The sequence below is a fragment of the Nicotiana tomentosiformis genome, chromosome 1 (assembly GCF_000390325.3).
Source record: "Nicotiana tomentosiformis chromosome 1, ASM39032v3, whole genome shotgun sequence".
Taxonomy (NCBI): domain Eukaryota; kingdom Viridiplantae; phylum Streptophyta; class Magnoliopsida; order Solanales; family Solanaceae; genus Nicotiana; species Nicotiana tomentosiformis.
The window spans coordinates 36,141,581-36,213,669 of NC_090812.1; the positions used below are offsets into that span (position 1 = coordinate 36,141,581).

General features: G+C 38.9%; 2 protein-coding genes across 2 annotated transcripts; both read right to left on the minus strand.

Annotated features, from left to right (window-relative positions):
- Positions 1–34,687: 34,687 nt before the first annotated feature.
- On the minus strand, positions 34,688–36,135 carry LOC138905685 (uncharacterized mitochondrial protein AtMg00860-like). The gene is made up of 3 exons (XM_070194206.1): positions 35,800–36,135; positions 35,589–35,681; positions 34,688–34,768 (listed from the first exon to the last, which is right to left on the minus strand). The coding sequence occupies exons 1-3, from the start codon at positions 36,133–36,135 to the stop codon at positions 34,688–34,690; spliced, it is 510 nt and encodes a 169-aa protein (XP_070050307.1).
- A 442-nt stretch (positions 36,136–36,577) lies between these two features.
- LOC117279732 (uncharacterized) lies at positions 36,578–38,638 on the minus strand. The gene is made up of 3 exons (XM_070194211.1): positions 38,242–38,638; positions 37,007–38,142; positions 36,578–36,964 (listed from the first exon to the last, which is right to left on the minus strand). The coding sequence occupies exons 1-3, from the start codon at positions 38,636–38,638 to the stop codon at positions 36,578–36,580; spliced, it is 1,920 nt and encodes a 639-aa protein (XP_070050312.1).
- Between the last annotated feature and the right edge of the window lie 33,451 nt (positions 38,639–72,089).

Genomic DNA, 72,089 nt, shown 5'->3' on the forward strand with positions numbered 1-72,089 from the left:
CCATTGTCGGGACCGTGATGGAACCTAACATTTTACTTGCTAGGCAAGCCAACGTTAGAAAATCATTAAACCAATCCTTATTCCATTTAGTGATTAACAGCAAATTAGCTAAGATAAAATATAGTGAGTGCAGCATAATATTAAAATTTTATTAACTACTACTACTGGATCTAGAGTCACAATTCACGAGCATTCTAGAATTCACTACAAGTAATAGTCTCAAAGAAATATAACTATTTGGATGAAAGAAACAGTAAAACGGAAAAAGATAGGCGGGGACTTCAAGGTCTGTGAACGCCGACAGATCTACCTTGAGTCTTCGAATAGCGGGTCCAATAGCCGAAATCTCGATCAACCCGAGCCGGTACCAAAATCTGCACAGAAAGTACAGAGTGCAGTATCAGTACAACCGACCCCATGTACTAGTAAGTGTCGAGCCTAACATCGACGAAGTAGTGACGAAGCTAAGATAAGTCACCTACAAATCAACATGTATTATTTAACAATATATATATACAAGTAATAACAATGAAAAGCTAGACATGTAATATCGGGAAGGGGGCATGCTGAGGGAAGTACGAGATAAAGAACTACAGCAGAATAATGACTGAAACAACCAATATGCTATGAATCAACAGGAACAACGAATACAGTAAAGGAAAACAAATTGCACGGCATCACCCGTCGTTCTTTTACTCTCAACCTCACCATAAAAATCAATAGAAACGACACGTCATCACCCTTCGTGCATTAATACTCACAATATGGCACGACATCACCATTCGTGCATTAACACTCACAATATGGCACGGCATCACCCTTTGTGCATTAACACTCACAATACGGCACGGTATCACCCTTCGTGCATTAACACTCTCCCTTACCATAATGCAATGAACAATTAATAACAGGGAGATAGAATAACAAATACAAGCCTTACTTCAACATTTGGTTCCACAATATCAACCTTAACTTCGGAGTCAATATTCAATTATCACCAGAAGACGCTTAAACATGATAAGAACAATCAATTTAATAACACTAGACTAAACACGTAGAAATTAGGCATGGAAAAAAGAGACAATATGAGAAAACGAGAGAAACAGTGAGAACGGGTAAATTGGCGGTGCATAAGTACTCGTCACCTCACATATACGCCGCTCACATGAATTTCGCATAGCAAATAGTCTGAGGTTCCTAATTCCCTCAAGTCAGGGTTAACCACGATACTTACCTCGCTCCGAAGGTCACTCAATACTCAATCACAACTTTTTCTCTAGAATCCACCTCCAAACCACTCATATCTATTCAAAAATGACTCAATAATATCAAATATTTCTAAAGAAATCAATTACATTGCATAAATTTAGATTTTCCCAAACTTTCTCCAAAAAGTCAAAAATCGACCCCGGGCACGCTTGGTCAAAACCCGAGGTTCGGACCAAAATCCACTTACCCATTCACCCCCGAACACGGATATATAATTGGTTTTGGAATCCGGCCTCAAATTGAGGTTAAATCCCCCTAATTTCGAAATCCCTAGTTTCTACCCCCACACCCCCAATTCTACCATGAGAACTCTAGATTTTAGGTTGAAATTTCATAAAATGTAATGGGTAATTGAAAGAAAATAGTTTAGAATCACTTACCAACACTTGGGGGAAGAAAATATCTCTTGAAAATCGCCTCTAGCCCGTTTGGTTTTTGAGAAGTTGAAGAAATGGCTTAAGTCCCGTTTTGGGACTGTTTATGCATTGGGCGACAGTATTCATCGCGTTCGCGAGGACACTGTCGCATTCGCGAAGAGCAGAGTTGCCAAGCTTACGCGTTCACGAGTCCTCCTTCACGTTCGCGAAGGCTACTCCCCCTGGCCTTCGCGTTCGCGAGACCTTGCTCGCGTTCGCGATGAAAGAAAGACTGACCCCTCCTCCGGGTCCCTAACACTATGTGTTCACGTTGAGCTGGTCGCAGGTAAAGTCCCCATCACTTCACGTTCGCGAAGAAGAAAATTCAGCCATCCCAGTTTCTAGTTCGCGTTCGTGAGAGTGCATTTGCGTTCGCGAAGAAGTAAACCAGAAGGCACCTGGAACTGCAGAAAACCAGATTTTCCTAAGTCCAAAACATCTCGTAGCCTATCCGAAACTCACCCGAGCCCTCGGGGCTCTAAACCAAACATGCACACAAGTCTAAAAATATCATATGAACTTGCTCACGTGATCAAATCGCCAAAATAACACCTAAAACTAAAACTTAGCCCTAAATCCAATGAAATTTCCAAGAAAGCTTTAAAATTCCTATTTTTACAACCGGACGCCCGAATCACTTCAAACCAACTCCGTTTCTCACCAAATTTCACAGATAAGTCATAAATATTATATTGGACCTATACCAGGCTCTGAGACCAAAATACGGACTCGGTATCAACAAGTCCAAACATCAACCAATTCTTAAAAATCATTAAACTTTCAGACTTTTAATTTTCATCAAAAATTCATAACTCGAGCTAGGGACCTCCGAATTCGATTCCGGGCATACGCCCAGCTCCCATATTTCGATATGGACCCGCCGGGACCGTCAAAATACGGATTCGAACCCGTTTAACAAAAATGTTGACTGAAATCAACTCAACTGAAGTTTTTGGGAAAAAATTCTTATTTTATCAGTTTTTAACATATAAGCCTTCCGGGCCAACACCCGTATTGCGCATGCAAATAGAGGAGGGTAAAATGAGATTTTTAAGGCTTAAGAGTGCAGAATCGAGTTTAAAATATAACATGACCTTTTGGGTCATCACATTCTGCATCTCTAAAACAACTGTTCGTCCTCGAACGGACATAGAAAAGTGCTAGAGCTAGTGAAAATATGGGGATATCTACTCCGCATATCGGACTCGGACTCCCAAGTAGCTGCCTCCACAAGTTGACCTCTCTATTGTACTCGAACTGAAGGGCAACTCTTTGATCTCAACTGGCGAACTTGCCGGGCTAGAATAGCCACCGGCTCCTCCTCGTAAGTCAAATCCTTGTCCAACTGGACAGAGCTGAAATCTAACACATGGGACGGATCACCATGATACTTTCAAAGCATGGACACATGGAACACCGGATGAACTGATGATAACCCTGGTGGCAATGCAAGCCTGTAAGCCACCTCTCCCACTCTCTCCAGAATCTCAAAAGGTCCGATTTACCTAGGGCTCAACTTGCCCTTATTTCCAAACCTTATTACAACCTTCATGGGTGATACCTGAAGCAACGCTCGCTCCCCGACCATGAATGCAACATCACGAACTCTACGGTCGGCATAACTCTTTTGCTTGGACTAAGCTTTGCGAAGTCGATCCTGAATAATCTTGACCTTATCCAAGGCATCCTGTACTAAGTCTATGCCCAACAACCTAACCTCCCCCGGCTCGAACCACCCAACTGGCGACCGGCACCGCCTACCATATAATGCCTCATAGGGAGCCATCTGAATGCTTGACTGGTAGTTGTTGTTGTAGGAGAATTCTGCAAGGGGCAAGAAATAATCCTGCGATCCTCCGAAGTCTATGACACATGCGCAGAGCATATCCTCCAAGATTCGAATAGTGCGCTCGGACTGTCCGTCCATCCGAGGATGAAATGTTATGCTCAACTCAACCCGCGTGCCCAACTCACGTTGTACTGCCCTCCAGAAGTGCGAGGTGAACTGAGTACCTCTGAGTACCTCAATCAGAAATGATAGACACGGTTACACCCTGAAGACGGACGATCTCGCGGATGTAAATCTTTGCCAAAACGGCATCGAACTTCCTCTGAGCCCGTGGGAGTCCAACAACGAAATCCATAGTGATACGCTCCCATTTCCACTCAGGGATCTCTAACCTCTAAAATAAACCACCAGGTCTCTGATGCTCACACTTTACCTGCTGGCAATTTAGACACCGAGTTACCTATGCAATTATGTCTTTCTTTATTTGCCTCCACCAATAATGCTGCCGCAAGCCCTGATACATCTTGGCGGCACCCGGATAAACAGAATACCGGGAACTGTGGGGCTCCTCAAGAATCAACTCACGAAGTCCATCTATATTAGGCACACAAATATGACCCTGGATCCTCAAAACTCCATCATCTCCAACAGCAACCTGCTTGGCACCACCCTGCCGCACTGTGTCTCTAAGGACAAACAAATGAGGATCGTCATACTGCCGATCTCTGATGCGCTCAAACAAAGAAGACCGAGCAACTGTACAAGCTAGAACACGGTTGGGCTCAGAAATATCCAACCTCACGAACTGATTGGCCAAGGCCTGAACATCTAATGTAAGCGGTCTCTCACCAATTAGAATATATGCAAGGCTACCCATACTAGCTGACTTTCTACTCAAGGCGTCGGCCACCACATTGGCCTTCCCGGGATGATACAAGATGGTGATATCATAATCTTTCAATAGCTCTAACCACCTCCTCTGCCTCAAATTAAGCTCCTTCTGCTTGAACAAATACTGCAAGCTCCGATGATCCGTGAATACCTCACATGGCATTCCGTAAAGATGGTGATATCATAATCTTTCAATAGCTCTAACCACCTCCTCTGCCTCAAATTGAGCTCCTTCTGCTTGAACAAATACTACAAGCTCCGATGATCCGTGAACAATGGCTGCCAACTCTAGATCATGAACAAGGTAATTCTTCTCGTGAACCTTCAGCTGCCGCGAAGCATATACAATAACCTTGCCACCCTGCATCAATACCGCACCCAGACCAATACGGGATGCGACACAATATACTATATAAGATCCTGAACTTGAGGGTAATACCAATACCGGTGCCATAGTCAAAGCTTTCTTGAGCTTCTGGAAGCTCGCCTCACACTCGTCTAACCACCTGAACGGGGCACCCTTCTAGGTCAACCTGGTCAACGAGGTTGCTATGGATGAAAACCCCTCTACGAATCAACAGTAGTAGCCCGCCAAACCCAAGAAACTACGGATCTCTGTAGTTGATGTGGGTCTAGGCCAGTTCTGGACTACCTCAATCTTCTTAAAATCCACCTGAATACCCTCTGCTGATACAGTGTGACCCAAGAAAGCAACTGAACTCAACCAAAACTCGCATTTTGAGAACTTAGCATATAATTGGCTGTCTTTTAGAGTCTGAAGAACGATCTGAAGGTGCTGCTCATGCTCCTCTCGGTTGTGGGAGTAGCTCAAGATATCATCAATAAACACAATCACAAAGGAATCCTAGTAGGGCTTGAACACCCGGTTCATCAAATCCATGAATGTTGCTGGGGCATTTGTCATCCCAAATGACATCACTAGAAACTCATAATGCCCATACCGAGTCCGAAAAGCTGTCTTAGGGACACCGGATGCCCTAATCCTCAACTGATGGTAGCCAGATCTCAAATCAATCTTCGAAAACACCTGGGCACCCTGAAGCTGATCAAATAAATCATCAATCCTCGGCAATGGGTACTTGTTCTTGATGGTGACTTTGTTCAACTGCCGATAATCTATACATATCCTCATCGATCTACTTTCTTCTTCACAAACAACACAGGTGCACCCTAGGGCGAGACACTAGGTCTAATGAAGACCTTATCAAGCAAATCTTGCAACTGTTTCTTCAATTCTTTCAACTCTGGCGGGCCATGCAGTATGGCGGAATGGAAATGGGCTGAGTGCCCGGAGCCAAATCAATGCAGAAATTAATATCCATGTCGGATGGCATCCCCGGTAGATCTACAGGAAACACCTCTAGAAACTCACAAATAACTGGCACTGACTCCATGGAAGGAACCTCCACACTAAAATCGCGGACATAAGCCAAATAAGCTAGACACCCCTTCTCGACCATGTACCGAGACTTCACATAAGAGATAACCCTGCTGGTAGAATGGCAAAGAATCCCTCTCCACTCTAATCGAGGCAACCCCTACAAGGCTAAGATCACCGTCTTGGCGTGACAATCTAATATAGCATGATAAGGTGACAACCAATCCATACCTAGTATGACATCTGTGATGACCCAAAATATCATCTTTAAATTTAATAAGTAATTCTATATTCTAAGACCTCGAAAAGTACCATTTATCATTTTTTGACTTGCGTGCACAGTCCGTACAATTTTTCGAAAAGATTTTATATGAAAAATAGATTAAAATGTGAAATAGAGCTTTAAAACTCAACTGAGTTGACTTTGTTCAATATTTTTAGCAAACGGACCCGAATCAGTATTTTGACAGTTCCAGTAACTCCGTATTGTGATTTAGGATCTGGGCGTATGCCCGAAATTTAATTTGGAGGTCATTAGCTCAAGTTATGACCATTTAACGGAACTAGCAATTTAAAGGCTAAAGACTTTCAAGTATGACCACAGGGTTGACTTTTTGATATCGGAGTCGGAATCCGATTCTGGAAATTTGAATAGCTCCATTATGTCATTTAGGACTTGTGTGCCAAATTTAAAGTTATTCCGGATTCATTTAAAAAAATTTGGCACGAGATTTGCAAATTAAAAATTTTAAAACTCAAAGTTTGAATCGGGGTATGAATTGTAATTTTAGCGTTGTTTGACGTGATACGAGACCCCGAGAAAGTCCGTATTATGTTATTGGACTTGTTGGTATATTCGTACGGTGTCCCAAGTACCCCGAATGTGACTCAAATCGAAATCGGATCAAGAATTGGACTTAAGCAAAATCTGAATTTTTTTTTCTTCTGTTGTAATCTCACCTGCGGATTTTTGACCGCAGGTGCGAGCTCGCAGAAGCGAGCCTTCCATCGCAAATGCGCCCAGGCATGTCCAGGATTCGATCATAGAAGCGGATAACTTCTCGCAGAAGCGTGTCCACAGATGCGGGACTGGGCTGGCCTAGGGTCTTCGCAGGTGAGGCCATTTTGAGCAGAAGCGGAAGTCGCAGGTGCGATAGGAGTGTCCGCAGATGCGGAACTTCACCTGGTAGCCTGGCATCGCAAATGCGAGCTTTGTCTCGCAAATGCAGAATATTTATCCGCATATGCGAAAATGACTGGGCAGAGCCCATAAATTCGGAAGTCGCCATTTTTACTCATTTTTGAGTTTCAAGTCTCGGATTTGGGCGATTTCAAGGGGGATTTTCACAACTTTGAATTGGGTAAGTGTTCTTTAACCAAAAGTGATTATATTTCTTAAATACATGTCTATATTCATCATTTATTTCGGATTTAGATGGAAGAAATTGAAATTTTTATAAAATCTTTCAAAAACGAAAAATTTAGATTTGAAGGTCCATTTGACATCGGAATTAGATAATTTTTGTATGGTTGAACTCGTAGCGGAACGGGTCTTCGGATTTCACGAGTTTTTTCGGGATTTGAGACGTGGGTCCCACTGTCAAATATTTTAATGAATTTTAGATTTTTATCCGAAAAATTAGTAAATTCATATGGAATTAATTCATATGATTAGTATTGAGTATATTGAATTGTTTATGAATAGATTTGAAGTTTTTGGAGACAAATTTAAAAGGAAAAACTGCGGTCGAGTAATTGATTGGAATTTGCAAAACGAGGTAAGTGTCGTGGTTAACCTTGACTTGAGGGAATAGAACCCTAAAATTATTTGTTATGTGAATTGCATGTGAACGACATATAGGCGAGGTGACGAGTGTCTATACGTCATCGAATTAATTATTTACATAATTATTTGAAAATCATAAATCATTTAAATCATGAATGAATTATTATATTAATTGTTTCACTCACAATTCCTTGTCAAATATTAATTCTTGAATTTCTGTAATAATTGCTACATGCTTATTTGAATTATGTGCATTAATTGCTACTTGACATCTAGTATATTAAATATTAAACTGCCTATTTTCTCCTTGATTTCCATAATAATTTGCTATTAATCATTGTTTGTTTTATAATTAAATCATAATTATTGTATGTTTGTTGTCTTATAATTTTATATTAATTGTTGCATTTATTGAGAAAATTTCTTCTATAAAAATTGGTAAATGGATATATTGGAGGATCGGGTTGCACGTCGCAACAGAATTGATTAAAATAGATATATTGGAGGATCGGGTTGCACACTGCAACAGACTTATTAAAAGTCCATATTGGGGGATCGGGTTGCACGCCGCAACAGACTTATTAAAAAGTCCATATTGGAGGATCGGGTTGCAAGCCGCAATAGACTTATTTAAAAGTCAATATATATACTTGATTAAAAATAATTATATGAGAGGATTGAAAATGAATATATTGTAGGAGCGGGTTGCACGCCGCAGCAGAATTGAATATGAATATATTATGAGAGCGGGTTGCACGCTGCAACAAAATTGAATATGAATATATTGTGAGAGCGGGTTGCAAGCTGCAACAGAATTGATGGAAATGATAATTGGTTATGACTGCTGAGTTGGCTTCAATTATTATAAATGAGTTACCTGATTTATTTTTATTATTGTTGTTGTTACTAATATTACGTACAGGTAATGTAAGTGACCCGCCTTAGCCTCATCACTACTTCGCCGAGGTTAGGCTCAGCACTTACCAGTATATGGGGTCGGTTGTACTGATACTACACTCTGTATTTCTTGTACAGATTTCGAAGTTGGTCCCAGCGGCGTGCCATAGACTTGCTCAGATTTCAGCTACTCGGAGGAGACTTGAGGTATAACTACATGGCGTCCGCAGTTCTGAAGTCCCCGTCTATTTTACTTTAGCTGTGTGTTTATTTTTTCAGACAGCTTTATTTTATTTAGACCTTTATTTGTATTATTCTAGAAGCTCGTGCACTTGTGACACCAATTCTGGGATGGTATTTAGACACCTTTGTTTTTATGGTTATTCACTACATTTTCAGACTTTACTTCCGCATTTGTTCTTTGATTATTAATAAATTCAAAAATTATTTTAAAAATAGATAATATTATTCTAACATTGGCTTGCCTAGCAAGTGAAATGTTAGGTGCCATCACGGTCCGAAGGTGGGAGTTTCCTGTCGCGACAATATCAAAATCAACTATATCGAGAAGTAGAAGGTCTACACGAGTCTCAAGACTCCCAATGGTGACCACCCACGAACGATAAAAATGATCTACAACAATAGCATCTCCCACTGGTGTGGACACATACACAGGAGCACTCAAAGAATCACAGGGCACAACCAAATATGAAGCAAAATAGGATGACACATAGGAGTAAGTAGATCCCGGATCAAATAGAACTTAAGCATCTCTATTGCAAACTGAAACAGTACCTGTGATAACAGCGTCAGATGACTCAGCCTCAGGCCTGGCTGGGAAAGCATAACACCGGGGCTGGGCCCCACCACCCTGAACTACGTCCCTGGGATGGCCTCTGGTTGGCTGGTCTCCACCTCTAATGGCCTGACCTCCACCTCTAACAGTCTGGCCTCTACCTTTAGCTGCCTGACCTTTGCCTCTGGCTGGTTGAGCAGGTGGTGCCGGAACCATGGCACGAGAACCCTGATGTTGTGAGCTACCCAATCACCAAAAGTATAACATGACCTCGGTTGCTGTGACTGCTGACCCTGAAACTGACCCTGTCGACCTAAGTAACCACCCTGATAACTCTGGAGTGGAGGTGCACTAATAGGAGCTGGTGGTACACTGTAGGCTAGCTGGTCGGAATAAGGCATATGAGGACCACGACCACCTGAGGCACCATGGGATGCCTGGAGTGCTGAATGAAATGGCCTGGGAAGATGGCCTCTACCAAAAGTAATCCTACCTCTAGATGAGGCACTACTGAACTCACCGGAATGATGAGGTCTCTTCCTGAGCAAGAACCATCTCGACTCGTCTGGCGACATTAGCAGCTGCCTGAAAAGAAACCTTACTCCCAGTCTCCTTAGCCATCTGCAATCTGATAGGCTGAGCAAGTCTGTCAATAAAACCTCCTCACCCTCTCTCTCTCTCTCTCTCTCTCTCTCTCTCTCTCTCTCTCTCTCTCTCTCTCTCTCTCTCTCTCTCTCTCTCTCTCTCTCGGTAGGAAGCAGAAGAATAGCATGATGGGCCAAATCCACAAAACGGGTCTCATACTGAGGAACAATCATGCTGCCCTACTGGAGACGCTCGAACTGACGGCAACACTCCTCTCTCAATGTGATAGGCAGAAACTTCTCTAGGAAGAGCTGAGAGAACTGGTCCCAAGTAAGAGCAGGTGACCCAGCTGGTCTGGTCAACAAATAATCTCTCCACCATTTCTTGGCGAAACCAGTCATCTAAAATGCAGCAAAATCGACCCCATTAGTCTCCACTATACCCATGTTCCATATCACCTCATGGCAGCTGTCAAGATACTCCTGGGGATCCTCTGAAGTAGCAACACTAAAGTGAACTGGGAAGAGCTTGGTAAACCTATCCAACCTCCATAAAGCCTCAGAAGACATAGCTGACCCATCACCGGTCTGTGGCGCAATAACCGGCTGAACTACTCCGACTGGATGAGCTGCTGGAACCTGATACTGGGGAGCTATCTGCTCCGGAGAGGGAGTAGTGGGAGTTTGGTTTCCTCCTCCAGCCTGAGAGACGGCTGGTGCCATGGGAAATGCGCCAGTCTGGGCCACACTCTCCATAAGGCCCACCAAACGGACCAAAGTGTCCTAAAGTATTAGGGTGGAAATGAACCCCTCCGGAACCTGAGCTGGTCTGGCGGGAACATTCTGGGATGGAACCTCCTCGCCCAACTCTACCTGAGGCTCCACTGCTGATACTGTTGCACGAGCTCTGGGCTGAGCCCTGCCCCTGCCTCGGCCTCTAGCACGGCCTCGACCTTTGCCCCTCGTAGGAGCTGCCACTGAGCGATCTGGCTGCTGCTCAGGTGAGGAAGCGGTACGTGTTCTCGCCATCTGTGAGAGAATAAGAGTAGAAGAGTTCAATCAGTATAGAGAAAACAAAATACAGAGAAGAATAGAAGTGAAATTTGTTCCTAAACTTCATCTTATTCCATTCAGTGATTAACAGTAGATTAGCTAAGATGAAATATAGTGAGTGCGGAATAATATCAAAATTTTATTAACTACTACCACCCGGATCTGGAGTCACAATTCACGAGCATTCTAGAATTCACTACAAGTAATAGTCTAAAAGAAATATACCTGTTTGGATGAAAGAAACAGTAAAACAGAAAAAAGATAGGCGGGGACTTCAAGGTCTGTGAATGCCGACAGATCTACCTTGAGTCTCCGAATAGCAGGTCCAATAGCAAAAATCTTGATCAACCCGAGTCGGTACAAAAATCTGCACAGAAAGTTTAGAGTGCAGTATCAGTACAACCGACCCCATGTACTGGTAAGTGTTGAGCCTAACCTCGACGAAGTAGTGACGAGGCTAAGACAAGGCACCTACAAATCAACCTGTACAATTTAATAGTGTATATATAAGTAACGGTAATGAAAAGCTAGACAGGTAATATGGGGAGGGGGGACATGCTGAGGGAAGTACGAGATAAAGAACTATAGCAGAATAATGATTGAAACAACCAATATACTATGAATCAACAGGAACAGCGAATACAGTAAAGGAAAACAAATTGCACGGCATCACCCTTCGTGCGTTTACTCTCAACCTCACCATAAAAATTAATAGAAACGGCACGACATCACCCTTCGTGCATTAACTCTCATATCATGGCACGACATCACCCTTCGTACATTAACACTCACAATACGGCACAACATCACCCTTCGTGCATTAACACTCACAATATTGTATGACATCACCCTTCGTGCATTAACACTCACAATATGGCACGGCATCACCCTTCGTGCATTAACACTCAAAATATGGCACGGTATCACCCTTCGTGCATTAACACTCACAATATGGCATGACATCACCCTTCGTGCATTAACACTCTCCCTTACCATAATGCAATGAACAATTAACAATAGGGAGATAGAATAACAAATACAAGCCTTACTTCAACATTTGGTTCCACAATATCAACCTTAACTTTAGAGTCAATATTCAATTATCACTAGAAGACGCTTAAACATGATAAGAACAATCAACTTAACAACACTAGTTTAAACACATAGCAATTAGGCATGCGAAAATGAGACAATATGAGAAAATGAGAGAAACATGGAGAACAGGTAAATTGGCGGAGCATAAGTACTCGTCACCTCACATATACGCCGCTCACATGAATTTCACATAGCAAATAGTCTGAGGTTCCTAATTCCCTCAAGTCAGGGTTAACCACGACTCTTACCTCGCTCCGAATGTCACTCAATACTCAATCACAGCTTTTCCTCTAGAATCCACCTCCAAACCACTCATATCTATTCAAAAACGACTCAATAATATCAAATATTACTAAAGGAATCAATTACATTGCATAAATTTAGATTTTTCCAAACTTCCTCCAAAAAGTCAAAAATTGACCCCGGAGCCGCTTGGTCAAAACCCGAGGTTCGGACCAAAATTCACTTCCCATTCACCTAAATTTTAGGTTAGAAATTCAGTTTTTAATTCACTTCCCATTCACCTATATAATTGGTTTTGAAATCTCCCAAATTTTGAAATTCCTAGTTTTTACCCCAAACCCTCAATTCTACCATGAGAACTCTAAATTTTAGGTTAAAAATTCATGAAATGTAATGGGTAATTGAAATAAAATGGTTTAGGATCACTTACCAACACTTTGGGAAAGAAAATATCTCTTGAAAATCGCCTCTAGCCCGTTTGGTTTTTGAGAAGTTGAAGAAATGGCTTAAGTCCTATTTTGGGACTGTTTATGCACTGGGCGACAATGTTCATCGCGTTCGCGAGGACACTGTCGCGTTCACGAAGAACAGAGTTGCCAAGCTTACGCGTTCGCGAGTCCTCCTTCGCGTTCGCGAAGGCTACTCCCCCTGGCTTTCGCGTTCGCGAGACCTTACTCGCGTTCGCGATGAAGGAAAGACTGACCCCTCCCCCAGGTCCCTAACACTACGCGTTCGTGCTGATCTGGTCGCGTTCGCGAAGGGTAAAGCCCCCATCGCTTCGTGTTCGCGACCAAACCTTCGCGTTCGCGAAGAAGAAAATTCAGCCATCCCAGTTTCTACTTCGCATTCGCGAAGAAGAAAACTAGAAGGCACCTGGAACTGCAGAAAACTAGATTTTCCTAAATCAAAAACATCCTGTAGCCTATCCGAAACTCACCCGAGCCCTCAGGAGTCCAAACCAAACATGCACACAAGTCTAAAAATATTATACGAACTTGCTCGCGTAATCAAATCGCCAAAATAACACCTAGAACTAAGAACTTAGCACCAAATCCAATGACATTTTCAAGAAAGCTTTAAAATTCATATTTTTACAACCGTACGTCCGAATCACGTCAAACCAACTCCGTTTCTCACCAAATTTCACAGTTAAGTCATAAATATTATATTGGACCTATACCGGGTTCCGAAACTAAAATACGGACCCGGTATCAGCAAGGCCAAACATCAACCAATTCTTAAAATTCATTAAACTTTCAAACTTTTAATTTTCATCAAAAATTCATAACTCGAGTTAGGGACCTCCGAATTCGATTCCGGGCATACGCCCATATCCCAAATTTCGATATGGACCCACCGAGACCGTCAAAATACAGATTCGGGCCCGTTTACCAAAAATATTGACTGAAGTCAACTCAAGTGAAGTTTTTGGGTAAAAATTCTTATTTTTATCAGTTTTTAACATATAAGCCTTCCGGATCAATACCCGGACTGTGCACGTAAATCGATGAGGGTAAAAATAAGATTTTTAAGGCTTAAGAGTGCAGAATCGAGTTCTAAAATATAAGATGACCTTTTAGGTCATCACATTAAACCTTTAAACTTAAAAATTTTGACAACATGCGATAACTCGAGTTAGGGACCTCCGAATTAAATTTCGGGCATACGCCCAAGTCCCAAATCACGATACGGACCTTCCGGAACTATCAAAATACTGATCCGAGTCTATTTACTCAAAATATTGACCAAAGTCAACTCAGTTGAGTTTTAAGGCTTTATTTCTCATTTTAATCAATTCTTTTCATATAAAAACTTTTCAGGAAATTATACGGACTGCGCACACAAGTCGAGAAATGATGAATAGTGTTGTTTGAGGTCTCAGAATACATAAATAATTATTAAATTTAAAGATGACCTTTTGGGTCATCACAATTATTTAATATTATACTTTTAACTTTCAAAAAATTTAAATGCACTATTATAATTATGAAAAATGTTGAGCAGAAATCAATAAAGGGCACAAAATTAACAAGATAATTTATGAGATTCTTTAATTTTTAATCCATGATACATTTAGCTAAATATGAGTGGGTTTATTAGCTAGCTTTCAATTGTAGAATATCTTACTACCTTACTTTATTTATTTATTTATTTATTTTTAATACCTTTTTTTTGTTTATTATTGCACTTTGATTTTGTGTTATTTAAAGTTCGTAGATTATTAGTTACCTGCTTATATGTTGTAAGTTGTATACTTCAAGATTATTTAGATTTCCAAGGTTCTTACCCGTGAAATTGAAATTATAAACTTGGAATAAATTTTAAGTTTAATTATTGATATTATGGACTTCTAAGATAGTTTCTTTAATTATTGAGATAGTTATACACATCGATATTCATGATCATCTTTAGGAATGTACACTTTTATTTTATAATTTAATATTATTTTTAAAAAATTATACTCATTGAGATAGGATTCACGTGCATCGCGCGTACCCTAAAGCTAGTGTATATATATACACATACTAATTTTATATATACCCTAAAACTATGTATGTTATAGAGTATCAAAATATACTAATTTTATATATTTTTTTGGCTATCAAATATAAATAATTTTAGTCGCGAGCTAAAAAGGATCTTTGCCCAAAATTTTATTTTCATATTTTTACATATTTATGTTTTAACCAAACACTAAAAAAATGTGTTGAAGCTTTTCTCCAAAATTTTGAAGCAAAGTCAACTAAGAAAGAAGTTAGTAGTATGGGAGGAAATAATATTGGACAGAAAGGAAAAAAATTATAGAAACATTTTCCTTTAAGAGATCTTACCACTTGTAAAATATGACAAGTCTTATCAATAAACTAGAAGAGGTAAAGCCCGTGCTGTGCACGAGCCAATATTAAAAATCTAAAATTGTTCTTGAGGTGTTAAATATTTTTAAATAATATTTTCAAGTGTTTAAGGGGAATTCTATAAAATATTTAAGTATTTTACTGCTTAAGTGTGCATATTAGCTGATGAATATTATGAACCCAACAATTTATGTTATATTATCTTGTCTAAAACGTGTTTCAAGGTTTTTGCACACTTATTAAGAAAATCAGTTGATAATAGTAATTATAAATATATCTTTTAACTAAAATTATCCCTAGTCCTCTATCCACTTAATAAAGTTTGTGGTATAGCTGAAGGTAAATATTTACAAATATGTTTAGGCACTTAGATTTTTACCATGTATTATTGTTTGTAACTTCAGTGAATCAAAAAATGCTTCTTGTCAATATAGTTTACTTTTTGTCGGTCTATCACAATGTTTTAACTACGTGATATCATCTTATGCTATATTACAATATACAAATATTATTTCTTGAAGAACAATCTTGATTTCATTTAATTATTTTTCTATCTCCACTCCTCCCATGGAAGAAAGAAAGAGAGCTTAGTTAAATTTTCTATTTCCTGCAGTGAGTTAGAGTCCCCAAAAATCACCTTAATCTGATTATCACTTCTTTAGTTGCCTAAGATCTGTTTGTGAACCTCTAATACTATATATTTTGTTTGTGCTATTTTTATAAAAATGCTGCCTTTTCAACTTGTGGCTCCTGCTTTTTCCTGTACTCAATGACCATGGATTTGGGTTTGAAGCATGAATGTTTTTCACCGAGGTTGTAAATGTGCCTTTACTTTTTTGTACAGCGCACTATTTTGTGGTTACAAACCAATGTCCTTTTTTAAATATGCCGACGAATGTGTAATTACATATTATTGTTATATATCTAGACCATAGTTCAAGCACGAGTTAGGACGTGATTCATACTAAATAGTAATAACACATAATTAGGAAAAGCCTCAAGTATCTCTGAGAAACGTGGTTGTTTATTTAGTAAAATATTTACAATTAATATAGAAGTTGAAACATTTTTTAAGATGCCTAATTTAGTCTGACTGTACCTATTTGTATAGCTCTCCTATTGTTTAATGAAAGTGGTGATTTGTAATTTAAAGTTACATTAATTAATCTTCCATAAAATTCATAGCTTCTCTTGCACTTGTATCAAATGTTTTGATTGACCAATATTTCTGGAAAATTATTTTACTAATTTCTTAGCTCGTTAAATATAACCAGAAAGACCCTCGATTTATTTTATATATCCTCGCTAATTTATGAATAACTAAGGAGATTGAATTTTTCTTCGTTGACAATTCATTAGTTAATAATATTATATAAAATGATATGTCTTTTTTAACCCAAGAAAAAATAATCATAAAATGCAAATGATAAAGATATTAACCTTCAGACAGTAATACCATGAGTTCTAACGGGGTCCCATGATATTTTTCAATCAAATGACTATTTTCTTATTAAAAACCAATTACTTTACTACTAATATTTAAACTAAGTTGGAACTAAAGTTTTTCTCCCTTTTTAAATGGGAATGTCTTAAAGTAATGATTAATAAAAGTAACATAACGTTTTGATTTGAAGTGGTGCAGTAACATTTAAGGATTAGCTTTATGTAATTAATTTATGGTGTAGAATATTTTTAGTGACTTGGTTATAATAGTTAATATTCTCCTTGTTCCTATTTTTAAATCAAATAAGAAATTAAAAGAAAAAAATATTTACACACTTCAAAAAATATTAAAACAAAAAATTGCTTAAAAACTTTTAAACATTATATATTTAGAAAAATATAGAACTTTTACTTTACATTTATGATTATAAATTATGCATTATTTAATATTTTTAAAACTATTATTAGCCTTAGTTTTCTCTACCATTTTTATTTGATATTCTATTTTTTATTTTTAGAACTATCTTGTAATACATCTTGCGATGTAAGTAAAACACAAAGCTCCTCTCTTCCCCAAATAAAATTTGATTGACCAAAAATATAGTAACAAATAAATGATATTATGAGAGTACATACATATTCAAAATTTACATAAAATGAAACTATAAAATACAACTTGTAAGAATTCAATAATAAAGTGCTTGTACTTTGATATCATCAGTGTCTGCAGAAGAGTAATAAGAATTTAATGGGCCCACCATAATTAATATAGAACTTTAAACTAAAGAAGCAAGAACAATTAAGGGAAATTTTCATAAATACAATATCTATAAGAGTTAGTTATATAAACTACAATTATGTTAGATATTACATATTGTACAACTACACGTTTTAAATGTTATTCTATATACTATACAATCAAGATTATTGCTATGAATAAAAGGCTAAAAACAAGGAGATTCTTTATATTGGTGATAACATAATTAAATGCATATCAAAACAAAATAATCTCTTACCTAAAAAAGCTCCAACACAAATTAGCTAGCATTCTAATTCATTTTCATTGCTATTCCATCTGAAACCAATTTTAGTTTGTCGTCCAATATATAGTTTATGCGTAAAGTATGATATACGTAATATATAAATTATTTTTCCTTTTTAGCTAATACGTACAATTTTCTTATTCCAGTAGGAGCCAATTGAATAATTAGACCATTTTTGCATAGAAAAAATATATTTTAAATCTAGATAGAAATAAAACTTTTGTATACAAAGCATTTCATATCAAGAAGCGTACTACGTAAAATCATAATTATTATGAAAAAGTTTGACTTTTTTTAGATAAGTATTTCCTGTAATGTGTACTGTTACAGTAACAATAATTATCATTCTATTAGGATACACATTCATATTTGTACAATTTACTTATATAAATTGTATATTATATAAATATACAAATACACAATAATACATTATATGATATATAGTATACGGGCTATATAATAATGTATATCATATATACAGTATAAGCATTAATTAGCACATTGCAAAAATCTAGCGTAGAACAAATTTCATTATAGTCTACCTTTACCATTTACTGTATACACATACTAGAAAGAAAGAAACACCATTAACAAATATATTGTACACAATATAATATATACAAATAATGTATATTTTGTATCAATTACAAAAATAAAAGAAAATATTATAAAATAAATATTATAATTATAAACTAAAGCACCAAAAGAGAAGAAGATAAGAATAGATAAGAGATGTAGAGAGGATGAGGGAACTTTTCCTTATTTCAAGTATGCTTCTTATGTATATTTCATAGGAGAATAACATCTTATTTATAGGTTACAAATCTCTTCTCAAGTTACATGTATTAATGAACTCATTCGTTTAGTATTGAATTTGCCAAAGACAGTTACGAAGAGAGCATCTACATACATTGAAAGTGACATCCACATACAATGGATTTATAACACTCCCCCTTGGATGTCCATTGATAATGTGCCTCATTAAAACCTTACTAGGAAAATTCAGTGGGAAAGAGCCTAGTGAAGGAAAAATAGTACATATATCTTGTAATACGCATTGAGTGCTGCCTCATTAAAAACCTTACCAGGAAAACCCAATTGGGACAAAATCTTGGTTAAAGGAAAAAGAGTACCGCGCGTATTATACTCCCCCTGATGAAAGCTTTATTTGATATCTCGAAAATGACGCATTCCATCTTATGTCTCAACTTCTCAAATGTTGATCTTGGTAATGCCTTAGTGAATAAATTTGCTAGATTGTCACTTGAACGGATTTGTTGAACATCTATCTCACCATTTTGCTGAAGATCGTGTGTTAAAAAAACTTTGGTGAAACTTTGTTCTATCTCCTTTGATATATCCTCCTTTAAGTTGAGCTATGCAAGTAGCATTGTCTTCATACAATATCGTTGGAATCTTTGTTTTTAAAGAAAGACCACACAATTGTTGAATATGTTGAGTCACTGATCTCAACCATACACATTCTCGACTAGCTTCATGAATAGCTATTATCTCTGCATTATTGGAAGATGTAGTAGCTCAAGTTTGTTTTGTTGAATGCCATGAAATAATTGTACCCCCACAAGTAAATAGATAGCATGTTTGAGAACGGGCTTTATGTGGGTCAGACAAATAACATGCATCTGCATAACCAATCAACTGTGAATCAGATTCATAAGAATAAAATAATCCCATATCAATAGTCCCTCGGAGGTATATAAAAATATGCTTAACACCATTCCAGTGTCTTGTTGTTGGAAAGGAATTAAATCTTGCTAATAAACTTACTGCAAAAGTTATATCTGGTCGAGTATTATTTGCAAGATATATTAGTGCCCCAATTATATTAAGATATGGAGTTTCATCACCAAAAAGTTTTCCATAATTTTCATGAGGTCGAAATGGATCTTTATTTATATCAAGTGATCTCACAATCATCGGGGTACTCAATGGATGTGCTTTATCCATATAAAAACGCTTTAGGATCTTTTCGGTATAAGTTGATTGATGGACAAAAATTTCATCTTTCATATGCTTAATTTGTACACCAAGACAAAATTTTGTCTTTCCAAGATCTTTCATTTCATACTCTTTCTTCAAACAATCTATTGCTTTTGGAAGTTTCTCAGGAGTTCCAATGACATTTAGATCATCAACATACACATCGATCATAACAAATTCATATCCAGACCTTCTTATAAATACACAAGAATAAATTGGATTATTCTTATACCCTTCTTTCAGCAAATACTCACGCAGGCGATTATACCACATTCGCCCTGATTGTTTCAATCCATATAAGGCTTTTTGAAGCTTTATTGAACAAGTTTCCCGAAAACTTTTATTAGTTTCAGGAACTTTGAGCCCTTCAGGAATTTTTATATAAATTTTGTTGTCTAATGTGCCATAAAAATAGGCTGTGACAACATCCATTAGACGCATATCAAGTTTTTTATAGACTGCCAAATTTATAAGATACCTGAAAGTAATTGCATCCACCATAGGAGAATATGTCTCCATATAATCAATGCCAGGTCTTTGCGAAAATCCTTGTGCCACAAGTCGTGCTTTATATCTAACGACTTCATTTTTATCATTTCATTTTCGCACAAAAACCCATTTGTATCCCACTGGCTTTATTCCTTCAGGTGTTCGGACTATATGTCCGAATACTTCACGGTTTTCAAGTGACGCTAATTCTGCCTGGATAGCGTCTTTTCATTTTTTTTAATTATTTTTCTGTCTACATTCATCGACAGATCTTGGTTCAAGATCCTCATCTTGTTGCATTATTTCAACAGCAACATTATAAGCAAAAATGTTGTCGACAATAATAGTATTTCGGTTTCACCTTTTTGCCGTAGAGACATAACTTATTGAGATCTCTTCATTCTTATTATTTTCAGGTACCTGGACCTCCTCTAAGATCTTATCATTTGTTATGTCACAGGGCTCTTTTTGAGCAATTACCTCCATATTATGATCTCCTAGATCATTTGCTCTTTTTCGCTTTCGAGGATTTTTATCTTCGGAACCAATTGGTCTACCACGTTTCAAGCGTGGCTTAGACTCATTTGCATTTATAGATTGTCTAACTGGGACATCAATTTGAATAGGAGCACTAGCAGCTGGAATATGTGACTTAGTCACCCTTGGTAGGTTAGTGAATGCATCAGGTAGTTGATTTGCAATATTTTGCAAATAAATTATCTTTTGAACCTCGTGTTCACATTGATTTATTCGAGGATCTAAATGAGATAGTGACAATGCATTCCAATCTATATCCTTTTGCAACTGCTTATTTTCTCCCCCTAATATTGGGTATACTTATTCATCAAAATGACAATCAGCAAATCTTGCCGTAAATAAATCTCCAGTTATAGGTTCCAAATATTTTATAATAGAAAGAGATTCATACCCAACATATATCCCCAATCTTCTTTGGGGTCCCATCTTTGTGCGTTGTGGTGGAGCAATTGAAACATATACTGCACATCCAAATATACTAATATGAAAAATATTTGGCTCCTGACCAAAAGCCAATTGTATTGGGGAGACTTTATGATAACTTATGGGTCTGATCTACACAAGAGCTGCTGCATGCAAAATAGCATGGCCCCATGCCGAAATGAGAAGTTTTGTTCTCATAAGTATTGGTCTAGCAATTAATTGGAGGCGTTTGATCAATGATTCTGCTAGACCATTTTGAGTATGAACATGAACAACTGGATGCTCAATTATTATCCTAGTTGATATGCAATAATCATTAAAGGCCTGGGACGTAAATTCACCAGCATTATCGAGACGAAGTGTCTTAATTGCATAATCTGGAAACTGTGCTCTTAATCTTATTAATTGAGCTAGTAACCTCGCAAAGGCCAAATTGCGGGTTGATAACAAGCACACATGTGACCATCTTGTAGATGCATCTATCAAAATCATATAATATTTGAATGGTCCACATGGAGGGTGTATGGGCCCACATATATCACCCTGTATACGTTCCAAAAATACAGGAGATTCAACTCCAACTTTAATTACTGATGGTCTAATAATCAGTTTTCCTTGAGAACATGCAGCACAAGAGAATTCTTTAATTTGAAGAATCTTCTGGTTCTTCAATGAATGACCATGTGAATTCTCAATTATTTTGCGCATCATATTATAACTGGGATGACCCAACCGGTCATGCCAAATAATAAAATCATTAGTAAACTCCTTGTTTACTATGGCATGTGATTCAACTACACTAATATTAGTGTAGTATAATCCGAAGGAAAATGCGGGAAGCTTTTCAAGCACATACTTCTTTTCTGCTTTTATTGTAATAATATAAAGGTATTCAACCTTTCCTTCATTGGTGATCTCAATATGATAGCCATTTTGGCGAATATCTTTGAAACTCAACAAGTTTCTTTGAGACCTACTACAATATAATGCATTATTAACAACCAATATAGTTCCTCTTGGTAGTAATACAGTCGCTCTTCCAGAGCCCTCAATTAATTTTGTACTACCAGATATTGTTATGATATTGGCTTCTTTCATAATTAAATAAGAGAAATATCTCTTATCTTTTAATATGGTGTGCGTCGTAGCACTATCCAGAAGACATATTTCTTCTTTATTATTCATACGGACAACTGAAGACTGGAAGTTTTCATATTCTTCAAGAATAAAAAAAAAATACATCATAAGTAATATTGAAAAATTTAAGAACAAAAGAAACTACATTTATGAAATTAAATACTGACAACATAAAAAGTTTTATTCAAAATATGAACTTCATAAAAATAAATATATTTATTTTTATAATTTTTTCCAATAATAAGTTTTCAGTTATGATGCTCAAAGAAGTCTCCAGCTTCTAAATGAGTAATATCTGCAAGGCCTTCAAAAATATCATCTTTATAGGCAAGGTTTATTTCAACTTTATCATGATTATTTATAGGGCCCGCCTCAACATCATTTTGAAAAGTCAAGTGAGTCTCAACTTTATTTTGTTTCCCTTTTATAGATGCTTGATAAAGTTTGATAAAATATTCAGGGTACGACAAATTCATGCCCAATGATTTTTCATACCACATCGGTGACAAATATTACCTTTGCCTTTTGAAGGATTATTCTGAGAACCCTTATTGTTCTCTTGTTTATAACTACCACCACCATGGCAATTATTATTTTGCCCCTTGCCACGCCCACGTATATTTATACGGCCACGATAATTATTTTATCTTTTTTCAGACTTTGGATCTATCGTTCCCAGATTCGCTTCTGGAAATGGAGCTGATCCAGATGGGCGGGCTTCATGATTTTTTATTAAAAGGGTATTATGTTGTTCAGCCACTATGATGACCCAAAATATCATCTTTAAATTTAATAATTAATTATGTGATCTAAGCACTATTTACCATTACTCGACTTGAGCGTGCAGTCCGTAAAAATATTTCGGAAAGTTTTCAGGTGAAAAATAAATTAAAATGTGAATTAGAGCTTTAAAACTCAACTGAGTTGACTTTGGTCAACAGTTTGAGCAAACAGATTCGGATAAGTGTTTTGACAATTTTGGTAGGTCTGTATCGTGATTCGAGACTTAGGCGTATGCCCGAAATCAAATTCCGAGGTCCCTAGCCCGAGATATGGAATTTTGATAAAAAATTAAAAGTTTAAGTTCAAATAGTGACCGGATGTCAAATTATGTGCAAACGACCCCAGAATAGAATTTTGATGATTTCAAAAGCTCTGTATGGTGATTTTGGACTTATGAGCATGATCGGAATTTTATTTGGAAGTCCGTAGTGGAATTAGACTTGAAATGCCAAAAGTTGAATTTTTGGGAAGTTTGACCGGGGGTTGACTTTTTGATATCGAGGTCGGAATCCGATTCTGGAAATTGGAATAGGTCTGTTATGTCATTTATGACTTGTGTGCAAAATTTGAAGTCATTCCGAATTGATTTGATGTGTTTCGGCACAAGATATAGAATTTGAAAGTTCAAAGTTCATAGATTTTGATTTGAGGTGCGATTCGTCGTTTTGATGTTGTTTGATGTGGTTTGAAGCCTCGACTAAGTTCGTATTGTATTTTGGGATATGTTGGTATAATTGGTTAAGGTCCCGAGGGTCTCGGATGGATTTCGGAAGGTAAACGGAATGGATTTCGGACAAAGAAGGCTGCTGGAAATTTCTGTTGCAGAAATTTCGCCGGAAATTTCTGGTGCATGGAGCCACATTCGGAAACTTATATCGCACAATCTATAAGGAATCAGAAAATTTTTAAAACATAAAAGTTGTAGACCTTTGCTTCTAGTTTCCAGAAATGTAAACCTTTCATCATTTGAACATTTGTACAGAAAGTTATGATGGATTGAATGAAGACTGGTAGAGCAGTTTTTTCAGAAATTTTGGCCAGAAATTTTTGATGTGTGGAGCCAACTTTAGAAGCTTATATCTCGAAATTCATAAGGAATCGAAAATTTTTTAAAACATGTAAGTTGTAGTCGTTTGATCCGAGTTTCCAGAAAGTTACACCATTCATCATTTGCACATTTGTACATAAAGTTATGATCGATTGAAGGAAGGCTGGTAGAGCAGTTTCTGGTGGACTTTTAGTGACGAAAAATGGACTTTTAGTGACGGAAAATGGACTTTTATTGACGGATTGGCAGAAACTTAAGGACCAAAAATGGTCATTTTATTCATTTCGTTTTGGATTTTTGGAGCACGGTTCTTGGGCGATTTTTGGGCGATTGTCACGGGAAAACATTGGGGTAAGTGTTCCTTATCCTATATTGATTATATTTCATGATTCCATACTCATTTACATCATGAATCCGTGAATTTATGGAAGAAAAATCAAGATTTTTGCAAAATTTTACAAAAAATAAAATTTAAGATTTGGAGGTCGAGTTGTTATCGGAATTTGGTAAAATTGGTATGGGTGGACTCGTAATTGAATGGGTTATCGGATTTTATAAGTTTTGCCAGATTCCGAGATGTGGGCCCCACGGGCAAAATTTGAGCTAATTTCGGATTTTATTAAAAATATAATATTTTCTTATGAAATTGACTACTATAATTTTTGTTGATTGTATCAAATTAATTATGACTAGATACGAGTCGATCGGAGTCGGAAAATCGAGGAAAAAGTATAATACTTGGTTAAATTGGAGCAAGTCGAGGTAAGTGACTTGTCTAACTTTGTGTGGGGAAAATTCCCCTAGGATTGATAATTGTAATGTGTGAAAAGTCGTGTACACGAGGTGACGAGTGTGTACACGGGCTAAATGTGAAAGATTATGTTTTAAATTGTGTATATCATTATTGCGCATTAATTAAATTATTTTATTTTGTTATATTCTTCATTATTGATTTAATGTTTATATTTTTTTAAATTGCTTGACCTTTTCCTGCTAATTATTATTTTTTTGTTTAATTGAAACTTGGTTTCTTTTATACTGTGCATTATTTGAAGGTTGATTTTCTTTAAATTAAATATTATTAATATGAAGTATTTGACATTTTTAAATTTGATATTGAAGTAACATATTAAAATTTTAAAATATTATTTTCCTGAATTATTTATTCTTGAATATTTTCGTAAGATTATTTTTTTTTTGGATTATTCTGGCATGAGCCGTGAGCTCTTTATTATTGAAAACTATTGTTGTTGATTTTTTTGTGGAAAAATTAAAATATTGGGCACTTGAAGTGCAAATTGTGATATATTGTGATATTAATATGCATGCGGTGGTATAAGGTCTGGGTGTTGAAACGCATGCGGTGAGATAAGGGTGGCTTGATACGCGTGGCTAGTAGGGGAACTACTAGAAGTCATGCGGTGTGATAAGGGTGACAAAAATGCGGGATGCTATTTCGGAAAAAAAATATTTTCTTTAAATAAATTGTGAAGGCTCCCGCGGTAATATAAGAAAATGAGATATTGTGAATTTATTTATGATTTGGGACTACGAGGCAGTACCTCGGGAGTGCCCTTGTTGATATTGATTTATGGCCATAGTTGCTTTTGATTAGTTGTTGTGATTTTCATAAAGTTGAAGGAAATTCTGTTTTGATTCCACGAGATATTATTTGCAATTATTTGGTGTCATTAAATGTGACATACTATTTGATTTATTTCCAATGTCATTTTATTTTACTACATTGATAAACATTTTACCATGTCATTATTATATTCTAGTAGGGCCTCACCTGACCTCGTCACTACTCTACCGAGGTTAGGCTTGTCACTTACTGGGTACCGCTGTAGTGTACTCATACTACACTTCTGCACATCTTTTTGTGCAGATCCAGGTATATTTTACCAGCTTAGACGCCAGTGAGTTACCTGCGCACGGAGACTTCGAGGTATATCTGCCAGCGTCCGCAGACTCCGGAGTCCCCTTCTATCATTTTATATTGCTTCCTTATATTTTATTTAGACTTTGACATATAGAGACATTGAGAATAAATTCTTAGAAGCTTGTGACTTATTTCTACCGGGTTTTGGGAGTTAAAATTGTTTGAATTGTAGTTTATTTATTTCAGATATTTATTATTATTCCGCATTGATAGGCTTACCTAGTCTTAGAGACTAGGTGCCATCACGACATCCTACAGAGGAAATTTGGGGTCGTGACAGCCACCAAAAGGCATGAAGTTAACTCAGAATATTTCTTAAAGCCCTTTTCACGGTATTGCTGCTGTAACACCATATTTGAGGCATGAAAAATGGAAAGAGTCTTTTCCAGCATGTCCTCATCATTCATAGGTTCCCCACATAATTTTAGTTGGGAAATTATTCTATATATAGCAGAATTATATTCACTTATGGTCTTATAATCTTGAACCCGTAAGTGCATCCACTCACGACGAGCTCTTGGCAATACCGTGGCCTTTAGATGGTCATATCATTCCTTCAAACTAGTCCATAATTGAAATGGATCTTTCAAGGTTAAATATTCACTTTTTAACCCTTCATCGAGATAATGGCGAAGGAAAATCATGGCTTTCGCCTTATCCTGACTTGATGCTTCATTTCCTTCTTTAATAGTGTCACCAAGACCTTTAACGTCAAGGTGAATTTTAGCATCAAGTACCCATGGCAAATAGTTATTCCCAGAGATGTCAAGTGCCATAAATTTAAATTTTGACAAATTCGACATAGTGAAAACTATCATAGAAATAAGTGAATTAGAATGACAAGAATTATTATCAATTCAGTGCAGTGCATAATCGTGTATTAATATTCTATATGTAAAATTATCAAACAAATAATTATATGCAGTGCGATGATAAATTAGTGTTTAATATTATCCACAAAAACTTTAGACATATAAGTATATTTTCATAGAATAAATAAGTTCAATTAATATGTACTAGTATAATTTTGTTCTACTTAGAATACGTTTCAATAAGCTAAGTAGGCATAAAACTAGATGATATCAATTCTGACAAGTTTCAACATTCAATACGATTCATCTAATAGTTCAATTGTTAATTTCAAAGTCATTAATTAGTTTGTACACTTAGGTGATAAATTTATTGAAGACACATTTAAACCTTTTGAAAATTTTGCACGAATTCCTTCTAAATGCATATTCTGTTAGAATATTTGGACGTGCGCTTAATTAGTCTAATTATTGTAATTTAATTTTAATACTTATTTATTTATGTGTAGGATTAAACTTCTTCGTAGTTTATATAATGAAATAATAATTTAACTGAAACCTATTATTTTCATACCAATGCAATTATTATAATCATATTCAAAACAAGTAATGCATATGGTAATTAAATTGCAGGTTAAAGAAGATCCCAATAGAAACGTTATAAACATAGGAATGTATACCTGAATCAGAAAAGAAACTGACTACCTCTTTTAGGAAAAAGATAAAATTCGGATGAAGCAGACAACCTCACTTGGTTAGAACCTCGTGCTGATGATGTGTTATAAAATAAATATTATAATTATAAACTAAAGCACCAAAAGAGAAGAAGACAAGAATAGATAATAGATGTAGAGAGGAGGAGAGAATTTTTCCTTATTTCAAGTATGCTTCTTATGTATATTCCATAGGAGAATAACATCCTATTTATAAGTTACAAATCTCTTCTCAAGTAACATGTATTAATGAACTCATTCGTTTGGTATTGAATTTGCATCTACATATACATACATTGAAAGTGACATCCACGGATTTATAACAGAAAAAGTATAGTACAATGTATAATCAACTCTCTTGACCTTTCCATTGTTTTTGTTCGCAGCAACAATACCCATTTTTTTCTCGTCTGTAGTTATCAAATTCACACAAATCAAAAACTCTACAATCTATTGGAATCAAAATATGGAGAAGTTTTGGGATGATAAAGGGGATTAATAATATCAGAAAATGGGAAGAAAAAAAGGTAGTCAATTTTCATGAATAAAAAATTTAGTGGAAAGGGAAAACAATTTTACGATTACAAGTGGAAGAGTATGATCTTAATAGTTTCTGAATTTGGATATTGCAAGATCATCGAATATTAAAAAGAGGAAACATTGATAAATTTGAAATAGGTTGAATAGTAAACTAATTTAATTTCTCTATTTTATTGCCCTAACTTGGGGAAAGAAATATCTTTTAAGTGAGGAAGAATCTTAAGAAGAAAAAGACTTTAGGATATAAAAAGTTATACATAATTTATTTAAAAAGATTAGATTTTAAAATAAATTGTATGAAAAATAATTTTGTAAAAGCAATTGTATGAAATATAAATAAATCTTTAAAGAGTTGTATTCTACGTAAATTCATCAACAAGTAATAAGACTAGCAGCCCATATTAGTTATAAACGCTAAATAAACGTATTTTATTTAAATGTAGTTTCACGGGGCAACTTGTATTTTGGACCTTGAAAAAACCTCAGAGTTCCACTTATTCACTAAAATATGTGATGGCAATTGATGTAATAAGTTAGAAAGGTGGGGGCAACAAAGATGTTGATTAAAGCAGACATGGCCTGACAATTGGGCCTTGAAAATGCGTCAAAAGTTTTCTTTATTTAGTAAACTGATGGCATTCAACGTAATTATATAGAAAATGGCAAATATATTATAGTTAAAGCAGGCATGTCTATGAAGTGCTGTCTGCTTCAGCTGCTCTTAGGCACTTCTTATATAAGAGAATATAACGTAAGTGGAATTACATGGAAAAGATTTAAATCAGCAGATACAATATCATCACTACCACTCTCTAGTTAGCCAAACTTATGTCAGCATATTTGATTGATTTGATGCAAAGAGATGAGATCAACTGTAGCTAAGCTGACATGAAGACTTTTGAGTAAAAGGTTTAGGCATCTGCACCATTTATTTACACCAAAATGGGATTGGTGCAACTTAACTTCAACTCATTATAATATTTTTTAAACCAAAAAATAATATTCCTTTTATATTCTTTTCTCTTCTATATTAGTATGTTATTTTCTTTTATTTAAATTTATTTTTTTATTTCATAAAACAAATCCTTTTTTTTTTCTTTTTTACATATTCATCCCATATAATTTATATTTCTTTCTTATACTTATAACCATTTAGTATAAATTTAGTTTAATTTATACATAAATATTCAACTTTCAGGTTTAATTTATACAATTATAACTTATAACAAAAATTAATTTATAATTTCATATAAAAATAATATATACAAAAATTAATTGATAAAAATTATACACCAAAATTAAGATGTAAAATTAATATTATAAAAATACTACATAAAAGGTATAAGTAATTATAAAATTTATAATATATTAAATTAAAAGTGTTATATAATAAAATATAATAATAATAATAATAATAATTAAAAAAAATATTAATGAATAGTAATGATATTGATGAATAGTGCTATTCACACATCAAAATGGTGTAAGAAATATTGTTGGGTTGGAGCACTAAGACAACAAATCTTAAACGAAAAGAGCATTTGACATAAATATAGCCTACTATCAATAATCTTAAAAAGAATGGGGAAAAAACGATATTTGCTTAGGTAATATTCTTGTATTCTACTCTACTGTTCTTTTCCTTCAATTATAGACAAACAATTAAAAAGAAAACATACATAATTAAGTCCAAAAGTGATTGATTTTCAGGCCATCCTAAAAAGGCTAGTTAGTTTTTCCGACAATCTTTATTACTAGCATATCACATGGAGCACAATGAACTTGCAAGGTAGAGAAAAACAAAAGATAAATATCCTTCCTTGCACATCCATTAAGTAAGTCACCAAAAAACATTAGTTCAGTAAATTACTTGACTGAAAGATCATTTATCTCTCCTCTTTAATCTATCCACAGGAACTTTTTAAAATTTGTTCAGTTATTTATTAGACAAGGACAATTTTGAAAACAAATCATTAATACCTTAATTGTTGTTAAACAAATTACTTATTTTGAACCAAATTAAAAAGACTAGAATTTTTTTTATATGGGACGAGGTGGAGTATATTTCAAGCAAACAATCAACAAAGGTTTTAATTCCAAATTAATTGAGGTTACTGTATGATTTCTCTAAATATATGTAATTCATATTCTGATACGGACAGCAAAAGAAAATCAATCAATGTATACCAATTCCTAATACATGATCAATTTGACAAGTTCCCAAACTTTAGTCCTTTCAAACTCATATGAAGCGACATTGCAACATTAAACTAGTTCCAATATCGTTTTCAAGCGTTGGATAAGCTTTCCGTAGCAACATCGGATCCGCCTTCATTTCTCTTGTGTTGTCCAATTTGGTGAAATAAATTGACATTTTTCTAAAAAGTAATTTCTATGTTCGTGCGTTGCACGTAAATATTTAAATATTTATATGAACGTACACAAATTAAAGTTTTTAAAACTTATGTACAAGCAGAAAGATTGACAATCAACATCTTATTTGGTTGATCGATATATTTATTTTTGCTAGTTAAGATAGCTCTTTCAATCTTATTTTGAAGAGCTTGTACTTTTATTAATGATGGAAGTATATTAAGTAAATTTCAGCACTACTATTACCATTGGACTTAAACCAGCTGATTGGAGACGGACAAAGTCATCTCTAATTTTATGTTCATCTTCGTGAAGTTGTTCTTACTCGCATTTTTTTTATGAGCCGTCCATTTGATGCTATAAATATAATTTTATCGAGTTAATATTTATAGTCTATTCTCATTAATTTTGAAACTACTGGTAGTATTTGACAGAAATCATCTTCAAAAATTATTTTTCTTGCACAAATGGTTCATCAACATACATTGTATCTATAAATCTCATGATAACTTTATTTTTTTTATTGTTTGACGGTTCACCATAGATGCTTCACCCCAGATTATTAATTCTGTGTTTCTTGTTAATTTAGTAGCATCGCCCTACTTTTTCTTATTTATGACAGTTGTCTCTGTCACGCCCTAAAACTACATGACCGGCACCCAGTACTCTACCAGACCCGAGTGAACCATCCCATAGATTAATACACATCTATATGCCTAATAGGAGGATGCGAAAGCCTCTTCAATTACAATCATTTTAAGATATACGACAAAACATGATTAATTTTTTTAATTAAATATTTTTCCTTTGAAGGCAAAGCTTCATAAAGATAAAAGAAAGTTTCATTCATGCACGCCATATAAGTAACCATGGGATTACAACCCAAAATGAATACTACTATTTTTTATGGAATCTCTATGATACGGAATGGAATAGTCAACCAAGGCATAACTTGGTGGCTCAAAAGGATAATAATATAATAAAGTCCTCCACGAATACTAGCATGGAGTCTCACCAAATAACGTAAACGGGAAATGTAGAGCTGCCCTATCCACGCGGCCCAAGCTGCTCAGGTTCAATCCTTGAAAATAGAAATGGAAATGTGGCCGAAAGGCCTAAGCTCCACATACCTAGTACGAATCATGAACCGGTCCCCCAAAAAAATAGGACAAGATTTAAAAAGATAAAAGATATGCAATAACAATTGATATCGAGAAAGAAGCCTTCATATCAATTAACAATTTAGAAAGTAAAATAAAATAATATAGTAAAACATATTTCAAAGTCTTCCTTTAGCATTGATCTTTGCAAAATCATGTTAGATTTTTCATTTATCGGGAGCACTAAACCATCACCGACACAAAAGAAGGTCAACTAAGTTATGTATCTAGCGGCAAGTATCATATATCCTACTTGCTCAGGTCGTCTTATCGTTGTGCTGCACGAATCGACTCAGTCATGCTAATAAAGTAGCACAGTAGTACCCCTAATGGGAATTACTCTGCCCCCAACTGTAAGGTAGGTTATACGCCTACACCGTCACGTGTAGTTTCATGACCAAATGAGGAAAAGTATCCAAGGTCAATCTCGGTGAATTTAAGTAACTTCCAAAACCTTTATATTTATCAATGATGATTTTTATAACCAAATCAACTATTTGAGAATAGTTAAATTCAAGATATTTCACAACTCATGTATTTCCATTTTAAAAAAAAATACTACAAGTGCTATTCCCTATTTATTTAGTTTTTTAAAATTAAGATGAAATATTTCAAGAAAATAATATTCATAGCACTTACATCTTTTATGATGCAAGAATGGTACAATCCCAACTCGCTCGTCCCCATAAGTTAGGACTCACATTTGAAAACTCAATTTAATCGTGTTTTGATATGAGTATGGAGAAAAGTTCTGAGGGTAGTAAGTTTCAACGTACCTCAAATTGCTTCCAACCTTACCCCCAAATGATCCAATAATGCCAACGAGTCACAATCTACATATACGAACTCACATAATTCAAGAACGCATCACAACGATACCAACTAAATCAACTAAGTGTCTAATATTTAAGTCCAATTTCATAAATTTAACAAAAATCCTCATTTCATCATTTGAAGGTCAATCCTTGAATTTTAACTCCAACTCATTCATTAAACTTGTTATGGGATCTAGTCGTTCCACTAAAAACTCAAAATAATATCGTTCAAATAAGACCCAACACTATTCATCATCTTTACCAATCAACTCTTCAATTTCAAGACTAGCTTCCAGGGTTTTATGAATAGATGGTTTAAATACAAATCTAACTTTATAAATATACTCTACTACGCCCATGGAGTATAGTACATAAGATTGGAGTGAAGAAATTACCTCTTTGTCAAACCCTAAAAGTTTCAAGATTTGAGTTTCTTGAAATGTCCTTGAGATTATCTTCAAAAATCTATGAATCTCACGATGTTGGAGGGTTAAGAAATGTAATAAATGAACCAAATCTATCAAAGAAAGGCATTTAATTCCTACCTTAAAGATGTATTAATGGTAAAGAGCTCCTCATTCTCTCTAATCCCCAAGACCAAGTCCAAAATAATATAATTTCTCTCTCTACGAAATGCCTATAAAAATTCAGCTGTGGGTTTTAAATTTCGGGTGCTGAGTTGCACGCCTTATCTACACTTCACTGTCTTACGCTGAGTTCCAATTTATTCCATCACTGAATCAACATTTTGATCTTCAACTTTAATCATTCCATTTCGTACTTAATATGCTTGCTTTTTGTCTTTCATAATTACTTCCATTATTCCCTTATTTTTGCTATTTAATTAATTTCCTTGCCCCCCTCCCCCCTTATATCCTTGTCTCTTTGTTGTACAATTTTTCTAGTTTTCTAAATCCTTTCTCGTTGCCAACTAAAGGCTAGGATTCTAAATCCTTATTTTTTTTATTAAATTCTAACTCTTCAAGTTGGTTACATACTATTGAATTCTCAAAATTTCAGTACTTATGACATAGAAACTTGATATACTCCAAATGCATTTGATGACCTTGTAACCTCCACTAATTCAATGATTAACTATCGACATTATCCCTAAGCATTCCAATAACTTTGTTCCACTTGAATAATCATGTAACTCAGATTTAATTACATTGCATTCTCAAACTCAAAATTAGTAGGAATTAACTAAAAGAATTTACTGGGCTTTACATTCTCCCCCACTTAGAAACATTCGTCCTCGAATGTAAATTCTTAGTCGTGTTAAAGTCTGAAAGAGTAATCTCTAAGCCTTTGCTTACTCCTTAACTCTTTTAAAGCTTTGAAATTTTACTAACTCTTCAAATTTTTAAAAATTTTGGCTGAGTTTCCTTCATTAATAGGCTTATCCCAAAATTTTAACCTCACAACGAGCCATAAGAATACAATATAAAAGGCCCTACATGGCTCTACTCATCACAGCTACCTCAGTGAATGCATCCACGACTTCATATATCTTCAGACACCAGTACATAACCTCTCCCAACATCACAACATAATATTATTACCATAAGACAAGTCCAACAACTATGTGCAATAGATAAATCAATCAATCACTTTCCCCATGGAAGTAAATTATGATAAACTCTAAACTCAAAATTTCTAAAAAAAGAAATAGTCATACTTGAAGTCGTGAATAAGTGTGGATATCAGATTTTTATATCTTCCTTGTCCTCCCAAGTAGCTCTCTCGACGTCATGATTACGCTATAACACTTTAACTGAAGTTATGTCCTTAGTCCTCAACCTATGGACTTGCCTATCAAGAATCTCAACAGGTTCTTCATCATAAGTTAAGCCGTCATTTATTTCTACTACCTCCGGTGAGACGATGTGAGCAGGATCGGGCACATACCCCCGTAGCATCAATACATGAAAACTAGGATGAACCAAAGTCATCGATGCAGGTAAATCCATCTTATAGGCTACTTCCCCAATCCTTTTTATGATATGGACCAATGAATCTAGGACTTAGCTTGACCTTCTTCCCAAATCTCATAACGCCCTTCATTGGAGATACTTTCAAGAGCACTTGATCACCCTATTTAACCTCTAACTTACGTCGATGTGCATCTGTATAGCTTTTTTATCGACTCTGAGCAGTCTTAAACCGTTATTGAATCAAAGCCACCTTCTCTAAGGCATCATGTACAAGATCGGGACCAAGTAGTCCGACCTCCGTCGGCTCAAACCATCCAATAGGTGATCTACAACGTCGTCCGTACAAAGCCTCATATGGAGCCATCTAGATACTAGCATGATAGTTATTATTGTAGGCAAATTCGATCAGAGGTAAGTGTTCATCTTAATTCCCACCAAAATCAAGGACACAAGCCCGCAACATATCCTCAAGCATCTGAATAGTTCTCTCAGCTTGTCCGACAGTCTGTGGATGAAAAGCGGTACTCAAATTGACACTTGTACTCAATCCCTCTTAAAAGGACTGCCAAAAATGAGCAGTAAATTGGGCCCCTTTATCAGATATAATGGAAGCTGGAATACCGTGAAGTCTGACAATTTCTTTTAAGTACAACTTAGCGTACTGTGGTGTGGTGTCAGTCATCTTTACCGGTAAGAAATGTGCCGACTTTGTAAGTCGGTCTACAATCACCCAAATAGAGTCATGCTTAAAGCGGGTGTGAGGCAAACCCACCACAAAGTCCATATTAATCATCTCCCACTTCCAAAGTAGAATCTCAATATTTTGAGCCAACCCACCAGGTCTTTGATGCTCAGCTTTTACTTGATGGCAATTTAAACATCTAGCCACGAAGTCTGAAATATTTTCCTTCATTCGATTCCACCAATAGACTTACCGCAAGTCCCTATACATTTTTGTGGACCCTGGATGTATAGAATATTTCGAGCTGTGTGCCTCAGCCATAATTTTATTACGAAGTCCATCAATATCTGGCACGCACAAGCGACCGTTCATCCTCAACACCCCATCCTCGTCAAGAGAAAATGCGAGGATATCTTTAGATTGTACACCATTTCGAATATCCACCAAATTTGGATCTTCAAATTACTTAGCCTTGACATGCTCAATAAGAGAGGAACGTGCTATGGGACAAATAGAAATCTCTTTAGCTATCGGTAAATGCACCAAAGTACCTCTTGACTTTCGGCTTAGCACGTCGGCTACCACATTCGCCTTTCCCGGATGGTAATGAATGCTTAAATCATAATCCTTCAATAGTTCTAACCATCTCCTTTGCCTCAAGTTTAATTCCCTCTGCTTGAATATGTATTGTAAGCTCCAAGTCATGGGTCGGATAGTTCTTCTCATGGATCTTCAACTGTCTAGAAGCATAAGCGATAACCTTACCTTTTTTGCATCAAGACACAACCCAACCCAACTCTAGAGGCATCACAGTGAACCATAAAGTCACCCAAACCTGTTGGCAACATCAATACCGGCACCGTAGTCAATCCAGCTTTCAACTCTTGAAAACTTTTCTCGCAAGCATCTGACCACTGAAACTTCGTAGCTTTCTGTGTCAACTTGCTTAACGGAGATGCAAGAGTAGAAAAGCCTTCAACAAACCGCCGATAGTAACTCTCTAATCCCAAAAAACTACGGATCTCTATCAGTGTAGTTGGTCTAGGCCAACTCTTAACCACTTCAATCTTTTGAGGATCAACCTTAATGCCTTCATGAGATACCACATGGCCCAAGAATGCCACAGATTCAAACCAAAATTCACACTTAGAGAGTTTGGCATATAACTCATTCTTCAAAAGCGTCTGCATCACTATTCTCAAATGATTGGCATGTTCCTCTTGACTTCGCGAATAGACTAATATGTCATCAATGAAAACAATCACGAATTTGTCAAGAAATGGTTTGAAAACCCGATTTATTAAATCCATAAAGGTTGCGGGTGTATTTGTTAGCCCAAATGACATCACCAAAAATTTATAGTGCCCGTAGCGGGTCCAAAAAGCCATTTTGGGAATATCCTTCTCTCGAATTTTCAACTGATGATACCCCGACCTTAAATCAATCTTCGAGAAGAGCTTTGCCCCTTGCAACTAGTCAAACAAGTCATCTATTCGAGGTAATGGATACTTATTCTTGATGGTCACTTTATTAAGTTGCCTGTAGTCAATACACATCCTCAAAGAACCATCTTTCTTTTTCACAAACAACACTGGCACACCCCAAAGTGATACACTAGTTCTAATAAACCCTTTATCCAGTAAATCTTTCAATTTCTCCTTCAATTCTCTTAACTTGACTAGAGCCATTCGGTACAGGGGAGTATATGTCGGTTGCGTATCTGGCACCACATCTATCCCAAGTTCGATAACCCCGATCTGGTGGAATACCCGAAAGCTCATCAGGAAACTCATTAACAATTGGCACATATTGAATGCTTGTTACCTCCACAGTTATGTCAATGACTCTGACTAAATGATAAAGACATCCCTTCGTGATCATCTTCTTCTCCTTAAGGTATGAAATAAATTTACCTCGAGGCTCAGCAATATTGCCTTTCCACTCACGAACTGGCTTATTAGGAAACTCAAGCTTGACCACTTTAGCACAACAATCAAGAATGGCATAACACTTGTATAACTAATCCATCCCCATAATCACATCAAAGTCAACCATTTCTACCTCAATGAGGTCTGTCGTAGTCTCTCTATCTTGAATTATAATCACACAACCCTTATAAATGCGGGAGGAAATAACAGAATCTCCCACCGGAGTCGACATAGAAAATGGTTCAAGTAGTTGTTCTGGCTCTATCCCAAAATCCAAAGCAAAGTACGGAGTAACATAGGAAAAAGTAGATCCAGGATCCATAAGAGCATACGCATGTAGAGAAAAAACTGTAAGTATACCTTTGATGTCAACATTTGAAGCCTCTGCAGTAGGGTGAGTAGGCATGGCATAGAAACGAGGATCAGTTCCCTGAGAAGTAGCAGCTGTCTGTGGCACCTTTCCTATATTGTGCATGTTATGGGCCCCATTACCCCTAGGTGGGGGTGATGCAGCTGAAGTAGTAGCCATAGAAGGCGTCAGGTGAGCTCTCAAACCCTGTTGCCCGTTAGGGCAAAACTTTCGGATATGACCCGTCAACCCGCAACCATAGCAAGGACCACAGGGTCCTATGGTAACACTAGGCTGCTGCTGATGAGAACCCACACTACTCTGATCCTGCTGTGCAGTACGGTGCTCACTCTGAACGGACCTAGACTGGCCCTTCTTGTCTGAAACTGTATGCCAATGGAGGGCTACTGAAAGTTGTCTGCATCCTAGACTACGGTGGGCCAGATGATCCTCTGTTGTTCTGCCCCTGCCCGAACTAGGCATCGCACTAAAAGTGCCAAAATTCTGAGCCTTTTTGTTCTGCTCCCTATTGGCCCTCTCTTCCTGATGAATCCTCTCGAGATCCATTGCTATATCTACAAAGTCAATAAAGGTAGTGTTTCTTCTCCCACTAGCCGTATCTTTTTTGATGCCCAGAATCAAGCCACGATCAAAGCGATCAATCTTCTCATCCTCGGTGAGGATGAGGTGGGGAGCATAACGGGATAACTTCTCTAATTTGATGCTATACTCAAGGACGGTCACGGTATCCTGCTTTAAGGTCTCAAATAATATCGCAAGGGTGGCTCTCACTCCTGGTGGTAACCACTTCTTAAAGAAGATCTTCTTAAATTCTGCCCAAATCATTAGAGGTGCATCCTCCGGTCGACTTTTCTCTACCCCTTTGAACCAGAGGTTAGCAATGTCTTTCAACTGGTAGGCTTCCAATTGAAACACCTTGTAGTCTTTAACTCCCAGCAAAGTAGTGGTTTTCTCAACTACCTCCAAGAAGTCCTAAGGGTCTGCACTGGGATCTGTACCAATGAAAACTGGCGGCTCAAGTCTCACAAATTTCATGGCCAACTGTGCCATGTCCTTAACCGCTGGTGCTCTCATCCCTCCTTGTTGGAGTGCCTGAATACCCACTTGAGGGTTTTGTTGGGTCTGCATATCCATGTGGTAAGCAAAAGTATCCATAGCCTTTCTAATATCAGTGAGGGTTTTTTCCAAGTGATTTGGTTCTGGAGGTGGAGTAGGTACCTCATCAACTTCTTCCTCGAGCTCCTGGACCATCCTTGGAGCCATTAGAACTGGCGCAGTCCGTGCTCTTGCAGCCTTCGGAGGTCGTCCCCTAGGTCTAGCGGGTACCCCTCCCAAAGCTGCATCAGGTATAGGAGCAGCTTCCCGATTCAAATTATTGCCACGCGTGTTCACCATCTTCTGCCAATTGATATAGCGCACGAGTTAGTAAATATTTCTTAGTTCTATTGCACGATTCTAGAATAAGAAAAAAGAGTGAAGTATTCTTATAATGTCCATATAGCCTTCTCGATATAAAAGTGGTACACAACACACCAATAAAGAGAACTCTACATGACACGATTCCATAGACTTCCTAGAACTCGAATTAGAATCTAGGGCTCTGATACCAAGTTTATCACGCCCTAAAACTACGTGACCGGCACCCGGTACTCTACCAGACCCGAGTGAACCATCCCATAGATTAATACACATCTATATGCCTAATAGGAGGATGCAAAAGCCTCTTCAATTACAATCTTTTTAAGATATATGACAAAACATGATTAATTTCTTTAAGTAAATATTTTTCCTTTGTAGGCAAAGCTTCATAAAGATAAAAGAAAGTTTCATTCATGCACGCCATGTAAGTAACCATAGGATTACAACCCACAATGAATACTACTACTGTCTATGGAATATCTATGACACGAAATGGAATAGTCAACCGAGGCATAACCTGGTGGCTCAAAAGAATAGTAATATAATAAAGTCCTCCACGAATACTAGCGTGGAGTCTCACCAAATAACGTCAATGAGAAATGTAGAGTTGCCCTATCCACGCGGCCCAAGTTGCTGAGGTCCAGTCCCTGAAAATAGAAATAGAAATGTGGCCGAAAGGCCTAAGCTCCACATGCCTAGTACAAATCATGAATCTTTCCCCAAAAGAAAATAGGACAAGATTTAAGAAGATATAAGAAATGCAATAACAATTGATATCAAGAAAGAAGCCTTCATATCAATTAACAAATAAGAAAGTAAAATAAAATAATATGGTAAAACATATTTGTCATGACCCCAATTTCCCTCCGTAGGATATCGTGATGGCAAGCCTATCAATTATGCGAAATACAAAACTGAAACTCAAATCTCAACATATAAAATAAATCAAATCGCAATTTAAATATTTACAACTCTAAAAAATCGGTAGAAATAAGTCACAAACTTCTAAGAATTTATTCTAAGTGTCTCTATACATTAGAATCTAAAGAGAATAAGGAAAGTAACACAATAAGGATAGAAGGGGACTCCGAGGTCTGTGGACGCTGGCAGATATACCTTGAAGTCTCCATGTGTAGCTAGTTCACTGATACCTGGTCTATTAGGAAGTACCTGGATCTGCACAAAATGATATGCAGAAGCGTAGTATGAGTACACCACAACGGTACCCAGTAAGTGCCAATCCTAACCTCGGTAGAGTAATGATGAGGTCAGGTCAGGCCCTACCAGAATAATAAAAGACAGGGAGAAAAGTTTAATAATAATATAATAATAATAATAATAATAATAATAATAATAATAATAATAATAATAATAATAATAATAATAATAATAATGATAATGGGGATGAATCAAGTAAGTAGTATGTCACAATTTAACTTCACAGAAAAAGGACAAATAATACCTTGCGGAAAGAAAATAAAAATTTACAACTTTAAAGAAATTACCAAAATAACCAAAGGTAAATGCAGCCATAAAGAAATATCAATAAGGGCACTCCCGAGGTATCACCTCGTAGTCCCAAATCAGAAATAAATTCACAATATCTCATTTTCTTATATCACTGCGGGAGCCTTCACATTTAATTTTAAAGAAAATATTTTTCCCGAAATGTAACGACCCGACCGGTTGTTTTGAGCCCTAGTGCATCGTTCGGCAGTTTGAGGCCCTGAGCAGCTTCACTTCAGGTATTATGACTTATACACGTGGTCGGAATTTAATTTCGGGAAGTTCGGATTTGATTTGGAAAGAAAATTCTAATTTCCGAAGCCTTAAGTTGGAGAAATTGATAAAAGTGTGATTTTTGAGTAAACAACCTCAGAATCGGGATTGGAAGGTTCCAACAGGTTAGTATGATGATTTTGGACTTGGGCGTATGTCCGGATCGGGTTTTGGAGGAGCCAAGAGCATTTCGGCGCCTATTATGGAAGTTGGCATTTTGGAAGAATTTTCTAAATTTGGGTTGAAGTGCATTTCAATGTTACTGATGTCCGTTTGGGATTCCGAGCCTGGGAATAGCTCCGTATGGTGATTCTGGTATTGGGAGCGCATCCGGATGTGGATTTGGAGGTCCGTAGGTCATTTTAAGGTCATTTGGCGAAAGCTAAAATTTGAAGGTTTTTGAGGAGTTTGACCGGGAGTGGACTTTTTTATATCGGGGTCGGATTCCAATTTTGGAAGTTGGAGTAGGTCTGTAATGTCAAATGTGACTTGTGTGCAAAATTTGAGGTCAATCGGACGTGGTTTGATAGGTTTCAGCATCGAATGTAGAAGTTTGAAGTTCTAAAATTCATTAAGCTTGAATTGGGGGTGCGATTCGCGATTTTGATGTTGTTTGATGTTAGTTAAGGCCGCGAACGAGTTCGTATGATGTGTTTAGACTAGTGTGGACCTTTGGTGTGGAGCCTCGAGAGCTCGGGTGAGTTTTGGACGTGTTCGGATGGTTGATAAGGCTTCAATTTTCTGGTTTTTCTTTGCTGGTGTCTCAAGTATCGCAAATGCGAGAATTGGTTTGCATTTTCGAGAAAGACTTCGCAATTGCGAAGAAGCCTGATCTGGGCAGGAATCGCATTTGCGAGATTTTCAGTCGCATTTGCGACCTTGGCAGTGGGGAGCTCAGCTTTGCATTTGCGATGATTTTGTCACATTTGTGGCCTGTGCATTTGCGAACCAGGTGTCGCAAATGCGACATCTGCGACCTGTGCAATAGCTTTTAATGCAGGACTTAGCTCATTCCCCTCATTTTTCACTTGGACTTAGGCGATTGTTTAGAGCATTTTGAGAGGGGGTTCAATCATCATTAATAGGTAAGTGATTTCTTCTAGTTGTGAGTTAAATACAAGGTTTATACATGGATTAAGACATGAAAATTTGTAGAAATTTGGGATTTGAAGAAAAACCTAGAAACTGATTTTTTGGATTTTGACCACGAATTTGGGCATGGAATTGAGAATAAATTATATATTGAAGCTCGTAATGCTATGGGTAGTGTTTATCTTCGAACATTTATGGAATTCGGGCACATGGGCCCGAGGGTTGCTTTATCAATTTTTCGAGCGGAGTTGAAAATTATTATAAATTGATTAATTATGAGTATTAGAGTATATTTTGATTGGGTTGCATCGTATTTGACTAGTTTTGGAGCGTTGGGCATTAGTTTGAGTTTTGGAAGGGCTTGGGAGCCGGTTATGGAATTTCGGAGGGAGATAAGTCTCCTTTCTAACCTTGTAAGAGGGAATTAACCCTATAGGTGAACTAAATTATTATGTGCTTCTATTTGTGGGGACTACGTACGCACGAAGTGACGAGAGTCCGTACGTGGCTACTAGCTATGCCTATGTCTGGGTAATTTTAGTCTTACATCATGACTTGTGGGTATTAATATTGATTTGTGTTTATTGTTTGTCTTGAGAAGGAGCGGGATTGAGTTTGCTTATTAAATATTTTGAAAGGAGTTGAAACTGAGGAAAAATTGAGATCTTAAAAGTTTTCATTTGAATTTCGTATTTTGAAAAGAATGGAAGAATACTATAATAACTTAAGAAATCTCTGTGTAATCGCGTCGCAAGTATGATCCGCGAGCGGGGTAATTCCTTAAATTTATATTTGACCGCGTCGCATGTATGATCCGCGAGCGGGGTAATAGATGCATCTATGGTTCGCGCCGTTCGACCCTCGACAATGCACAGTTTACATTTATGCTGGATTGGGCCGAACGTCCTCGGTGGTATTTATGTGTGATAATAGAACATGAAGTTCCTTTTATAACTGGTATAAATTCTTTATTTGAAAGCTCATTTGTTTAAAATGAAGGAAGGGATTTAGGTTCTTAAATATGTTGATGAATTGTTCAGTTATTTCTTGTTCTGAGTTTTGTGGTTATATATATCTTGCTTAATTAGACTTTCATATTATCATATTGTTGGCCCTTAGTAAGTGTCGAAGTCGACCCCTCGTCACAACTTCTTCGAGGTTAGGCGGGATACTTACTGGGTACGCGTTGATTTGCGTACTCATGCTACACTTGCTGCACATTTTTGTGCAGGTGCATATATGCCTAGTGGCCTTATGGGCGCAGAGGCGCAGTTATTGCAGGGACTTACGTGAGCTGCATTCCATATTACGAGTCCACAACCAACAGAGTCTCCTTCAGAGTATTTATAGTTTCCTGTCCAATTTGTGTTCCGGACAGATGTTGTATTTTATTTTATATTCATAGTTGATGCTCATGCACTTGTGATACCTGGTTTTGGATGATTATGGGTTGCACTGTATTGGAACTTTTAAAGATATTATTATTTATTTTGTAAACTTCATTTTTTACTATTTAATTGAAGGAAATATGATTTTAGAAATATTAGAAACAAGAACCGAATTAAGTATTTATTTTTGGCTTGCATGACAGTGGTGTCCGGCGCTATCACGACCCTTATGGATTTTGGGTCGTGACAATATGGTATCAGAGCACTAGGTTCATTTAGGTCTCGCGAGTCTAGTAGAGTCTTGCGGATCGGTACAAAGATATCTGTACTTATCTTCAAGAGGTTACAGGACTGTTAGGAGCACTTCCCTTCTTGATTGCTTTTCGTGCGATTCGATTCCTTTGAGGCTTATGCCTTCATTCCTTTCCTATTCAGTCTTATGCGACGTGAAGCGCTTGTTACAAATTAGGAATCGAGGAATTTTAATGGTACTACAGATGTGGTGCAGGATGTTTCTCCCTGCGTATTTGTTTGGCTATTGTCGTTGCCTCGCGGAAGGTCGTTCTGCCATTGCAGCTCAAAGTCAGCATTGCCTAAGGTTTCGAGATTTGGCATTGATTTTTATGACGATTCGTGTATTGCTATCGCACCGTGTTTGTGTAATAGAAGGATGCTTGTCTATGCATCGAAGCAGTGAATGACTTGGAAAGAGGGTTACTTAGTGCATGATTCAGCGATCTAGTATTTTATTTCCGGCGAATGAAAGGCAATCGAACTATGAATATTCAGGTTTAGGTTGACGGAGTAACGAGACTGGGTATTTCGAGCATGGTGGAATTTTCATCTGTGATGTGGTGTCGTCGCCCTGAATTGAATGTGTTATGTTCGCCAGTATTATGGTCTTCATCAATTTGCCTTCGGGTAGGGTGGTTTGAAACAATGTTAGGGAAGCGGCTGTCAGAGATCGTAGTGTGCGGTGGTTCAGGACTTAATCGGTGGTCCGGGTGTTGAGGGATCAAGGAAGATGATCTTCAAAAAAGTTTAAAGTTGGTAGCGATCTGTTGGTTCAGGTACTACAGAGATGGACTTAGATTTAAGGCAATAACTGGGCAGCGAAGGATAAGGAAGAACATGTGGGAGGTGTCTTGCAGTGGTTTAACTTCTAGAAGGCCAAGTGTGAGAAACAGAAGTCGGGTAATTGCTTAAAGGAGAGGGTTTGACCAAAGTGGGAGAGTGGCAGAGTAGCATGTGGGTCCTGTGGTAGGATGACTATATGCCTTGGGAAAAGTTAGAGTGATTTGGGATTCATGGTGGACAGTGACTAGGTCTACGGGCTTAATTTGGAATATTGGATGCTATATTGAGGAAGATTGGGTGTGACAGGAGGGGGTTGCCTAATATGAAGCAGGATACCACATTACTTTGGATTGGAAGTATTGTCGCACCTTTAGTTGATGTCCATGAGGAGTGAACGGACTTGTACAGCTGGTGAATGAGCATGGGCTCAGGACGATTTATTGGTTTCATGGTAATTGTACTTGGTGCAGTGTTGTTGGAAGATGTCGGCATGGAATTTCCACAGGTGGGATATCTCCTGTGTGCAGGTTAGCGGTTGCATGGTGTTGATGAAGCTTCTACGAAGAAATTTACTGGCTATCCACTAAGAGGTCGAATATGTGAATGTGGCTAGTGATTCAGAATGTTCATGAAATGTTTAACATAAGGATTTCGAGGAATTTGGCGGGTTGGTTGTGCAAGATCATGTCAATAGGGGATAAGGAATCTTGGTGGGTTTCAAAGTTATACAATGGTAGCTTCAAGCTAAGTGGGAGAGCCCCCATCGTCTATGATTGGATGGCATAGTTGTCAACTTGTGTGGTTTCTGGTTATCAACGTATTGGTGGGTTATCATGACTAAGGAAAGAGAACATCAGTGGTAATTTGAGCAAAGGATTCGAGAAATGTGTGTGGTAATTGGCCTTATTGATTCATGTTCAGGTTTCGGGAAGACACAAAGTTTATGCTTCGTGGGGATGTGATGTACAAGGAAAAGGAACTTAGTCGGTTGCTTCTTTGAGAGAGTGTTCATGTGCTAGCAGGGCCTTGGAGTTTGATCATAATTGGGAACAAGTAAGAGTGGGTGACTCTCAACAATGGTTCTAGTGGGTTCAAAAAAAAAATTCAAAGAGCGGTGCCTAAGGATTTCGAGTCCGTGGTATGGTTAAGTATCGAGTTTTGACAGCGGATTATGGAAAAGGGGAATTGGAATATTCTATGTTGTCTACAGTCTGCGGTGCAGCATCGAAGGAACGGGAGAAAATAACTTCGGATTCATGAAAGAATTTTCAGAATAGGTGTACCAGTTGAAGATGCGAATATGCGCATAAGGAGGGTATACGATGGTTCGTGGGTTTTGGAGACAACGTGGTCTCGTGATATAAGGTCACTCAGGATGAGTGCGGATTGGGTTCATGATGTTTTGAATGGAGCTATCATTATTTCTAGGGCAAGTCCCGAGTAAATTAGAAGAAGTGGCTCGGTTGGTAATGGTTGAATTAGCATGGTTATGGCAGTGGCCAGTTTCTCCAGCGTGAAGTTATACATGTAGTTTGTGGTTGTACACTTGGGCTTGAGCGCCACCACAACTTGGTTGATTTGGGATGTATTCGACTCGTATGGCTTTGTTATGTAAAGGAATTTCCGGAAGCGTTATGGCAGTTTAGATTACGAGACGAGGTTGTATTTTCTGTGGTTTGGGAATTAGGTTGCATTTTGCATTGGTTCTTCCGAAATGAGCTAAGTAAAGGGTTTTTATATGATGAAGTGTTTATCCTATTAGTGGATCAGGGGTTATTATGGAATTCTGGTACACTCACGTATTGGCATGTTAGGTGCAGTGAGCGGCATGGGAAATTGGAAGCTGAGGATCAAGGTTGCGGTTCGGTGTTGACAAGAATGTCACGAGCTCGGATAAGCAGGGAAGAATTCAGATGTTTAGAGTAAGCTGGTATTGTCCTTAGCATCACCTGAGATAGGTGTCCTGTGTAAGAGGCTTTGTGTACTGATTTGCATCTTCTTTACAGTGTTAGTGTGACCGGTGGTATGGATATGCAGACTTGTTACTTAGTGCGGAAGGTCGTGGGAGCGTATCCCATGGGACGATTGTATAAGTGTGTCATGTAGTAACTTGATTGGTTAAAGATTGGAAACCAAGTACGGGGAGTGTGGTACTATCGCTAATGTGAGAATTTATGCCTAGAGGTCGCTCGGTTCATTTGGTTGTGGAATGTGGAAGTTTGTTCTGGACTTGACGGTTGCCCTTATGTGTCGTGAATAGGTCATTGTGGGCCCTTGTGAGGCTACTTAGTCAAGCATGGTATGATCAGAATCGGTTTGAGGTCCGTGGATGGATCGAAATGAGAATGTGGGCTCTATATCGGGCCGGATGTGCTCATCTCAGCATAGCGTTATTTTTGGGAGGGCCTTCGGGCCTTGGATGTTATTCCTGTCATCAGCTATCCCGTGCAATCTATATTATACCAATTGGGTTGTGAAGTGGTTTGATTATTCGCACTCGTATTGAGATCCCGTATGTTTTGTGGTATTATGTGAGCAGGATGGCTCTCTAGATACAAGTCATATATCGCACCTTAGTGGCACTTGAGATTTGTAGCGCGTGACACTACCCGTCTCCCCAGGATTTATATTATGCACTTGGCGTGCTTATGGTCGATATTCGGGCATTTCGTGTGTATGAGCGTTACGGCTCGATGTGTGCCTTCTTTAGATTATTATGGTTGGATCGGGTGGCACGCCGCCACGGATATGTTGATTTGATCGGGTGGCACGCCGCCACGGGTATCATGGTTGGGTCGGGTTGCACGCAGCAACAGTGTGTTATTGAGTACAGCTTCTCATATTTATTATTGTGTGTTTTGCTTCTCATTTCCTGAGGAAGGTTCATAACATCCTTTCGGTTGTTTAATTAGCTACGTGGGTTGAGTAACTCTTTCCAGAGTTCGTTTTTCCTTATGTACCACATTCGAGTTTGTGGATTGTTGGCACATTGTGGTATCCTATGAGACTTTTGGCAGTGTCTGAGGTGGCTTATTGCTTGAGCAGCTTGTACTGGGTGAGATGAGATTATTGGACATGGGATCAGTGCGATAGGATTTATATGAAGCATATTAAAGAGTAAATATTGCTATTCAGTCCAGAATGAGGTAGTGGTCCTTGTCGGGAGGAAAGGCTCCATAAACTGTGTTTCGGCAGGTGGTTATGAGTTCTACCCATCTTCTCTATCGTGGCAATATTGCAAGAGTTGGAACAGGATTTATATAAGTCATGAAGTGTGTTGTGAGCATCAGATTCGTGGGTTTTCGGCTGTTGTTATCAGGGGATGTTATTATGGTCATGTAAATTATGTGGTTCATGGTAAGAATTCAGTAAGGGTATACAATCATGTGTTAGTACATCATGTAGTGATGGATACCGTGTTCATATATTGGAACAGACCTGGTAGAGAATTTCAGATATTGGAATTTGGCACTAAGGCTTATTTGACTAGCAAAAAGGGAGGATTTTTAGGTTTGCTCGAGCAAATGTGCTCAACTGGGTTATGGTAGCACGGGTAGGTGCACAAGGTGTTAAACAACGATTTCAGACAACTCCAGAGCAGTTCTTAGCACGTTCGCAGACAAACGTATGTTTAAGTGGGGGAGAATGTAACGATCCGACCGGTCGTTTTGAGCCCTAGTGCGTCGTTCGGCAGTTTGAGGCCCTGGGTAGCGTCACTTAAGGTATTATGACTTATACGCGTGGTCGGAATTTAATTTCGGGAAGTTTGGAGTTGATAAGGAAAGAAAAGACTAATTTCCGAAGCCTTAAGTTGGAGTAATTGACTAAAGTGTGATTTTTGAGTAAATGACCTCGGAATCGGGATTGGAAGGTTCCAACAGGTTCGTATGATAATTTTGGACTTGGGCGTGTGTCCAGATCGGGTTTTGGAGGACCCGGTAGCGTTTTGGTGCCTATTATGGAAGTTGGCATTTTGGAAGAATTTCCTAAATTTTTGTTGAAGTGCATTTCAATGTTACTAATATCCGTTTGGGATTCCGAGCCTAGGAATAACTCCGTATGGTGATTCTGGTATTGGAAGCGTGTCCGGATGTGGATTTGGAGGTCCGTAGGTCATTTTGAGGTCATTTGGCGAAAGCTGGAATTTGAAGGTTTTTGAGGAGTTTGACCGGGAGTGGACATTTTGATATCAGGGTCGGATTTCGATTCCGGAAGTTGGAGTAGTTCCGTAATGTCAAATGTGACTTGTGTGCAAAATTTGAGGTCAATCGGACGTGGTTTGTAGGTTTCGGCATCGAATGAGAAGTTTGAAGTTCTAAAGTTCATTAAGCTCGAATTGGGATGCAATTCACGATTTCAATGTTGTTTGATGTTAGTTGAGGCCGCGAGCGGGTTCGTATGATATTTTTAGACTAGTGTGGACATTTGGTGTGGAGCCTCGAGGGCTCGGGTGAGTTTCGGACGTGTTCGGATGGTTTATAAGGCTTCAGTTTTCTGTTTTTTCTTTGCTGGTATCTCAGGTATCGCAAATGCGAGAATTGGTTCGCATTTGCGAACCTCGCATTTGCGAGAAAGGCTTCGCAAGCCTGATCTGGGCAGGAATCACATTTGCGAGACTTCCAGTCACATTTGCGACCAACCTGCCTTCGCATTTGCGAGCTTTTGGTCGCATTTGCGACCTTGGCAGTGGGAAGCTCAGCTTCACATTTGCGATGATTTTGTTGCATTTGCGACCTGCGCATTTGCGAACCAAGTGTCGCAAATGCGACATCTGCGACCTGTGCAATAGCTTTTAATGCAGGACTTAACTCATTTCCCTCATTTCCCACTTGGACTTAGGTGATTTTTGAGAGAATTTTGAGATGGGGTTCCATCATCATCAATAGCTAAGTGATTTCTTCTAGTTGTGAGTTAAATACAAGGTTTATACATGGATTAAGACATGGAAATTTGTAGAAATTTGGGATTTTGAAGAAAAACCTAAAAATTGATATTTTTGGATTTTGACCACGAATTTGGGCATGGAATTGAGAATAAATTATATAATTGAAGTTCGTAATACAATGGGTAGTGTTTATCTTCGAACATTTTCGGAATCCGGGCACGTGGACCCGAGGGTTGCTTTATCGATTTTTCGAGCGGAGTTGGAAATTGTTATAAATTGATTAATTATGAGTATTAGAGTATATTTTGATTGGGTTGCATCTTATTTGACTAGTTTTAGAGCGTTGGGCATCGGTTTGAGTTTTGGAAGGGCTTGGGAGCCGGTTATGGAATTTTGGAGAGAGGTAAGTCTCCTTTCTAACCTTGTAAGAGGGAATTTACCCCATAGATGAACTAAATTATTTTGTGCTTCTATTTGTGGGGACTACGTATGCACGAGGTGATGGGAGTCCGTTCGTAGCTACTAGCTATGCCTATGTCCGGGTAAGTTTAGGCTTACATCACGCTTTGTGGGTATTGATATTGATTTATGTTTATTGTTTGTCTTGAGAAGGAGCGGGATTGTGTTTGCTTATTAAATGTTTTGAAAGGAGTTGAAACTGAGAAAAAAATTAAGATCTTAAAAGTTTTCATTTGAATTTCGTATTTTAAAAAGAATGGAAGAATACTATAATAACTTAAGAAATCTATGTGTAACCGCGTCGCAAGTATGATCCGCGAGCGGGGTAATTCCTTAAATTTATATTTGACAGCGTCACATGTATGATCCGCGAGTGGGGTAATAGATAAATCTATGGTTCGCGTCGTTCGACTCTCGGCAATGCACATTTTACATTTATGTTGGATCGGGCTGAACGTCCTCGGTGGTATTTATGTGTGATAATAGAACATGAAGTTCCTTTTATAATTGGTATAAATTCTTTATTTGAAAGATCATTTGTTTAAAATGAAGGAAGGGATTTTGGTTCTTAAATATGGTAATGAATTGTTCAGTTATTTCTTGTTCTGATTTTTATGGTTATATATTTCTTGCTTAATTAGACTTTCATATTATCATATTATTGGCCCTTAGTAAGTGTCGAAGTCGACCCCTCGTCACAACTTCTTTGAGGTTAGGCGGGATATTTACTGGGTACGCGTTGATTTACGTACTTATGCTACACTTGCTGCACATTTTTGTGCAGGTGCATATATGCCTAGTGGATTTGTGGGCGCAGAGGCGCGGTTATTGCGGGGACTTAGGTGAGCTGCATTCCACGTTACGAGTCCGCAACCAGCAGAGTCTCCTTCAGAGTATTTATAGTTTTCTATCCAATTTGTGTTCCAGACAGATGTTGTATTTTATTTTATATTCCTAGTTGATGCTCATGTACTTGTGACACCGTGTTTTGGGCGATTATGGGTTGCACTGTATTAGAACTTTTAAAGATATTATTTATTTTGTAAATTTTATATTTTACTATTTAATTGAAGAAAATATGATTTCAAAAATATTAGAAATGAGAACCGAATTAAGTATTTATTTTTGGCTTGCCTGACAGCGGTGTCCCACGCCATCACGACCCTTATGGATTTTGGATCGTGACACGAAATAGAATCCCGCATTTTAGCCACTCTTATCACACCGCATGAATTCTAGTAGTTTCCCTACTAGCCACGCGTATCAAGCCACCCTTATCTCACCACATGCGTTTCAACACCCAGACCTTATACCACCGCATGCGTATCAATATCACAACATATCACAATTTGCACCTCAAGTGCCCAAATATTTCAACTTGCCAAAATAAATCAACAACAATAATATTTCCCACAATAAGGAGCTCACGGCTCAATCACAATGAGTATAAAAATCTCACAAAATATTCGGGAATGAATAACTCAGCAAAAATAATATTTCACAATTTTTAGCATGTTGCCTCAATACCAAATTTAAAAAATACTTCATATTAATAATAATTCAATTAAGAAATTCAACTTTCAAATATTGCGCACAAAATATAAGAAACAAAGTTTTAACTAAACAGGTAAAGCAATTAGCAGAAAAAATGTCAGGCAAATTTAAAATATAAAAATAGATCAATGATGATGAATATAACCGGATAAAATAATTTAATTAATGTGCAACAGAGATCTACACAATTTAAAACCAGAGTTTTCCACATTTAGCCCTGTACACACTCGTCACATCGCGTACACGACTTTCAACACATCACAATTATCATATCAATACCAATCCTAAGGGAAATTTCCCTCACACAAGGTTAGACAAGTTACTTACCTCGAACCACGCTCAATCATTCAAGTGGTATACTTTTTCCTCGATTTTCCGACTGCAATCGGCTCGAATCTAATCATAATTAATTCGATTCAATCAATACAAATTATAGGAATAAATTCCATAAGAGAATACAAATTTTCTCACAAAATCCGAAATTTAACCTAAAAATCGCCCGTGGGGCCCACGTCTCAGAATCTGACGGAACTCACAAAATCCGATAACTCATTCAATTACGAGTCCAACCATACTAGTTTTACTCAAATCCGACTCTGAATCAACATCGAAATCTCAAAAAAGCGTTTTATGAAATTTCTACAATCTTCCCCAAATTTCCATCTCAAAACATTAATTAAATGATAAAAATAATGATATATTCGTGTATATTGACCAAATCTGAGTTATAATCACTTACCCCGATGGGTTTTTCTTGAAAATCTCTCAAAAATCGCCTCTCCCCAAGCTCCAATTTGTCAAAAATGGAAAATGGGACGAAGTCCCTTTTTTATAACTTAAAGTTTCAGTCCAGGCCTACCCCCGATCGCTGCCCCCATCGCAAACGGATGAAGGAAATCAGATACAGGCATTAGAAAAATTCCAGCAACTCTTTAAGTCCAAATTTCGATCCGTTAACCATCTGAAACTCATCTGAGGCCCTCGGGACCTCAACCAAATACACCAACAAGTCCTAAAACATCATACGAACTTAGTCGAGACCTCAAATCACATCAAACAATGCTAAAACCATGAATCATACCCCAATTCAAGCTTAATAAAACTTAAGAATTTCCAACTTTTACATTCGATGCAGAAACCAATCAAATCAATTCCGATTGACTTCAAATTTTGCACACAAGTCATAAATGACATAATGGAGCTATGAAAATTTTCAGAACCGGATTCCGACCTCGATATAAAAAAGTCAACTCCCTGGTCAAACTTTCCAAAAATTCAACTTTCGCCATTTCAAGCCAAATTCCACTACGGACTTTTAAATAATTTTTTGGACACGCTCATAAGTCCAAAATCACCATACGAAACTATTGGAATCATCAAAACTCTATTCTGGGGTCGTTTGCACATAAGTCGACATTCGATCACTATTTTAACTTAAGTTTTAAATCTTGGAACTAAGTATTCCAATTCATTCCAAAACCTCACCGGACCCGAACTAATCACCCTGACAAGTCGCATAACAACTGTAAAGAATAAATTGAGCAGTAAATAGGGGAACGGGGTTGTAATACTCAAAACGACCGGCCAGGTCGTTATATTTTTCCCCTCTTAAACAAACGTTCGTCCTCGAACGAGTTTAGAATTATACCTGGAGTCTCAAATAGGTGTGGATATTTGCTCCGCATCTCCCGCTCAGTCTCCCAAGTAGCTTCTCCGACTGGCTGGCCGCTCCACTGCACTTTCACTGAAGCTATGTTCTTTGATCTCAACTTTCGAACCTACCAGTCTAAAATGGCCACCGGGTCCATATTATAAGTCAAATTACCATCCAACTGCACTGTGCTGAAATCCAAAACATGAGACGGATCCCCGACATACTTCCAGAGCATAGATACATGAAACACTAGACGAATACTTGATAGACTAGGCAGCAATGCAAGTTCATAAGCCACCTCTCCAATCCTCTTAACCACCTCAAACGGCCCAATATACGTAGGGCTCAACTTTCCCTTCTTCTCGAACCTCAACACACCTTTCATGGGTGAAATCTTGAGTAGAACCTTCTCCCCAACCATGTAAGCAGCATCACGGACCTTCTGGTTAGCATAACTCTTCTGTCTAGATTGCGCCGTGCGAAGCCGCTCCTGAATCAATTTAACCTTCTCCAAAGCACCCTGAACCAAATCAGTACCCAATAACCTAGTCTCACCTGGTTCAAACCAACCCACCGGAGGCCGACACCGTCTCCCATATAAAGCCTCATACGACGCCATCTGAATACTCGACTGATAACTGTTGTTGTAATCAAACTCCACAAGTGGCAAGAACTGATCTCAAGAACCCCCAAAATCTATCACACAAGCACGAAGCATATCCTCCAGTATCTGAATAGTGCGCTCGGACTGCCCGTCCGTCTGAGGGTGAAATGATGTACTCAACTCTACCCGAGTACCCAACTCTCACTGTACGGCTCTCCAGAACCGTGATGTAAACTTCGTACCCCGGTCAGAGATGATAGATACCGGTATGCCATGAAGCCTAACAATCCCGCGAATATAAACCTGAGCCAGCTGCTCCGAAGAGTAAGTAGTAACCACATGAATGAAATGAGCTGACTTGGTCAATCTATCCACAATCACTCAAACTGCATCGAACTTCCTCTGAGTCCGTGGGAGCCCAACAACGAAATCTATAGTGATCCTCTCCCATTTCCATTGTAGAATCTCTAACCTCTGAAGCAATCCACCCCGTTGTTAATGCTCATATTTCACTTGTTGACAATTTAGGCACCGGGAGACATACTCCACTCTATCTTTCTTCATCCGGCTCCACCAATAGTGCTACCTCAAATCCTGATACATATTCGCGGCGTCTGGATGAATGGAGTACCGTGAACTATGAGCCTCCTGGAGAATCAACTCATGCAAACCATCTGCATTAGGCACACATAGCCTGCACTGGATCCATAATACACCATCATCTCCAATAGTGACTTCTTTGGCATCACCGTGCTGAACAGTGTCCTTAAGGACAAGCAGATGGGGGTCATCATACTGACGCTCCCTGATACGATCATACAGAGAAGACTGAGAAACCACACAAGCTAAAACTCGGCTCGGCTCGAAAACATCCAATCTAACAAACTGGTTGGCCAAGGCCTGAATATCCAAGGCTAAAGGCCTCTCCACTACCGGTAAATATGCTAAGCTGCCCAAACTCTCCGCCTTACGACTCAAGGCATCGACCACTATATTGGCCTTCCCGAGATGATAGAGAATGGTGATACCATAATGCTTAAGCAACTCCAACCACCTCCGCTTCCGCAAGTTAAGATCCTTCTGTTTAAATAGATGTTGTAAACTCCGTTGATCGGTGTAGACCTCACAATGGACACCGTACAAATAATGCCGCCAAATCTTCAAGGCATGAAAAATAGCTGCTACATCAAGGTCGTGGACCGGATAATTCTTCTCATGTACCTTTAACTGTCAAGATGCATAAGCAATCACCCTACTATCTTGCATCAATATTGCGCCGAGACCAATACACGACGCACTATAATACACAGTATAAGACCCTAAACTTGTAGGCAATACCAATACTGGGGCTGTAGTCAAAGCTATCTTGAGCTTTTGAAAGCTCTCCTCACATTCCTCGGTCCACCTGAACGGAGCACCCTTCTGGGTCAATTTGGTCATAGGTGCAGTAATAGAAGAGAAACCCTCTACAAATCGGCGATAATACCCCGCCAAGCCAAGAAAACTCCGGATCTCAATAGCTGATGACGGTCCGGGCCAACTCTGCACTGCTTCAATTTTCTTCGGATCTACCTGGATCCCCTTGTTTGTTATCACATGCCCCAAAAGTCCTACTAAATCAATCTAGAATTCACACTTTGAAAATTTTGCGTATAACTTCTTTTCTCTCAAAGTCTGAAGCACAGTCCTCAAGTGCCGCTCATGATCTTCCGGACTCCGGGAATACACCAGAATGTCGTCAATAAACACAATGATGAAAGAATCAAGATAGGGCTGAAATACACTATTCATTAAGTGCATAAATGTTGCTGGGGCGTTGGTCAACCCAAATGACATTACAAGGAACTCATAATGACTATACCGAGTCTTAAAAGCAGTCTTCGGGATATCTTGCTCCTGAATCTTCAACTGATGATAGCCTGAACGCAAGTCGATCTTAGAGAACACTCTGGCACCCTGAAGCTGATCAAATAGGTCATCAATACGTGGCAATGGGTACCTGTTCTTTACTGTAACATTGTTCAACTGGCGGTAATCAATACACATCTGCATAGAACCGTCCTTCTTCTTCACAAATAATACAGGATCACCCCAAGGCGATATACTGGGCCAAACAAAACCCTTATCAAGAAGCTCATGTAATTACTCCTTTGATTCTTTCAATTCTGCTAAGGCCATACAATATGGTAGAATAGAAATTGGCTGAGTGCTGGGTACTAAATCAATGCCAAAATAAATATCCCTGTTGGGTGGCAAACCCGGAAGATCCGCTAGAAATACATCAGGAAATTTCCTTACTACCGGAACTGACTCAACGGTAGGAGTATCAACACTAACATCTCTCACATAGGCCAGATACGCATCACACCCCTTCTCAACCATTCGTTGATCCTTAAGAAATGAAACAACCATGTTAGGAACATAATCTAAGGTACCTCTCCACTCTAGCCGCGGTAGACCTGGCATAGCCAACGTCACCATCTTGGTGTAACAATCAAGGATAGCGTGATAGGGCGACAACCAGTCCATGCCCAAAATAATATTGAAATCCACCATATTGTGCAATAATAAATCAGCTCTTGTCTCAAAACTGCTAATAACAATCAAACACGACCGATACACGCGGTCAACAATAATAAAATCACCCGCGGGTGTAGATACATAAACATAAAAACTCAAAGAATCACGGGATACGCCCAAATACGAGAAAAAATAAGATGACACATAAGAATAAGTGGAGTCTAGATCAAATAAGACTGATGCATCCCTATGACAGACCAGAACAATACCTGTGATAACAGAATCGGATGCAACTACCTCCGTCCTAGCAGAAAGGGCATAATATCTGGCCCGGCCTCCCCCTCTAGGGCGACCTCTACCTGTCCGACCTCCACCTCTAGCTGGATATGTAGGTGGGGTGGCAACTGGTGTAGTAATCATGGCTTGAGAAGCCTGAGGGCCTTGTGGAATGGGTGGGGCCTGAGAAATCTGTGGAGGTGCACCCCTCCTAAATCTGGGGCAATCCCTAATTATATAACGAGTGTCACCACACTCAAAATAAGCCCTCATAGGACGTGGCTGCTGGGACTGGCTCGGGCCTGATCGACTGGACAAACCGCTGAAAGCACCCCATGAAGGAGGTACACTAGACAATGGCGGTGCATAATAAGGAGCCTGAGGTTTGGGCGTAGCCGGAATACTGCTGGAAGCTGTAAGTGCTGAATGAATAGGACGGCTCACATAGCCTCTACCATTGTCACGACGCAAAACCTAACCCGTCATGATGGCGCTTATCGTGATACTAGGCAAGACAACATCTCCAAAACACTTTCAACATTTAACAAAAATGGATTAATATATTTAAAATAACCGGAGTCTTTCATAAAAATGGGGTAAAACCCAAAGCATAAGTGCGGAAAAATAGCCCCGATATCGGGATGCCACTGAGTACATAAGCATCTATACCAGGAGCAGTCTAATACAACGTCTAAGGAATAAGAACTGAAATGGGAATAAGATAATGAAGGAGAGCCAAGGCCTGCGAAATCCATGCAGCTACCTCGATAGTCTCCGAAATCAGCTGCTCAAATATTAACACCCACTACGATCGGGAACACCTGGATCTGCACACGAAGTGCAGGGTGTAGCATGAGTACAACCAACTCAGTAAGTAACAAAAATAAATAAGGAACTGAGAAGGTAGTGACGAGCTATACAATTACAGTTCATTTTCAATAATTCCAACAAAGAATAGACATGCTTTCACATCCGACAATTTAAGTCCAATCAGTTTTATACAGTTTAAGTTCAGATAATCCATATATAGAATCTTTCGGCAATTTCACAACAATGACAGATAGCAACTAAGTGCATCAACAAATGAAAAGACAAGTACAACCTCTCAGGGCATCAGTCACTCAACTCGTCACAACAACTCAAATCACTCGGCTCTCAGCCCTCAGTACTCACACTCAATAGGTACATGCGCTCACTGGGGGTATGTAGACTCCGGAGGTGCTCCTTTCAGTCCAAGCGCTATATTCGCACGGACAACTCACGTGATGCACGGATAACTCATGTGCCCTAGTATCAATACCTCACAGATAGGCCCTCGGCCTCACTCAGTCATCAACCTCTCTAGTCTTTCGGGCTCTTGGAAATCACAAAGATCGGCCCCCAAACAAAGATAACATAGTGTATCAACAAGAATCAAGAAGAAGCTGAGATATGATACGCAAGTAAAATCATGACTGAGTACAAGACAACAATTAGCAAGTAATTCAACAAATATGAGACCTCTGCGGGTCCCAACAATACCATCACATAGCCTAAGCATGATTTCTAATATAATTTGCAGTCAAATTTCAATAACACAGGGAGAACATATAGCTAGCAACAAGTTATTCAACTTTATAGTTTCACAGAATGGACCAAACCTTATCCGATTGACCTCAAATTTTGCACACAAGTCCTAAATGACGTCACGAACCTACTCCAATTCCCGGAAATCAAATCCTACCCCGATATCAAAATTTCCACTGCCGGCCAAATTCGTCAAAATTCTAACTTTCGCCAATTCAAGCCTAATTCTATTACGGACCTCCAAATCACAGTCCGGACAAGCTCCTAAGTCCAAAATCACCCAACAGAGCTAACATAACCGACGGAACTCCATTCCGGAGTCGTGTTCACACAGTTCCAACTACGGTCAAAATCCTAAGACTTAAGCTTCCGTTTTAGGGACTAAGTGTCCCAAAACACTCCGAAACCAAAAATAAAACTTCCCGGCAAGTCACATAAGCAGAAACAGACACGGGGAAAGCAGAAAATAAGGGGTTCGGGGTTAATACACTCAAAATGACCTGCGGGTTGTTACATTCTTTCCCTCTTAAAATAATTGTTCGTCCTCGAACGAGCATAGAGACATACCTGAAGTGGTGAAAAGATGAGGATAACAGTTGCGCATATCATGCTCGGTATCCCAAGTTGCCTCCTCGACCGGTTTGACCCTCCACTGAACCTTCACAGAAGTAATATTCTTTGACCTCAACTTTTGAACCTGCCTAACCAAGATCGCCATCGGCTCCTCAACATAAGATAAATACTTGTCCAACTGGACTGAGCTAAAATCCAACACGCGAGATGGATCGCCGTAATACTTCCGAAGCATAGAAACATGGAATACTGGGTGAACTCCCGCTAGACTGGGATGTAAAGGAAGCTCATAAGCAACCTCCCCAACTCGCCGCAACACCTCAAAGGGACCAATGAACCGTGGGCTCAGCTTGCCCTTCTTCCCGAACCTCATAACGCCCTTCACAAGCGAAACACGGAGCAAGAACCGGTCCCCAACCATGAATGCAACATTGCAAACCTTCTGATCTGCATAACTCTTCTGTCTGGACTGGGCTATGTGTAGTCTATCCTGAATCACCTTAACCTTCTCCAGAGCATCCTGAACCAAGTCTGTACCCAATAATCTAGCCTCGGCCGGCTCGAACCAACCCACCGGAGACCTACACCGCCGAACATATATAGCCTTATACGGTGCCATCTGGATGCTCGACTGGTAACTGTTGTTGTAAGCAAACTCCGCTAGAGGCAAGAACCGATCCCACGAACCCCCAAACTCCATCACACACGCACGGAACATATCCTCTAATTTCTGAATAGTGCGCTCGGACTGTCTGTCCGTCTGAGGGTGAAATGATGTGCTCAACTCCACTCGAGTCCCCAACTCATCCTGCACGACCCTCCAGAACCGTGATGTAAACTGCGTACCCCAGTCAGAGATGATAGATACCAGTATGCCATGGAGCCTGACGATCTCGCGGATATACACTCGAGCCAGTTGCTCGAATGAATAGGTAGTCATCACAGGAATGAAATGAGCTGACTTGGTCAGTCTATCCACAATCACCCAAACTGCATCAAACTTCCGCTGAGTCCGTGGAAGCCCAACAACGAAATCCATAGTGATTCGCTCCCATTTCCACTATGGAATCTCTAACTTCTGAAGCAACCCTCCTGGTCGCTGATGCTCATACTCCACATGCTGGCAATTTAGGCATCGAGCTACATACTCCACTATGTCCTTCTTCATTTTCCTCCACCAGTAATGCTGTCTCAAGTCCTGATACATCTTCGCGGCACCCGAGTGAATAGAATACCACGAACTGTGAGCCTCCTAGAGAATCAACTCACGCAAACCATCTACATTGGGCACACATAGCCTGCCCTACATCCTCAATGCACCATCAACCCTGATAGTGACCTCTTTAGCATCAACGTGTTGGACCGTGTCCTTAAGGACAAGCAGATGGGGGTCATCATACTGACGCTCCCTGATACGATAATAAAGAGAAGACCGAGAGACCACACAAGCCAATACTCGGCTCGTCTCAGAAACATCCAATCTAACAAATTGGATAGCTAAGGCTTGAACATCCAATTCCAATGGCCTCTCTGCTACTGGAAGATATGCTAAGCTCCCCAAACTCTCTACCTAGCAACTCAAGGCATCGGCCACCACATTGGCCTTCCCGGGATGGTACAAAATGGTGATATCATAGTCCTTAAGAAGATCCAACCACCTCCGCTGATGCAAGTTAAGATCCTTCTGTTTAAACAGATGCTGCAAACTCCGATGATCATTGTAAATCTCACAATGGACTCCGTATAAGTAGAGCTACCAAATCTTCAAGGCGTGAACAATAGCTGCTAACTCAAGGTCATGGACAAGATAGTTCTTCTCATGAGGCTTCAACTGGTGTGCAGCATAAACAATCACTCTACCCTCCTGCATCAAAACATACCCAATACCAATCCACGAGGCATCATAATACACTGTGTAAGAACCAGAAGCTGGTGGTAGAACTAGAACTGGAGCCGTGGTCAAAGCAGTCTTGAGCTTCTGAAAGCTCTCCTCACACTCCTCCGACCACCTGAAAGGAGCACTCTTTTGGGTCAATTTAGTCAAGGGCGATGCAATAGATGAGAAGCCATCCACAAAAACGGCGGTAATAACTAGCCAAACCGAGAAAACTCTGAATCTTTGTGGCTAAGGACGGTCTGGGCCAACTCTAAACTGCCTCTATCTTCTTCGGTTCTACCTGAATACCTTCACTGGACACCACGTGTCCCAAGAACGCCAATGAACTGAGCCAAAACTCATACTTAGAGAACTTTTCATAAAGCTTCTCCTCCCTCAACTGCTGTAACACAATCCTCAGATGCTGGGCATGCTCCTCCTGGCTACGAGAGTACACCAGGATATCATCAATGAAAAAAATAACGAATGAGTCAAGATAAGGCTGAAACACACTGTTCATCAGATGCATGAACGTTGCTGGGGAGTTGGTCAGCCCAAAAGACATCACAAGGAACTCATAATGGCCATATCCGGTTCTGAAAGCTGTCTTAAGAATATCTGAGTCCCGAATCTTTAGCTGGTGATACCCTGACCTCAAATCAATCTTGGAGAACACCCTCGCTCCTCGAAGCTGGTCAAACAAATCATCAATGAGAGGCAATGGATACGTGTTCAACTGCCTATAATCAATGCATATTCTCATAGTACCATCCTTCTTCTTTACAAATAGAACTGGTGCACCCCAAGGTGACATGCTAGGCCGAATAAACCCCTTATCAAGGAGTTCCTGAAATTGCTCCTTCAATTCCTTCAACTCCGTCGGTGCCACACGATACGGTGGAATAGAAATGGGCTGAGTGCCCGACACCAAATCAATACCGAAATCAATATCTCTGTCGGGCGGCATGCCCGACAAGTCTGCAGGAAACATATCCGGAAACTCTCGCACCACCGGAACATAATCAATAGTAGGGGTCTCTTCACTAACATCCCTCACAAAGGCCAGATAAGATAGACAACCCTTCTCAACTATCCGCTGAGCCTTCAAGTATGAAATCACTCTACTGGGAACATAGTCTATAGAGCCGCTCCACTCAACCCTCAAAAACCCCGGCATCGCCAACGTCACGGTCTTAGCGTGACAATCTAGAACAGTATGGCATGGAGACAACTAATACATACCTAAAATCGTGTCAAAATCGATCATATTAAGCAACAAGAGATCCACTCTAGTCTCCAGACTCCTAATAGTCACCATACATGACCGACATACACAGTACACAATGACAGTATCACCCACCGGAGTAGACACATGAACATATGAAACTAGAGACTCACGGGGCATATCCAGATAATGAGCGAAATACGAGGACAAATATGAATAAGTGGAACCAGGGTCAAATAATACAGAGGCATCTCTATGGCAAACTAAGACAATACCTATAATCACAGCATCCGAAGCAATGGCATCTAGTCTGGCAGGAAGAGCATAGAAACGGGTCTGGCCGCCCCCTGATCGGCCTCCCCCTCTAGGGCGACCCTTAGCTGACTGAACCCCACCCATAACTGGTTGGGTGGGTGGTGAAGCTGCTGATGCTGGTGCCATTGGCTGAGAACTCTACTGTGAAGTCCCGCCCAACAACCTAGGGCAATCTCTCTTAATATGACCAAAATCTCCGCACTCGAAACAGCCCCTCCTCTAACGGAACTATTGCTTTTGATGCCCCGAAGAACTACCCATAGACACTTGAGCTGACGAGGCAGGGTGAGAACTCTGCGTTGGTAGTGCACTGAATGAAGACTGGCCCTACTGATAGCTGTGCGAACCATGGCCAGATGATACACCACGGTGAACTGGGCGAGCCGTCTGAGCATGTCTGAAAGGACGACCCCTACCATAGTGGAACTGCCCCCAGAAGGAACACCGTTGAATCTACCCTGGCCACGAGGCCTTTTGGCCTCCCTCTCAACCCTCTCCTGGATGCGAACCATATCAATCTAACGAGTAATGTCAACAACCTCATCAAAAGTAGCACCAGACACTCTCTCTCTAGTCATAAGCAATCACAACTGAAAAGTGAGGCCATCTATGAACCTCCCGATCCTCTCCCTGTTTGTGGGAACCAACCAGATAGCAAGACGGGCCAACTCTAAAAATCTCATCTCATACTGCGTCACGGAAATACCACCCTGATGAAGCTGCTCAAACTGCCTGTGCAGCTCTTCTCTGCGGGACTGAGGCACAAACTTTTCCAAGAATAGACCAGAGAACTGCTGCCAGGTAAGGGGTATTGCGCAAGGCTGCCTGAGCAAGGCTGGTACACGCGGTCAGGATCTGAGCTAAGGCCTTATGGGCACGGGTGGTGCCTGAGTTTGTCCCATAGGCTCATCCACAACTGGAGCCTGCTCCTAAACTGGGGCGACTGGCGGATTTGCAGGTGCTGCCCTAGCTGCAGTGCGAGCTGCACCTCTACCCCTACTGCGGCCTCTACCGCGACCTTGCCCTCTCGCGGCCCTGACTGGTGATACCGGTGGCTGTCCATCCTGCCCCTTAGTATGCATCCTCACCATCTGTGAGAGAATTAGAACAACAGAAATTTAGTTACCAAAATCAAAAGATTCACACCACAAGAATTCAAGAATGTGAAATTTCCTAAGGGTTCGGCAGCCTCTCGAAGATAAGTACAGACGTCTCCGTACCGATCCGCAAGACTCTACTAAACCTGCTCATGACTTGTGAGACCTATATAACCTAGGCTCTGATACCAACTTGTCACGACCCAAAACCTAACCCGTCGTGATGGCGCCTATCATGATACTAGGCAAGTCGACATCTCCAAAACACTTTCAACATTTAACAGAAATGGATTAATATATTTAAAATAACTGGAGTCTTTCATAAATATGGGGTAAAACCCAAAGCATAAGTGCGGAAAAATAGCCCGACATCGGGGTGCCACTGAGTACATAAGCATCTATACCAGGAGCAGTCTAATACAACATCTAAGGAATAAAAACTTAAATGAGAATAAGATAATGAAGGAGATCCAAGGCATGTGAACGCCATGCAGCTACCTCGATAGTCTCCGGAATCAGCTGCTCAAATATCAACCTGCTATGACCGGGAACACCTGGATCTGCACACGAAGTGCAGGTGTAGCGTGAGTACAACCAACTCACTAAGTAACAAAAATAAACAAGGAACTGAGAAGGTAGTGACGAGCTATACAATTACAGTTCATTTTCAATAATTCCAGCAAAGAATAGACATGTTTTCACATCCGACAGTTTAAGTCCAATCAGTTTTATACAGTTAAAGTTCAGGTAATCCAGATATAGATTCTTTCAGGAATTTCACAACAATAACAGATAGCAACTAAGTGCATCAATAAATGAAAAGGCAAGTACAGCCTCTCAGGGCAACAGTCACTCAACTCATCACAACAGCTCAAATCACTCGGCTCTCAGCCCTTAGTACTCACACTCAATAGGTACCTGCGCTCACTGGGGGTTTGCAGACTCCGGAGGGGCTCCTTTCAGCCCAAGCTCTATATCCGCACAGACAACTCACATGCTGCACGGACAACTCACGTGTTGCACGGACAACTCACGTGCTATAGTATCAATATGTGGATCTGTACGGACAACGCATGTGCCCTAGTATCAATACCTCACATACAGGCCCTTGGCCTCACTCAGTCATCAACCTTTTTAGTCTCTCGGGCTCTCGAAAATCACAAAGATCGGCCCAAACAAAGATAACATAGGGTATCAACAAGAATAAAGAAGAGGCTGAGATATGATATGCAAGTAAAACCATGACTGAGTACAAGACAACAATTAGCAAGTAATTCAACAAGTACGTGACATCTGCGGATCCCAACAGTACCATCACATAGCCTAAGCATGATTTCTAACATGATTTACAGTCAAATTTCTATAACACAGGGAGAGCATATAGCTAGCAACAAGTTATTCAAATTTACAGTTTCACGGAATGGACCAAGTCCCAATTCCTACGGTGTACACCCACACGCCTGTCACCTAGCATGTGCGTCACCTCCAAAATACTCACATAATCCAATAATCCAGGGTTTCATACCCTCAGGACCAGATTTAAAACTGTTACTTACCTCAAATCGCGTAAAATCCTACTCCGCAATGCCTTTGCCCCTCGAATCAATCTCCAAATGCCCCAAATCTAGCCACAAGCAGTACGATATAATTAGTATAGGCTAAAAGAATTAATTCCACAAGAAAAATACGAAATTGTAAGCCAAAATCTGAAATAGGCTCAACCCAGCCCCCGGGCCCACGCCTCGAAATCCGACAAAAGTCACAAAAACCCGAAATCCTATTCACTCACGAGTCTAACCCTACCAAATTTATCAAAATCCGACACCATTTGGTCATCCAAATCCCCAAAATCCACTCTCCAATTCTCAAGCCCTATACCCCCAAATTTCACTTCAAAGTCTCACTAATTAGGCGGGGAAATCAGTGGGGAAACAAGTTTTATGATCCAAAACGAGAACAAGAAGCTTACCTCAATAATCACCTCGAAAAGCTTCTCCAAAATCGCCTAAGTCTGAGTCCAAAATGTTGAAATAAGACTAAAATCACGAACCCTTGCTTTTAAACCTTCTGCCCAGACTTTTCGCACCTGCGGCCATTTATCCGCACCTACGGGGCCGCTTCTGCGGAAACATTCCTTCTTCTATGGAAGTCACTTAACCGCTGCCTCCACTTCTATGATCAAAGGACCTCATCTGCGCCTATTGCAGGTGCGGGAAACCCATCGCACTTGCGGCTCGTTCTCGCTTCTGCGCCCACATGCTCGTTTCTGCGGCCATCGCATGTGCGGGAAAATCTTCGCACCTACGACCTCTGCTCAACTCATCTTTGGTCGCTTCTGCGGTTCCTTCCCCACTTCTGCGGGCTCGCACCTGCGGTGCACACTCCGCAGGTGCGGTCACACCAGTAGCAGCAGCACTTCAGCTGCTTTATCAACTCAAAATCAAGTTCATTAACCACCCGAAATCAACCCGAGGCCCCCGAGACCTCAACCAAATATACCAAATAGTCATATAACCCAATGCAAACTTAGTCAAACCTTCAAATCACCTAAAACAACATCAAAACACATATTACACCCGGATTCAAGCCTAAAGAACTTCTAAACTTCCAAATTCCATAGACGACGCCGAAACCTATCAAACCACATCCGATTGACCTCAAATTTTGTACACAAGTCCTAAATGATGTCACAAACCCACTCCAATTCCCGAAAATCAAATCCGACCCTGATATCAAAATTTCTATTGCTGGCCAAATTTGCCAAAATTCCAACTTTCGCCAATTCAAGCCTAATTTTACTACGGATCTCCAAATCACATTTCGGACACTCCTATGTCCAAATCACCCAACGGAGCTAACAAAACTGACGGAACTCCACTCCAGAGTCGTCCTCATACAGTTCCGACTACGGTCAAAATTCTAAGACTTAAGCTTCTGTTGTAGGGACTAAGTGCCCCAAAACACTCCAAAACCAAAAACAAAACTTCCCGGAAAGTCACATAAGCAGGAATAGACACGGGGAAACCAGAAAATAGGGGGTCGAGGCTAATACACTCAAAACGACTGGCCAAGTCGTTACAACCATGACGGGCTGCAGCTGGGGCACGAGAATTGTTATATGTGCCAGAATCTCGAGGTCTCTTAGCTTCCCTATCTTCTCTCTCCCGGATCCGCATACCCTCCAATCTCCTAGCAATTGACACCACCTGCTGGTATGTGATGTCCATCTCCATCTCTCGAGCCATACTGAATCTGATACTAGGGTGGATCCCCTCAATAAATCGGTGAACCCGCTCTCGAACAATAGCAACTAAGGCTGGTACATGCCTAGCCAAATCATTGAGTCGGACTGCATACTCTGACACGGTCATAGAACCCTGGCGGAGCTGCTTAAACTCTGCGCGCCATACATCTCTAAGACTCTCAGGAACATACTCCCTCAAGAACATATCTGAAAATTGAGTCCAAGTGAGTGAAACTGCCTCAGCTGGACTATCCAATTCATATGCCCGCCACCACTGGTAGACGGCTCCTCTAAGCTGGAATGCCGTGAAAGAAACCCCACTGGAATCCACAATACCCATAGTACGGAGGATACAGTGACATTCCTCAAGAAAATCCAAAGCATCCTCTGAAGCTAAACCACTGAATGTGGGAAGGTGGTATTTTTTGTACCTCTCGAGCCTGAGCTGCTCCCTCTCTGAAACTACTGCCCTAACCTCGGGCCGAATTGGGACAACTGGTTGTACTGGTATAACCTCTGGGGTATGGTCAACCTGGGCACGTAGCTCTAGGGTACGGGCGGCGGGAATCTGTGCTCCTCCCCGGCCTGAGATGTGGCAGGAGCAAGTGGAATTAGCCCCGCCTGATCTAGAGTGCCAAACATGCTCAAAATTTGGGCAAAATCTCCTGAAGTGCAGGGGTAGTAACAGGCATCTCAGGTGCCTGCTCTCCAACTGGAGCTACTGGTGGCTCCTCTGCAGCAGCTCGTGCAGGTGCTCTGGCTACACCACGTGGTCTTCCTCGGCCTCTGCCCTGGCCCCAGCCTCTTGCGGCTTTAACAGTGGACGCGGGTGTCTGATCATCGGATCCAGTTGTGTGTGTCCTCACCATCTGTGAGAGAATAGGAAGATATTGGTTTAGAATTTCGAAGTCAACAAATGCGCACGACAAGGAATCAAAGAAGTGAATATTTCCTAACAGTTCCATAGCCTCCCGAAGATAAGTACAGACATCTCTGTACCGATCCACGAGACTCTACTATACCTATTTGTGACTCATAACACCTATGAACCTAGAGCTCTGATACCAACTTGTCACGACCCCAATTTTCCTCCGTAGGATATCATGATGGCACCTAGTCTCTAAGACTAGGTAAGCCTATCAATTATGCGGAATACAAAACTGAAACTCAAATCTCAACATATAAAATAAATCAAGCCGCGATTCAAATAGTTATCCTTATCACACCGCATGACTTCTAGTAGTTCCCCTACTAGCCACGCGTATCAAGCCACCCTTATCTCACCGCATGCATTTCAACACCCCGACCTTATACTACCGCATGCGTATCAATATCATAATATATCACAATTTGCACCTCAAGTGCCCAAATATTTTAACTTGCCAAAATAAATCAACAACAACAATATTTCCTACAATAAGGAGCTCACGGCTCAATCACAATGAGTATAAAAATCTCACAAAATATTCGGGAATGAATAACTCAGCAAAAATAATATTTCACAATTTTTAGCACGTTGCCTCAATACCAAATTTAAAAATGTCAAATACTTCATATTAATAATAATTCAATTAAGAAATTTAACTTTCAAATATTGAGCATAGAATATAAGAAATAAAGTTTCAACTAAACAAGTAAAGTAATTAGCAGAAAAAATGTCAGGCAAATTTAAAATATAAAAATAGATCAATGATGATGAATATAACCGGATAAAATAATTTAATTAATGTGTAACAGAGATCTATACAATTTTAAACTAGAGTTTTCCACATTTAGCCCGTGTATACACTCGTCACCTCGCATACACGACTTTCAACACATCACAATTATCATATCAATACCAATCCTAAGGGAAATTTCCCCCACACAAGGTTAGACAAGTCATTTACCTCGAACCACGCTCAATCAGTCAAGTAGTATACTTTTTTCTCTATTTTTCGACTCTGATTGGCTCGAATCTAATCATAATAAATTCGATTCAATCAATACAAATTATAGAAATATATTCCATAAGAAAATACAAATTTTCTAACAAAATCCGAAATTTAACCCAAATATCGCCTGTGTGGCCCACGTCTCGGAATCCGATGAAACTCACAAAATCTGACAACTCATTCAATTACGAGTCCAACCATACTAGTTTCACTCAAATCCGACTCCGAATCGACATCGAAATCTCAAAAATTTGTTTTATGAAATTTCTACAATCTTTCCCAAATTTCCATCTCAAAACACTAATTAAATGGTGAAAATAATGATATGTTCGTGTATATTGACCAAATCTGAGTTATAATCACTTACCCGATGTTTTTCCTTGCAAATCTCTCAAAAATCGCCTCTCCCTAAGCTCCAATTTGTCAAAAATAGAAAATAGGACGAAGTCCCCTTTTTATAACTTTAAGTTTCTATCCAGGCCTACCCCTGGTCACTGCCCCCGATCACTACCCCCGATCGCTGCCCCCGATTGAAGGAAACCAGATACAGTCATCAGAAAAATTCCAGCAGCTGTTTAAGTCTAAATTTCGATCCGTTAACCATTTGAAACTCACCTGAGGCCCTCGGGACCTCAACCAAATATACCAAGTCCTAAAATATCATACGAACTTAGTCGAAACCTCAAATCACATCAAACAACGCTAAAATCACGAATCATACCTCAATTCAAGCTTAATGAAACTTAAGAATTTCCATCTTCTACATTCGATGCCGAAACCAAACAAATCAATTTCGATTGACCTCAAATTTTGCGCACAAGTCATAAATGACATAACGGAGCTATGAAAAATTTTAGAACTGGATTCTGACCCCGATATCAAAAAGTCAACTCCCCGGTCAAACTTTCCATAAATTCAACTTTCGCCATTTCAAGCCAAATTCCACTACGGACTTCCAAATAATTTTTCGAACATGCTCCTAAGTCCAAAATACCATACGGAGCTATTGAAATCATCAAAACTCTATTTCGGGGTCGTTTACACATAAGTCGAAATCCGGCCACTATTTTAACTTAAGCTTTAAACCTTGGAACTAAGTGTTTCAATTCATTCCAAAACCTCATCGGACCCAAACTAATCACCCCGGCAAGTCACATAACAATTGTAAAGCATAAATTGAGCAGTAAATGGGAGAACGGGGTTGTAATACTCAAAACGACCGGCCGGATCGTTACATTTCAAAGTCTTCCTTTAGCATTGATCTTTTCAAAATCATGTTAGATGTTTTATTTACCGGGAGCACTATACCATCTCCGACACGAAATAAGGTCAACTAGATTATGTACCTAGCGGCAAGTATCATATATCCTACTTGCTCAGGTCGTCTCATCGTTGTACCCCATGAATTGACTCGGTCATGCTAATAAAGTAGCACAATAGTACCCCTAATGGGAAGTACTCTGCCGTAGTTCCCAACCGTGAGGTAAGTTCTACGCCTACACCGTCACATGTAGTTTCATGACCAAATGAGAAAAAGTATCCAAGGTCAATCTCGGTGAATTTAAGTAACTCCCAAAACCTTTACATTTATCAATGATGATTTTTATAGCCAAATCAACAATTTGAGAATAGTTAAATTCAATATATTTCACAACCCATGTATTTCCATTTTAAAAAAATACTACAGGTGTTATTCCCTATTTATTTAGTTTTTTAAAAATTAAGATAAAATATTTCAAGAAAATAATATTCATAGCACTTAAATCTTTTATGATGCAAGAATGATACAATCCCAACTCGCTCGTCCCCACAAGTTAGGACTCACATTTAGAAACTCAATTTAATCGTGTATCGATATGAGTATTGAGAAACGTTCCGAGGGTAGTAAGTTTCAACGTACCTCAAATTGCTTCCAACCTTACCCCCAAATGATCCAATAATTCCAACGAGTCACAATCTACATATACGAACTCACATAATTCAAGAACGCATCACAACAATACCAACTAAATCAACTAAGTGTCTAACACTTAAGTCCAATTTCATAAGTTTAATAAAAATCCTCATTTCACCATTTGAAGGTCAATCCTTGAATTTTAACTCCAACTCATTCATTAAACTTGTTATGGGATCTAGTCGTTCCACTAGAAACTAAAAATAACATCGTTCAAACAAGACCCAACACTATTCATCATCTTTACCAACCAACTCTTCAATTTCAAGACTAGCTTCTAGGGCTTTATGAATAGATGGTTTCAACACAAATCTAACTTCATAAATATACTCTACTACGCCCATAGTGTATAGTACATAAGATTGGAGTGAAGAAATTACCTCTTTATCAAACCCTAAAAGTTTCAAGATTTAAGTTTCTTGAAATGTCCTTGAGATTATCTTCAAAATTTTATGAATCCCACGATGTTAGAGGGTTAAGAGATGTAATAAATGAACCAAATCTATCAAAGAAAGGCATTTAATTCCTACCTTGAAGATGTATTAATGGTAAAGAGCTTCTCCTTCTCTTTAATCCGCAAGACCAAGTCCAAAATAATATAATTTCTCTCTCTACGAAATGCCTATAAAAATTTCAGCTGTGGGTTTTAAATTTCGGGTGCTGAGTTGCACGCCTTCTCTGCACTTCACTACCTCACGCTGGGTTCCAATTTATTCCATCACTTAAGCAACATTTTGGTCTTCAACTTTAATCATTGCATTTCCTACTTAATATGCTTTCTTTTTGTCTTTCATAATTACTTCTATTATTCCCTTATCTTTGCTATTTAATTAATTTTCTTGTCCCCTCCTCCCCCTCCCCCTCCCCCCTTATATCCTTGTCTCTTTGTTGTATAACTTTTTTAGTTTTCTAAATCCTTTCTCGCTGCCAACTGAAGGCTAGGATTCTAAATCCTTGTTTTCTTATTAAATTCCAACTCTTCAAGTTGGTTACATACCATTGAATTCTCAAAATTTCAGCATTTATGACATAGAAACTTGATATACTCCAAATATATTTGATGACCTTGTAACCTCCACTAATTCAATGATTAACTATCAATATTATCCCTAAGCATTCCAATAACTTTGTTCCACTCGAATAATCATGTAGCTCATATTTAATTATATGATGACCTAAAAATATCATCTTTAAATATAATAATTAATTTTATATTCTAAGACCTCAAAAAGTACTATTTATTATTTTTTGACTTGCGTGCATAATCCGTAAAATTTTCTAGAAAGTTTTTATGTGAAAAATGGATTAAAATATGAATTAGAGTTTTAAAACTCAACTGAGTTGACTTTGGTCAATATTTTGAGCAAACGGACTCGAATCAGTGTTTTAACAGTTTCGATAGGTCCGTATCATGATTTGGGACTTGGGCGTATGCCCGGAATCAAATTCCGAGGTCCCTAGCCCGAGATATGGAATTTTGATAAAAAATTAAGAGTTTAAGTTTAAATAGTGACCGGATATCGAATTATATGCAAACGACCCCGGAATAGAATTTTGATGATTCCAACAGCTCCGTATGATGATTTTGGACTTAGGAGCATGATCGAAATTTTATTTGGAAGTCCGTAGTGAAATTAAACTTGAAATGGCTAAAATAAGAATTTGAATTTGGAAGTTTGACCGGGGAGTTGAATTTTTTGATACCGAAGTCGAAATCCAGTTCTGAAAATTTTCATAGCTCTGTTATGTCATTTATGACTTGTGTGCAAAATTTGAGATCAATCGAACTTGATTTGATAGGTTTCGACATCGAATGTAGAAGTTAGAAATTTTAAGTTTTATTAAGCTTGAATTGGAGCATGATTAGTGATTTTAGCGTCGTTTTATGTGATTTGAGATTTTAAATAAGTTCGTATGATGTTTTAGGACTTGTTAGTATATTTGGTTGAGGTCCCGAGGGTCTCGGGTGAGTTTCGGATGGTTAACGGATCAAAAGTTGGACTTAAAAAGCTGCTGCAATTTTTCCTCTTCTGTTGGACATTCTGGGCTGTGATCGAGCCCAGATATCGAGCCCAGGTATCGAGCCCAGATATTGAGCCCAGGTATCGAGCCTAGGGTTGATGAGGCTCAGGCTCGAGCTTGTAGGTATATAAGAAAATGTCCTCATTTCTTGAGGAGCGGGCCGAATGCCTCGGCAGGATAGATGCATCTATGGATCGTGTCACACGTCCCTCGGCAGTGTACACGAAACTCTGGATCGGGCCGTACGACCTCACCAGAAATCGTGCTTAATAATAATAATAATAATTACACGATACTTTGATAGTTTATTGCAGCTTGTGAAGCTAATTAATA

Coding starts and splice junctions, on each gene's coding strand:
- LOC117279732 (XM_070194211.1), bottom strand. CDS start 38,638: ATGGTGAACACGCGTGGCAATAATTTGAATCGGGAAGCTGCTCCTATA. Junction 38,143..38,241: donor TGAGCCGCCAGTTTTCATTG/GTACAGATCCCA, acceptor TTCAATTGGAAG/CCTACCAGTTGAAAGACATT. Junction 36,965..37,006: donor CTACGACAGACCTCATTGAG/GTAGAAATGGTT, acceptor GGGATGGATTAG/TTATACAAGTGTTATGCCAT.
- LOC138905685 (XM_070194206.1), bottom strand. CDS start 36,135: ATGCAGACGCTTTTGAAGAATGAGTTATATGCCAAACTCTCTAAGTGT. Junction 35,682..35,799: donor CTGGATTGACTACGGTGCCG/GTATTGATGTTG, acceptor GCTTCTAGACAG/TTGAAGATCCATGAGAAGAA. Junction 34,769..35,588: donor AACTTGAGGCAAAGGAGATG/GTTAGAACTATT, acceptor TTTCATCCACAG/ACTGTCGGACAAGCTGAGAG.